At 33.3% G+C, this 72,089-nt stretch overlaps 5 protein-coding genes, 1 long non-coding RNA gene and 1 other non-coding gene across 15 annotated transcripts; 4 read left to right on the top strand and 3 right to left on the bottom strand.

The window, feature by feature from the left end:
- Positions 1-1,561: 1,561 nt before the first annotated feature.
- On the top strand, positions 1,562-6,752 carry LOC112794358 (uncharacterized). The gene is made up of 3 exons (XM_025836406.3): positions 1,562-1,970; positions 4,354-5,006; positions 6,294-6,752. The coding sequence occupies exons 1-3, from the start codon at positions 1,850-1,852 to the stop codon at positions 6,480-6,482; spliced, it is 963 nt and encodes a 320-aa protein (XP_025692191.1). The 5' UTR covers positions 1,562-1,849; the 3' UTR covers positions 6,483-6,752.
- Positions 6,753-19,710: 12,958 nt separating this feature from the next.
- Positions 19,711-22,659, top strand: LOC112797087 (pectinesterase/pectinesterase inhibitor PPE8B). Its single transcript, XM_025839844.3, has 3 exons — positions 19,711-20,096; positions 20,499-21,029; positions 21,895-22,659. Exons 1-3 carry the CDS (start codon positions 19,763-19,765, stop codon positions 22,590-22,592), a joined length of 1,563 nt encoding a protein of 520 aa, XP_025695629.1. The 5' UTR covers positions 19,711-19,762; the 3' UTR covers positions 22,593-22,659.
- A 4,747-nt stretch (positions 22,660-27,406) lies between these two features.
- On the top strand, positions 27,407-28,904 carry LOC112794359 (tetraketide alpha-pyrone reductase 1). The gene is made up of 3 exons (XM_025836407.2): positions 27,407-27,694; positions 28,126-28,670; positions 28,748-28,904. The coding sequence occupies exons 1-3, from the start codon at positions 27,407-27,409 to the stop codon at positions 28,902-28,904; spliced, it is 990 nt and encodes a 329-aa protein (XP_025692192.1).
- Positions 28,905-31,818: 2,914 nt separating this feature from the next.
- Positions 31,819-36,923, bottom strand: LOC112797088 (uncharacterized). Of its 9 annotated transcripts, none has more exons than XM_025839845.3 (13): positions 36,531-36,923; positions 35,767-36,442; positions 35,376-35,460; positions 35,204-35,293; positions 34,830-34,903; positions 34,542-34,626; positions 34,339-34,428; positions 33,894-34,024; positions 33,294-33,375; positions 33,161-33,208; positions 32,894-32,966; positions 32,680-32,783; positions 31,819-32,236 (listed from the first exon to the last, which is right to left on the bottom strand). In XM_025839845.3, the coding sequence occupies exons 1-13, from the start codon at positions 36,619-36,621 to the stop codon at positions 32,126-32,128; spliced, it is 1,740 nt and encodes a 579-aa protein (XP_025695630.1). In that variant the 5' UTR covers positions 36,622-36,923; the 3' UTR covers positions 31,819-32,125. The 9 variants fall into 9 exon arrangements, with proteins under 9 accessions (XP_025695630.1, XP_072091871.1, XP_072091874.1 ...); XM_072235770.1 differs by having other exon boundaries at positions 33,894-34,035; positions 34,374-34,428; positions 36,531-36,814; XM_072235773.1 differs by having other exon boundaries at positions 34,374-34,428; positions 34,861-34,903; positions 35,249-35,293; positions 36,531-36,802.
- Positions 36,924-62,394: 25,471 nt separating this feature from the next.
- Positions 62,395-62,905, bottom strand: LOC112794360 (uncharacterized). The gene is made up of 3 exons (XR_003818368.2): positions 62,807-62,905; positions 62,603-62,704; positions 62,395-62,525 (listed from the first exon to the last, which is right to left on the bottom strand). It is a non-coding gene; the product is annotated as an uncharacterized lncRNA (long non-coding RNA).
- Positions 62,906-68,293: 5,388 nt separating this feature from the next.
- TRNAG-GCC (transfer RNA glycine (anticodon GCC)) lies at positions 68,294-68,364 on the top strand. Its single transcript has one exon. It is a non-coding gene; the product is annotated as a tRNA-Gly (tRNA).
- Positions 68,365-68,475: 111 nt separating this feature from the next.
- Positions 68,476-71,344, bottom strand: LOC112797091 (uncharacterized protein At5g01610). The gene is made up of 3 exons (XM_025839850.3): positions 71,101-71,344; positions 69,573-69,627; positions 68,476-69,012 (listed from the first exon to the last, which is right to left on the bottom strand). The coding sequence occupies exons 1-3, from the start codon at positions 71,185-71,187 to the stop codon at positions 68,564-68,566; spliced, it is 591 nt and encodes a 196-aa protein (XP_025695635.1). The 5' UTR covers positions 71,188-71,344; the 3' UTR covers positions 68,476-68,563.
- Positions 71,345-72,089: the final 745 nt, after the last annotated feature.

Raw genomic sequence — 72,089 nt, forward strand, 5'->3', positions numbered from 1 at the left:
TTCTCAATTGAATTACTCTAACTTTGATTTGTGATGCAAAATGACTTTCTAACCTGTTCCAAATCTGAAAAGTATACACACACCCAACCATTCGAATGGTGTATGGTTTAGTCATTGAAGCTCGCAACCAAGATTTCAATAACGTATCTTGTTTCTTCCACCTCTGGTATTTTGAATTGACTTCTCCATTGTCAAGCAACTGCTGTGGGATCCTTGCTCATGTAATGTGATCAAGGAGATCGTTGCCTTCAATCATAGCCTCAACCTGATCTTTCCACTGAAAGAAAGTTGTCATTGTCAAGTTTCATGTAGACTGGAGTTATCGTGAATCCTGAAGTACTTGCCGTTTGAGTTGAGTGTGCAGCAAGAGTAGAATTGTTGTTTGCTGTCATTGAATCAAGTTCTGATACAATAAACTAATATCATAAGTTTGCAGAATTGTAGTAGAAAAATAGAAAAAATGAAATTGTGAAAGATTGAGAGGAGAAGAGAAAAGTTAAAGTATAAGAGAAAATAAATAATTCTATTCAGTTCTGATAGCAATTACAAATACAGATTATATAAGTGAGTTGAGTTGGTTAAGTACTAACCACTTATATCAGCTCAGCATAACAAAAAAGGAGAAAGTAACTAACTCAGGCAAAGAGAAACAACTACCTCTAACAACCTTCTTCACTAATCTCACACACGCTGAACTCATACATGTATCTCTGCACTCCTTTAGCATAGCTAAACTATTGTGTCTTGTCCTATTTTCTTTTGCATATTCCATACAGTGCCAACTTTGCATCTTTTCTTTTTATTTTCAAAGTCAACATTGTTGACTCATGCCACAAAATGACAAGCCAATACACACGGTATTAAACAAATTTAATATAATCACTGAATTAGAGAGAATAGAAACTAACTAACCGTCCTAACCAACCTAAAAGAAATAACCAATCTTAACACAATCTGCTTTTAACCTTTATCTACTAAAGACTTCATTTTCCATAACACAAGTATCTTAGATATTAGGCTTGCTGATCTTAGATTTTTCGGTAACCATATATAAAATAGGATGATGCAGTAACTCATTACTATTGGATCTTGATACTTGATAGCTATTCAGTAATAGTAATAATGAAATACAAATTTCTTTAAGCCTACCAATGATAACACTCACAAATATGAGGATTGTGAATAATGGAAAAAAATAATTAACTAGCTATAATAATTAACTTTTTTGTATTTTACTATTTTAAAATAATCATATATATATATATATATATATATATATATATATATATATATATATATATATATATTGACTGTAACATTTTGACAGTATTTAAAACGTGCAACAAAAGTTAAAATTTCTCTGTTTTATTATTTAATAACATTTTTTTAATTTTAAAAAAATAAAAGAATCTGTAATTAAATTAAAAAGCATTTCGAAGTGTGTGTGAAAATTTAATTAAGTTTATGTCACATCAAGAATTAGAAATTTAGAAGTAATCAAGTCTTGCAGGATATATAACACTAGATATTATTTCTTCACCTCTCTTTTTGTGATTCTCTTATCCTTTGTTATAATTTTATCTATATATGTGACACTTGTTGCCCTCTTTATTCAATCTCTCGCTTCCCACTACAAATTATCTGAATAATTGACAAGAAGATAGATTAAGGAATTTTTTAAAAAAAAAAGGGATAAAAGAAAGATTATTCGTGCATGGCAAAAAGGCATTTAATTCGAATCCGAAAGCGATTTCCATTTTGCAGAAGCTCAATCATTCAAAATCAACCCACTCTATACATATAACACCTCCATTCACTTGCACTAGTCTTGTGCTAAACCTTAACAACAATGGCCACAGACACTTCTCCGAACTTTCAGGCGGTCATTCCCACTACTGAGTTCCACACAGAACTTTCACTACCAACACCAGATCACGATGGCTTGGACTTCTGGCAGTACATGGTTGCAGGTGAAAATAATGTTTCTATTTACATTATTTTTATTAATTACTTCCTCCATTTTATTTGCTTTCTCCACTTAATTAAAATTTAACTTTTCAGTGAACGTTCCCGCGGTTCAATAAATTTAAATTAAAAATAAATAATCTGACGGAACTAAATTTGTATGGTCAATCGTTCACTATCAAAATTAAAAGAAAGTAGTATGGGTTAGCAATTTTTATAATTTGTAATCATCAATTAATTATTATTAATATTTTTAATATTATGAAATTATATCTAATTGTGTGAAATTATTTTTTTTTTTTGGTTAAGTGCTGGCTAAATTTTAATAAAAATGTTAGTTACTAAATTTTTTTAAAATGATGAAATTTAATTTATTCTAAAAAAATATAATATCACTAGTATTTCTAGTAGTGTCACTCTTCATACAATTTTTTTACATTGTATTTTCGTATGAATTTGTAAAAGAAAATTATATTATTAAAATAAAAGTGACATTATTATTTTTATATATTTCACAATTAAATATTAATTTTAATTTTTTAATTTTTGCTGATAAACCTACTTATTAATTTATACCGTTGATTTTCCTATAACAATTTATTAGTGATAATCGATAGATATATAATTTAAAATTTTTTTAATTTTAATTTTACAAAACACCATATTACTTTTATTTTATATAACCCAATTACCAAAAACAATAAAACAAATTATTTATATTACTAAATATTTGATAGTTATGACTCATATATAATGAACACAGTTCATTATTAATGCATATATACATTGTGAAAAAAAAAGACAACAAGAAAGAATAATATTTAACATTTGGCTTTTCCTTTTTGAGAAAACAAATTACAAAAAGCTTAACTAGTTAAATTCCCGAAATTCGATTAAAATATAACATTCTAACCATTTAACGAAACTTTATCAAACAAGTGATTAATATTCCAAAGAAACTTAAATTTTGTTGAGAGAAATGTCCTCTTTTGCTATTTCTTAATGAACAAAATTGTTTGAACATTAAAAAAACATAGGTCCTATATATTTTAAGACTAGAAAAAAAAAAGTAAAAATAAAAGATAAATTGTTTGGTCCTTAAAATTTGATCTGAAAATAAAAAATAATTCCTAAACTTTTTTTGTTTAATATTACCCTTCTTCCAAAATTACAATTCTCTAATTAGGTTTTATTTAGGTAAAATTATAAAAAAGATTTTTTAGTGTGATATTTTTGAAAAATCATTTAAAGAAGTAAAAATAATTTGATATTTGAATATTTTATACAAAATTATTAAGAATAATTAGCCAAATCAATTCTTGAAGTTTTAAAATTGGATACTACTTTACTTTCACAAATTTTAAAATACACAAATCAATCCCAACATTTATAATACAATCCTCTTTTAATTTGGTCTGAAAAGTAAAATAAAAAACAATTTCTATAAAATTTTAAAATTATAAAACAGTCATTTGGATTAAATGAATTAAATTGGAAAAAGAATTTATTATTAACAAAGATAAATATTGCGAACTTTTTTTGTGTATTTTAAAACATATAAAGAATTAAAGTATCCGATATTATTAACTGATTTTGTATCTATTAATTATATTGGGTATAAAAACAGAAAAATATTATTTATTTATTATGTTAAAATAATTTTTTTAATATTTTTATTTTTACTTGAAAAAATAACTAAAAACACTAACATTTTATAAAGAATTTTTTTTATTAAAAAGAGCTTTTTCTCACTTAATTGTATCCAAACAAACATTTAATAATCTTATTATCAGTTTATCACCACCTAACTAGCCAATGTATTGCCGCGGACACTACGACCATGGCCATGACACGGCCACCACAATCACAAAGCCGCCACAACCGCCAAGCCAATAAGACGACCACCAGCTGTACCCATAACCACCACCACCACCACCGAGAGTCCAAAACCACCAGAATGCACCAGAACACCAAAGCCAGCAATAAAATAAAAAAACTATCTAGAGCCAAAAGTAAGAAATAGAAGATTACAACTAACATGACATTGTCTCTAACTAAATCTAAATAATAGTATCTGATAAAAGAAAAAAGATATCCATATCAAATATTCGACTATACTACGTGTACATTAAAATCAGTCAACAAAATCAGCCACTAATATAAAATACATATTAAAATATAAATATACATTAAAAATAAATTAAACTACACATGTATTTATTTACAAATACATGGGCTAACTAATTTTAATGTACAAATAACATATTTGTCAAACATTTTATACAAACTATTTTTCTTTCTTCCCCTTACCTTTTGCACATTTACTAGTTTACTAGCAGAAACAATTCGCTGGCGTAATATATAATGTAATGGCGGCATATTGCACAGGTTCAATAGCAGGATCAGTGGAGCACATGGCTATGTTCCCAGTTGACACTCTCAAGACCCGCATGCAAGCTCTTACAACAACCACCACCACCACTTCATGCCTCCGCCAATCCCTCTCTTCCATCCTCAAACTCGAAGGTCCTTCCTCCCTCTACCGCGGCATCTCCGCCATGGCCCTCGGTGCAGGCCCCGCCCACGCCGTTTACTTCTCCGTCTACGAGTTTTGCAAACAAGCCTTCTCCTCCTCTTTCACCACCAACAATTACTCCTCACTGGTGCATGCCGCTTCTGGTGTCTGCGCTACAGTCACCAGCGACGCCGTTTTCACTCCCATGGACGTCGTGAAGCAGAGGCTTCAGCTGAAGAGCAGTCCGTACAAGGGTGTGGTGGATTGCGTGAGGAGAGTGGCCCTCGAAGAAGGGGTTGGCGCGTTTTTTAAGTCGTATCGGACTACGGTTGTGATGAACGCTCCGTTTACGGCGGTGCATTTTGCGGCGTATGAGGCGACAAAGAAGGGGTTGGTGGAGGTGTCGCCGGAGATCGCGGATGACAGGAGGTGGGTGGTTCATGCTACCGCTGGTGGTGCTGCCGGAGCCCTGGCTGCTGTTGTCACAACCCCGCTTGATGTTGTCAAAACTCAACTTCAGTGCCAGGTACATTCAAATTTCAATATTGAGTTCATCAAAATCATTGATGGTATAGAAATTTGGCAGAAACTCACCTATGTATTCACCTGTGTATTCACATGAAGTTGTTATCATTTGGTTTAAAAAGAATTGATTTATTTTATATAAATAGTTTAATTAAAAAAATTAATTTAAATTGAAACAAATAATTATTTTTACTTTCTTCTTCTTTGTTATGTTATGTTATTAACATTCGTTGTTTTTCAATTTTTCATAATTAATATGAAAGCTAATTGGTTGATTACCAACATATATTTACATCTTAATTTAAAATTTGTGTTAGAGAAGAAATTTAACAACGAAAAATTTGAGTCATTAAAAAAAGAAACAAAATTTCTCAGACATATAGAAACAAAGATAAAAAAAATAGAGATAGATAGTACCATTTCTAATTTTTTGTTTGTACCGCAAATTCGATTTTTTCCTTCCATGTGAATTCTAATTCTTTTTCTCTTTTCTTTTTTATTCTTAATTTTTCTTTTTTTGTTATTATTATACAAACAAAAAAAATGTGAATTTCATTTTTTTTTTAAATACTAAACTTTACTTTTTCAAACTATTTATATACATATATTTGGCGAAAATTAAGTAAATAAAAGTAAAAGATAAAATTAAAGAAAGATTAGTCAAAAAGGATGAAAAAAAAACGTACAAAATTTATCATTTAGAATAACACGCTGAAAGAATTGAAAATTTTTTTAAAAGTGATTATTTGATTTATCCAATTTTTTAAAAAAAACTATTTGTATAAAATAAATTAATTTTTTCAAATTAAATAATAACATATATCAGCCGTCCAAAAACAATTTCATATGAAATCGATTACAATTGAGTTTTTACCTAAAATTTTTCATACTAATTTATTAACTTCATAGGAGTCAAAGTTTATCTTAGTAATTCTAGTATAGTGTTTCAAAAAGTGTTATTAAAATTAAAGTACTGTCTTTTTTATTATTTGGCAATTATTTTTTTAACACTTGTATACACATACGCATACTAAAATTTGCTATTATTTTAATAGGAGAAATATTTGAACTTTTCTGTACAACAATTAATTTCTTTTTTCATTAAATAAAATTTGGACAGATGTGATTTGGACTCCATAACCCTACCTAATAGAAAAAAATATTCAATTTTGTATATATTGTGTTAATACATTTTTTACAATTCATTGAATGTATAAGTGCATTTTAATTAAGATAAGAAATTTTGTTATATTTTACAACGTAATTTTGTTATATTTTCTTGGCTCAGGGTGTTTGTGGATGTGACAGATTCTCTAGTAATTCAATTGGGCATGTAATTAAAACAGTGATAAGAAAAGATGGATATAGAGGTCTCATGAGAGGTTATGTCCCTAGGATGCTGTTTCATGCCCCTGCAGCTGCAATTTGTTGGTCCACTTACGAGGCATCCAAATCTTTCTTTCACAAACTTAATTAATAACGGTACCTCATCAGGTGTACAAAGCATGGCTTAAAATTACAATGTAATTGTGGTGTAATATCGGAGCGCACGGCAACAAATCATCATAGTATACAAATTCAAAACAATAAAATGCAATCCTAGATATGTGTATACGGACAACCAGCTAATAAGGGGAACAACTAATATATAAATGTCACAGCTACAATGAGTGACTAAAGAGATATACAACTTCGAGCTTGTATATTCTGTTGAATAATGATGATATTACAGTGATTATTCTTAGGATGTGATACAGAGCTTTCTACTTTCTACAGTAATTGAATACATATTTATCTCAACTCAGTTAATTCAACGATATCTCTTGAGGAGTACGTATTTTCACTGACACAAATGAACCACGCAATGCATCGAATTAAGAGGAGGGTTAGGAGACCGACAAGTTTTATGATTTGTAGTTATCAATTAGTTATTATTGATTTTTTAATGGTGTGAGATTATTCACTTTTCTTTTACTGATTAAGTGTTAGCCTTTTAGAGTTTTTTTCGAAATTAATGTTCGAAGAATTTAACTAATTTAAACCAATCGAGTGGTTATCTCAGTTATTTGTCTAAACAAGTATTGGTGGTTTGAATCACGACTTATATATGCGAAAACTTATTGGCACATTCTGATCTACTAATTTGCTGCTCATGGAATGTTCTGTTAATTTGCTTGGTTCTCGCCACCAACGTACAGGCTATGCTGTTTATGCTGCAAGGTGTACAGTACTTAAAAAAAAGTTTTAACTTTAAATTTGAACAATGTAAAGGGGAAAAGAGTGGGAACTACAAATTGGGGTGAAGTTACAAATGACGTTCATATGAATGTTAAATGGGAATATGGGATGGGAGTGAATTATATATGCAGCAAAAACATGAATTACGATGAAGGAAAATGAGGGCACTGTATAACGGTTTTACAAGGATGCAATTTGAAGGCGTTGATGAAGAGGAAGATGATACTGGTAATGCCGGCATCATCATGAAGGAAGAGGTTAGATGGGAGTGGATGATGTGAGTAAATATATTATTTGGAGTAAATGGTAAAAATTTGTCCTTTAAAAAGTCCACTCATTCTTTAAATTATTTCTCAAAAATTTTTTTTAATTAAATTCATTCTTCAAAATTTTAAATTAATCATATTAGTCATTTTGTCTTTTTTTTGTTGGTGCCAAAATTTATTAATTGATAATGCTAGGGAAATAAAAAAAAAAGTCAAAATTTGTCTTATTTAGCATTTATTACTTATTGCAACAATTAATGAATGCTAAATAAGGTAAATTACGATTATTTTTGCCTAATTTTCTTTGGTTACCAAATATTTCTATTTATTAATATAACATATTAAGTGATATATACTAAAATACAAATAAGAGTCTTAATTAACTATTAGCATAATAAATTTATGAAATTAGATCAAATCAAAATCTAATTAAGAAAATCAGAATTTGTGGCATTAGAATCCCTCAATTTGGGGTTGATTTGATTTAATTTCATAAACTTATCATATTAGTCGCCTCTTAGGACTACTAGGTGTGTGTTATGGTGTCACTTGACATGTCATATCAACAAATTTTGATGTCATTAGTAATGAAAGTGATGGAAGAACTAAAATGACCAACTTAAAATCTATAAAAGACGAATTTAATTAAAAAAAATCTTTTGAGTACTAATTTAAAAAAATGAGTAATTTTTTAAAGATTAATTTAACTATTTACTTATATTATTTGAATTAACATGTGTACATTATTTGATTTTTTGTTTATATCGTAACATAGAATGTTTTGCCATTGTGTTCTTTGATTTTTTTATTTAAATGAATTAAATATATTATTTATCACAATTCATAGAACGCATAATATTTATTGATATAGATAACTTTATGCATCTCAAATACAATGACCCAATGTACATTAAACATTTATCTCGAGTACATAGTCATCGTGCTCTAATTTAAAAAAAAATTGAATACATCTCGAGTGCACCTGATATAGCACAATTGCAAAGTTGTATATATCCGAAATATAGCTACAATGCGTTTAATGCTAGTATATTCAGAATACATATATTATTTAACTATTTAACTACAATATTACGTATTCGTGTTATTTTATTCGTATGATTAATTAAATATTTGATTTAAAAATATAATTTGTAAGTATAAAAATATAATTTTTTTTATCGAGATAATAAATAAAAAATGATATATTTTGTTATTATTATTAATAAGTATGTAATTATAAATCACTAGTTTTAAATTTATGGAGGGACACAATTTTACGTAAATTTTAAATTAGACCAAATTTAAAAATAAATTTAAATTAATATTTGTGAATAAAATTTAATGAGTAATTATCTAAATCAGTTTTCGAAAATTTTAAAAGCGAACATTTTAGTTTCTAAAAAAATTAATACACAAATTAATCCCAACGTTTGTTTTCGTCAGAAAATCAATCCCTAGTCCAGTTTCCGGCATAACTCATCAACGGAGACTGCTAAGTTAGCATGTTCAGAATCTAACGTAGTCAGTAACATGCGCAGGTGTCCATCACAGACAAATTGGTCCCATCCTAATAAGCCAAACGACGCCGTTTTAAGTATGTAGAAATGTAGCATTGCAACTGGAAAGTAAAAGTCACGTTTCTTCTCCTCCCTTTCAATCCTTTTTAATGCAAAAAGACCCCAAACCCTGAACATTCTTCCGTTTTTACAGAGAGACCTACCTTATTATTGCCTCATCACCACCCACCTCATCTCCAACATCACGATCATGATGGACGTTGTCAATTTTATCCATCGACGTTAGCATTCCGTTACCCAGGCGTCTCTCTTGGATGTGTCAACACCAATTTGAAAGGAAGAGGCACTGAAGTGGATTTGATCAACTATTGAAGACGCATATTGAAGAAGGCGAGACCGTGTTCGAATATGTTTATAGTTGTTAGAATCGATATATTGCTTTGCGGTGTATGTTGCATTACAGAGCATAATGCTATGTCTTAGTCTCTTTATTTTGTATGCATGTTCCTTGACAGTTACTAAATGTGATGAATGAACATTTTTTGGTTTATTTCTTTTAAGAAAATTGTCACAGTAGAGCTAGGTTTATATGATTGTGTTTGTTAATTATAAGTATTTCTTTATACAGGTAGATAGTGGAATTTGGGATTCCTGTTTTCTACCATGGTGGACATTTTGTGAGGGATAACAATGGAGTTATTCTGTATATTAATGAAAGAGTTGACAAATTCTCTAAGATAGATATTGACCTGATATATTTCTTTGAACTGCAAACTCTGTTCAAAGATTTGGGTTATTTGGATTACAAGGCTATGTACTAGTTTGATCCTACGGCACCTGACTTAGAGAGTGGCCTGCATCCTATAAAAGGAGACATGGAGATTAATCAGCTGCGTGAGAATAAACTAAAGAACAAGGACTCGAAGAAGTTTTATTTATATTTTAATCTCCTAATAATGATTACTCCTCTTGAGGATCTCGACATGAACTTTGACATTGATACAGATGTTGAGGAAGAGTCCAGTGACGATGGGGTGGGAAAGAAGAGCTCAAAGATGGTTAATTTAAAGAAGAAGACTTCAACGATTGATAATAAATGTACTGCTAGGCCAAATTCTAGGCCAATTGAGGGTGTTAAAAAATCTGCCAAGGTAAAGTCTGATGGAGCAATTGGTGTTTGAGGCCCAAAATCTTCTAGACCTATTGGTGCTAGAGGGCCAAAATTTGATGAGCCTATTGGTGCTGAAGTCCCAAAATTTTGTGGGCCTATTGGTGCTAAGGCCAATTCCAAGAACCCAAAAAATACTACACAAAGGGGGTGCTGGCTTAACTTCATTTGGGGAAAATTTTGGTGAAAGAGGAGTTGTTGTTCCAAGATTGGAAGATGCAAATTCTGGTGAAGATGATGAACAAAGTGCAGAAAATATGGAGGAAGAAGATCCAATCTTTGAGTATGAATCAAAGTCATTGTTGACATCAGAAAGTTCTGAAGATGAAAGAGAAAGGTATGAATTTCCATAATTAATGATGCTGCTGGATTGAGAGAGGTGTATTTTGAATTGAGAATGGAATTTGCCATAATTAAATCTTTCAAGACTGCTCTGAAGGATCATATTATTTATGAGGGAAGGAAATTAAGTATATAAAAAACGATCAAAAGAAAGTTAGATGTGATTGTGAGCATGGGGTGGAGAGGATAAAATAGCCTAAAAAGCCAAATAGGGCCAAGGAGGAATCTACTAACGAGAATGCAAAAGCTGTGAATAAAAAGGCTGCAAATCTGACTTTTGAAACCGATTCTATTGAAACTGTTACTGCTAAGGTCGCATAAGTGGATGTTGGTACTACTGATGTGGTTACTGTGGGTGGTGGTGTTATCAGACTTAATCCTTGTCCATGACTAATTTATTGTCCATGGAATAATCAGCTGAAGAGTTACCAAATCAAGACTTATATACCTCAATACACTTGTACTAGAGAATTTGGCAGCAATATGGTTGATCAGAAATGGATAGCCAATAAGTTGGAGAAGAGGCTCCGAACTCAGCCGCATATTACTCTAAGTGAGGCTTATGAGCACATCAAAATCGACTACAATGTTGTCATTAAAGGAAAGATGGTGTATAGGGCCCTTAAAGAAGCAAGAGAGCGTGTGATCAGAAATGAGAGAGCACATTATAGTAAGTTGAGAGATTATTTGAATAAGATCCTTAGGAGTAACCCAAGAAGATTCACCATACTAGATGTGACACTGATGCCTCAGTCCCCTCCATTGTTCAGTAAGTTATACATTTCTCTAGACGCTTGTAAAAGGGGGTTTAAAGCAGAGTGTAGAAAACTAATCAGACTTGATGATTGCTTCTTGAAGGACTACTTTGGGAGAAAACTCCTATCGGGTGTAGGTTAGGATGCGAACAATCACTTCTATGTAATTGCATTTGCTATTGTTGATAGTCAAACTAAAGAAAGCTGGAAATGGTTCCTTACGTTGTTGCAAGAAGATCTTGGCGATCAATATATCCATGGATGGAATTTTATTTCGGACCAACAAAAAGTAAAATTATATTTAGCTTAATATTACCAATGCCAAATGTGTTTTAGTATGCTAGAATTAATAATAAAATTATATGAGCTGTTAGTTTTTCTGGTTAGTTTTAATATTCTGATAAGTATTTGACATGTCAGTTAAACTGCTGATTTCTTGGTTAGTTGATAGTTAGTGTTCCGAGGGTTACCTAAAACGTTGATTTGGGCTTGAACGTGAGGTCCAGGTCCCTTTGAGTGGCAGTGTTCGACTTATGATGCCGAGTGGCTGCCTGTCCGAGTTCTTCGTGAGGAGGTGATGGGTGGTACCTGCAAGAGACTCTAATGCTTAAGTTAGGAAGGATTTTGAGTAGGTTCTTAGTAGATTGAAGAGTGAGTTATACCTGGGGGTTCCAGTATATTTGTAGTAGGGTTTGATGACCTCCTTGGGGGGTTCCATCTTATCTTATCTTATATCTTGGAAGTTTGTTGGAGTCTATCTTTTAGGGAAAGATAGAATTTAGGGCTTCTAGAAGCAATGACCTCCAGTGTTAGGTAAGTGGAAGTGCGCTTTTTGGTCAGTGTCCGACCTCTTAGAGAGGTCAGGTAGGGGATGAGAGGCCACCTTCCAAGGTTGGTCCTTTTCATCCTTACTGGGCCTGGCTTTATGTTTGGGCCAGGGTATGAACAATGCCCTTGCTTGAGTCTCGATTTTTTTCTATAAGTCGGTCTTAAGCATTCTGTGGCTTCTGTCTAGACGTCAGGCACTTTTCTTTGTGCAGGTCGGGTCTCCGGTTTACGGGTTTTAAAAATTTGAACGTTGTCCCACTTTAAATAAGGTGCTGAATTGGCGCGACAGTTTCCTTGATCTTCGCGCACGTTTTTAAGGCGAAGTTATTGGGCTGTTACTTTTTGTTCCCTTATAAAAGCTTCGTGGATCCTCTCTTTCTTCTTTTTCTCCATTTTTGCAACTCTCTCCGTCTTCCCTTCCTTGTGAAAAGAATTTCTTTCTTTCTCTGTTGTGTGAAAAGAACTTCTTTCTTTCTTTGTTGTTTTTTTCTCACTCCAGTTTCCAAGCTTTCCTCTATCTTGGGTTTTTCGGGGCTTCTTTCTTAAAGGGGATCGTTCTCGTCGTTGCCGTGTCCTCCTTTTTCGCCTTTCACCCAGATTGGTGTTTTAATGGCTTCATGTTTTTGCTTTGGTTATTGTCTTTTGAATGATTTTGGTGAATGTTGGTAGAGGTTTTGTTGCCTGATCCTGTTTTCGATGGTGATTCACTGCATCTTCTTTGAAAAGTTTCTTGCTTGACTCGCTATTTCTTAGAAATTTTATTTTCTCTTGATTACCACTTTGCAAAAAGGTTCCTTTTATTTTGCTTTGGCTCTCTTTGAACTTGAGAGATTGTGGTTGGTTTGCTTTGGCTGTTTGCATTTGTGTTGTCCTCAAAAGTGTCACTGTGATGCGACAATGTTGCGTGGAAGGGGCACCTTTTGGTTAAAAATATTTTGAAAAAGGTTGTCTTTGGTTTTTTGGGGTTTACATGATTTCTTTGTCCCTGTCCGGGTTATTTGTAGTAACGATCTCTTTTCTTTTTGTATTTGTAGGTGTAGCTATATGTCTCGTTTTGTTCTAACGAAAATGTCCACTAAGGTCCCTCCTGGCCTCTGTAACTGGATAGATACTATAGTCCTTTCTTGTGTAACTGTAGTAGATAGGGAGTACTGTGACAAGTTTCGTAAGCACCATAAGATATGTGTCAATAGAGAAGATGAGAAGAATTGAGCTAGTCGTTCCTGATCCTGAAGAAAGGGTTTGGTTCCTTCTTTTGATAGCTCAGAGCGTCCTTTTTTCTATGCTTATGATTGTTTTTTTTTCACCAAAATGGGTATTGCTCTTTCCTTTATTGACTTTGAGATAGAGATCCTCTGGTCCTGTAACGTAGCTCCCTCTCAGCTTCACCCTAATTCTTGGACATTTTTGAAGATTTTCCAGCTTCTTTGTCGGGAGTTAGACGTTTGACCTTCTTTTCGTGTTGTTCAGGGTAAGAATGTCTTTTCCATTTTTGACGAGTCCTTTCATGACTTTAAGAACCATTACTTCAAAATTCGGGCAGTGGAGGATGTCCGACCTTTCTTCCTTGATGAGAGTGATGAACCTTCCTTCCCTCTTTTTTGGCAAGAGAATTTCGTAGTAAAAAAGTATAGATAGTTTAGATGAGATCGAGCGAGCCTTTGTCGGTGTGTTGGAAGAGTGCTGGGGTCGAGCTCCTCACTTGGACATAAAGAGATTCTTAGGGGGCCCCAGTCTTCTCCAGTCCGAGTTAGGTAGTTCTCTGACCTCTAGCTTTTCTCATTATCCTGGTACTCATATATTTGTTATTTATAGTAATCTTGCGTGTCAATGCTCTTTTTGTAGATATGGCTTCCAAATCTTCCTCAATGAGATTTCTCCATAACACAAAGAAGTCGGTTACTGCTCGTAATCTCCAGAGAACTCTTCTTTCCGACCTTCACCAAAGAAGTCGAGTTCCGGTTCAACCGCTCAGAGGAAGGTCATTCCTACTCCCGATGTACGCTTAGTCTCTCCGGACCTACTGTTAGTGAGTTCGGGTGCCCCGTCATCCCCATCTCCCAAGAGGCAGAGGACCACTGGGGATTTAGGTGTTAATGACAAAAATTTTAATGGCTTTTGAAGCGAGAAGTATATCCTTCCTAATAGCCATATATCAATGGATGACGTGTCCATTCTGAACCATCTGCAGCACATGACTCACAACTACATTCGGATGGCCGGGGTGAACACTGCTTTGGCTAAGGAGATGAGAAAAGCTCCTGTTCATGCTTCCCAAGCACTCTTGAACTTTGCTCGGGATGATGTAGAGAGGCTGAGTGGTTTGAAGGCAGAGTTGGAGGATAAAAATGCTAAGTTGGAGTTGGACTTGGAAAAAGCCCGCGCCCGAGCAGTTAAAGCTGAGACAGCATCACTATTGGCAGAAGAGATGAAGAAAAGGGCCGAGGAGAGTTATTCTCGGACTTATGGGGAGTTGATTAATATGTGGAAGGATCTGACAACTGCCCGGGAAGTCTTTGCCGAGCTTCAGGGGCCTGTGGTCGGGGGTATGAATGAGATGTATGAGATCCTAAAGGCCTAAATCCGAGTTCTGGCTCCCGACCTAGATCTTTCCTTGTTTAGTGCCAATAATATTGTTGTTGACAGGAACATTGTCCCTGTCCTGGAAGATGAGGAGGAGGTGCCCGTGTCCGACCCTAAGATCGGTTCCGAGGTTCAAGCTGAGACTCAGCCCGAGGTTGTCAATATGGAGGCTTCTCCTTCATCCCCTGAGATCATTAAGGCTGTTCCGGTCATTGTCTTTTCCCCATCTCCCGCTACCAAGGATTCTGTGATGGGGGAGAACCTCAACCCCCTTTGGTTTTCCATCAGCTTATCTTTTTGAGATGGCCCGACTTGTGGGTCTTTGACATTTTAATTTTGTAATTGTTGGTATTTTCTTTGAACTTTTTGTTATTGGTTATCTTTTGCAACCTTTATAAATAGTGCTTGATTCAAACCCTTTTGCCTTTTGAGACGAAGCTAGGTTTTTCTTTTGTTTGTTAAGTCACCAAATTTCCTTTCATAGGTCCGACCTTGAGCAGTTGGCCTTTAGTAAGTTACTTTTACTACTTGTTTTTTGTCCTGTCTTATCGAAATTGCTTTTAAGAAGAAAGAGAATTCATAATATTATCTGGATTCTAGTTCTGAATGATATTGGCATTCATGAACTTCCAAAGGATAGTGAGATGCCAAAACTATTCAGGATCACAGTGTCATCAATCCTACTCAGGAGATAGACAGGAGCTTAATTGAAAATTCAACTCTTAGGTAAACCCACATCTCATGTTCATATTGTTTTCAGTTGCTTGAGGATAAGAAATAATTTAAGTTTGGTGTTGTGATGCATGAGCATCTTTTCTATCTTTTCGTAATAATTTAGATGTGAATTTGTTGAGTTTTTATGAGTTTTTGGTGTTCTAAACCATCATGGATGCTACTTTGAGTTGCATTATTGTTTTGTTAATTTTAGGTAAAATTCGGGCGAGTTTGATAGAGTTCATGCAGAAGAAAAAGGAGAAAATTTACGCTGTGGTATTGGCACTAAACGCCATTATCCGGCGTTTAGTGCCACAAGCCTCGTACTTCGTCCAACCTCTTTGTGAAGCTGGCGCTAAATGCTACGACTCGAGGTTTAGCGCCAGGTGCCTCGTAACTCATGCCAAGATTTTGCGAAGGTGGCGCTAAACACCACTCCTTGGCGTTTAGTGCCATGTGTCCAGAAACGTTGGAGATACACTCTGTTTGGTGGTGCTAAACGCCACTGCTCGGCGTTTAGCACCAAACCCGTGTCAGCAAGTCCTTCGGAAGACTCCATTGGTTTTTGTTAGTTTAATTTTGAAATTTAGAAAATATAATTTTTAGGATTTATAATTTTAATTTTAGATCAATTAGGATTAGATATAAAAGGAGAAAAGATTCAGCCCTTCAGACCCTTATCTTCTTCTTCCTCATTCTACAATTTATACTTTTGAGAACTCAAGGTTTTTCTATGGGCTATGAGCAACTAAACCTCCATTGTTAAGGTTAGGATCTCTGTTTATTTTAATGGATTAACACTATTGTCATTCTACTCTTAATCGATGCACTGTTTTTAAATTCAAGGATTGATTTCGTTCTTCATCCTAGGAATTAGAGTATATTGGAAGATAACTCTTTTTTTATTTGAATTCTTGTTGAATCTTGAAAAAGTTATATCACTAGAATTAAAGCTTGAAATCAATTCCTCACAACTCTGTAATTATCTGGATTTAACGGGATACATGACATATAATCTCCTTATTTTTAGGTACTTAGGGTTTGTGTAGATCATAACCTAGAATTGGACTTAATCTTCTAATTTAAATTAAGTGACCAAGAAATTGGCGGTTGATTGAGTTAGATGACATTAAATTACTAAAGAATTAGGGTTTAATCACTTAAGATTTGCCATGAATTGAATCTTTGCTTGATTAAAGTAGTTGATAAGAATTGTTAATATGGAAATTTAAACACCTTCAAAGCCTTAACTATTCTCTCATATTATTTTTACTAACCATTCACTGTTTGCTTTCTTGCACGTTCTGAATTACTGTTTTATGCTACTTGAACTTGCAACCACTCATTTTAGCTTGTTTAACTAGTCTAATCACTCAACGATTGTTGCTCAGTCCATTAATCTTCGTGGGATCAAGACTCACTCACCTGAGTTATTACTTGGTGACCTGGTGCACTTGCCGGTTAGTTATACTGGCGGCTTAGTGAGTTTCATGAGGACGAAGGCCAGGCTGGTACGTAAAGTGACTTTAAATTTGTTAACAACTTACTTATATTCTTCTGCATATCAAAACTAGGCAACCTAATCATATTGTTTCAATGCAACATATGTAGTCAAAGTCGTTGGATCGCAAGGCGATGTTGACGGAAACGTTCAAGTACACCCACACACTGAAGGAGAACAAAGAGATATTTACTGATCAGCGGTCTCAGGACCATTATGTAATTAAACATACATCAAATTTTCTTTTGCTATAAAATTATTAGAAATTAACTGTATATCTGTCAGCGTACTAATCACAAAAACTTGTGTTAATTACACAGGAGTCCTATAAACAAAGACTAGAGGCCGTGAGTCAGCAGTCTCAGCAAGGTGAGGAGGACGCCGTCGATGGATTTGCAGCTGTAATCGTCAATCTCGATGCAGTTTGGCGCGAGACCGCCTCAAGGCCATACAAGAACTGCGTATATAGGATTGGGTCGTGCTTCGCCAACAGCCTCCGCACATATCCACGTTGAGGTCGTCGTCAGACTCTACCACCAGTCGAGCCGTCGAGTCCGAGGATGGCGTGGATTTGAGGCTTCAGGTGCAGGAGCTCCAACGTAGCCTTCAGCAGCAGTAGCTCAGAAGATTAACAATTATTGAGAGAGGTATCAGGAGATCCTCAACCGCGTGATGTCTACTGATGAGCTCAGGTTGGAGTTCCAGGAGTTGGTGGAGCAGATGCAATGTATGGAGGCTCAGATGGAGGTGTACTATAAGCTCAGATGCGCGCCGCTGGCATCAACTTTGCTGGTGGCAGCGGTCCTGCTGATGACATACGAACATCACCGCCTTCTGCGCCGCCGACTCAGGGCCACGGGACCAACGATGACGACATCTACCTAGATCTGGAATTATTTGTTTTCCGTTTTATTGTTTCATTGTACATATTTGATGTAGTTGACTTTTAATATATTTAAACAGTGTATTATTTATTTTAATTAAATAACAGTTTTTTATTATTTATGAATCTTCCACTAATTGTGTGAAAAAATTAAATTTGAAATTAAAATTGACCATTTATTTTAAATTAAAAAATAAAAATTGAGATTACTGTAGGAATAATCCGATGATAACAGTGAGCAAAACAACATTTTTTGACGCCAACATTACAATCTCGGAAGAATCCATCGATAACCAATTAGCTTTTCGAGCCTATAATCCGATCCGTCGCAACTTCCGACAGTAATTACCGTCGGATGAAAAAATCTGACGGGAAACATTTACCGGTAAAGTTTATATCGTCTGATTGTTTCCGACCGTAAATCCAACGGTATTTAAATTACCATCGGATTTTATTCTTTTTTATACGATAAATCCAACGATATTCAACATTTTTTTTGTAATGATGGTAGAACAGAGAATAGGGGTTCACGTGCTTTCAATCTTCTTTCGCGGGTTTCTATTTTTCTCGATTTTGGGTTCTCTGATATGATGTTATTAACACAACCACCAATTATGATAAAGTGTTTGGGTTAGCGAAGGTTCTTCATGAAATCGCTGCTAATCCATCTGATTCTGCGTCACATTGAAGAACTCAGATGTCAATCGTAGTTATGTTGGCAATTTGCAGCGATTAGAGAAACGGCAAGCAATTTTTTGCCGCTATTTTCTGCGTGTCTTGTAGTGTCTAATAGCTGAGTCCCTACTTCGTTGAAATCTTGCCCACGTGTAATTCACTAGTTTCGTCCCAAATCTTTTCTACTCAATTCATACATATGAATCAGTTCGACATCATAGTCGAATTTCGCAACAGGTCAAAATTTGTGGCAACAAACAAAAATCAATTTATTACAATTTTCTTCACCTGGTAAATCGTTTAGCATAAACTGGATTATATACATTGTGCAGTCCTATTAGTAAATTGTTTTTGTTTAAAATGATTTATTGTGCACTTATACTAAATTATTTTAAGTCAGATAAATTTGTATAAAGATATTTTGGAATGAAAATTAAAATAGGACAAATCAGTAATATTGAAACTATATTAATTATTCAGATGGGTGATTTATCCTAAAAATTGTGATGATTGTTAAAAATAATTTGATAATTTAATATATTTAATTAAGAATTTAGTTAACTTGTGCTCTTAATAAAATTTAAATTTCAAAACATTTATTATACATTTATTGAAATAAAAAGTTCAAAAAATTTTTTAATAGTAATTTTATCAAGTGCTCTTTGAGTATATATTAATTAAAATTTTTAATTAATTATTTAATTAATATAATACATGTTAATATTTTCATATGAAAACAACTTCATCTGAATAACTATTTATACAAAAAGATAAACTTTTTGTTGTTAAATTTAAACTTGCACAACAAAAATTATTTTTTGGAAAAAAAAATCTAAAACATTGTAACTAAAAAATTTTAAAAAAATATAAATAAACTTTGCAACACATGGAAAAAATCCGTGAGTTACAAGATATCTTATCTTGTTTCAAGTTTTATTGAAACAAAAGGTTTAACGAATTAGATTAAACCTTTCATCAACGCTTAATTAATAAGAAGATAACAACAATTCATCATTAATTTAATTTCACTTAACCATTCACAATAGACAATATTATTTATTACTTTTACACTTCAGAGTTGAATAACTCTCAGTTTCATAAAACACTTGTGATTATCGGTTGAAGAGTTATTTAAGCAATTACCACATTCTTTCATTACACATTCTATATCCGTTATATAACTATAATCCTATAAAAGACTACTTCTTCACTAATGCAAAACATCAATAGCACATTCAACATACATCACCTCACTAATATTGTACCAAAAGCACATAGCGGCAAAATATGGCTCCTTGTTCAGCAAGAAAAGAGAAAGTGCCACTAACCGCCGTGGCACTCACCTTCTTGTTGATTCTTCTCCTTGGAAACTTTACTTCTATGGCCTCTGCTTCTGGCAATTGCGGTTCGGAAGGCTCAACATGCCTCGTGCCTTCTGAGTTCGTCGGTGTTGTTAAGGAAGTTATTGGGCTTTTGGGAAATGTTGGTTCCATCCTGTCCAAGTTTACCGGTGGTTTTGGTAATTTCCATCTCACAAACGCCATTCTTGACGGTCTTGATTTGTTGGACATGTCCTCCGATGAACTTAATTTGTTTCTCTCCGTCATTCAAAATCCCAAAGGTACCTTTACATACAATCTAGTTATTTGTATTCTTTAGGTGGATTCAAGCATGAGTATAGAAAAGTTTTAAAACAAAAGTTAATTGCAATGTGATATATAGGCCATTAGATGAGGTATTGTTGTTAATATAGATAACGATTAAATTGTTTCTTCAATTTTTATTCCATGATCAAACTTTTCATCTGTCATGTCAGCTTGTCCAATGGTGCGGAAAAACTAATGTAATTCATGATTTAAAAATTAACAATGCTAATCACTAACCTAATTTAACAATACTAAAAACTAAAATTGCATACATATTTTTTTCACTCATGATAAAGTCAGATCATGATACCATGATACTTAACAATACTAATCACTAACCTAATGTAAAATGTGACATATTATAATTAATGTTGCAGGGAGAAACAACTTAGAATTGGATTTAGCGACATGGCTAAGTGCTGTCCTAGCAAATTTAGACACATGCCTCGATGGATTCGAAGGCACAAATAGTATCATCAAAGGGTTAATCTCCCCTGGCCTTAGACTAGTGACATCGCCAGTAACGAATCTTCTCGCAAAAGTTGATGTGTCCCAGAATGATTTCTTCGAAGATGCTGCGGCCGGCGCCGGCGAGGGCCGATTTCCTTCGTGGGTGAAGCCGAGGGAGAGAAAGCTTCTGCAAGCAAATAGGGTGGTTCCGAACGCCGTGGTAGCTGCAGATGGGAGTGGAAACTTTAGAAGAATCATGGATGCGGTTATGGCAGCGCCGAATAATAGTAATACGAGGTTTGTGATTTACGTGAAGAGAGGTGTTTACAATGAGTACGTAGAGATTAATAAGAATAAGAGGAATATCATGATGATCGGAGATGGTATCGGTGCCACTATTATCACCGGCAACCGGAATTATGTCGACGGCTGGACAACTTTTCGATCGGCCACCTTTGGTAAGAATTTTAACTTCGTAACAACATACACTAGCATTAATTCTTTTACATTCTTTTTAACATCTTTCATAATGAGTTGTGTAAATGAAAACAAAAACTAATGCTAGGAGAAGTAATCATTAGTGACGTAATAAAAAAGACCATAATGTGTGTGATTGCATAAATTTATAAAAAAAGAGTGATATTATTAAAATAAAAAGAATAATATGTCTTTTATATGTATATACTTATAAAATAAAATCTATAACATCGTCTAACTTTTTAATGGCCATTGACTCCAACTTTTTTCAATTTACAAATTTAAAATTATTATATGAAACAAAAATTAAAAACGGATCATTATTTTCTAAATAATAATTAACTAACATTTTTTTCGTTACATTTCTCTTTTGAACTCTTCTAACAATAACAACTCAAATAGTAAAACATATAATCAAATTTAAAAATACTTTCAATTAATAAAAATATAAATTTAATTTAAATTATACTTTTTAAATGTTATCATACTTTTGCTACCATATCTACCATAATGACAGTCACAATAGAATTTACCTATATATATGGCCATATATGATTTCTGTTTTATTTTTTATAATTTTTTTAAGTTTATATAAAAAATTAACTATTAAAATATAAATTATACAAATATTTATACACAAATATATAATAATTAATTTTAATATACAAATAACATTCTTAATTTTTTTATAATTATTTGTATTATTTTCTCTAGAATTCAATGAGTAATTAAATGCGCAAGTTGTGCTATTATACCATTCTCACGAAAAAAAAAAAAGAAAAAGATGCACTTTTTCTAACATCTAATTTGATTTTTTTTTCTTATGTACGCATTTGGCATATGCAGTTGTAGTTGGAGAAGGGTTCATAGCACGAGACATTACTTTTCAAAACACAGCAGGGCCAGCGAAGAAGCAAGCCGTGGCACTAAGAACCGATTCTGACTTCTCCGTGTTTTTCCGTTGTGGAATCTTCGGCTACCAAGACACCCTTTACGTTCACTCAATGCGTCAATTCTTCAGAGAGTGCACCATTTCCGGTACAGTCGATTTCATCTTCGGCTATGGAACTGCCGTCTTCCAAAAATGCAACATACTTATCAAAAAAGGGTCACCGGACCAAAAGAACGCAATCACTGCACACGGCAGAGAAGATCCTAACGAACCAACAGGGTTCTCGTTGCAATTCTGCAACATAATCGCTGACTCTGACCTCGTTCCGTTTGTTAAGATGACGGAATCTTTCTTGGGGAGGCCATGGAAAAAGTATTCAAGAACAGTTTTTATGCAAAATTATATAAGCGACGTTATAAGCCCGCTAGGTTGGACACCATGGAATGGGAGCATTGGGTTGGACACTCTGTATTATGCTGAGTATATGAACACTGGTCCCGGTGCCGGTGTAGCTAACAGAGTGAAATGGCCTGGATACCGTGTTTTGAAAACCTCCCGTGAAGCTAGTAATTTTACTGTGGCAAACTTCATTCAAGGGAACTCTTGGTTGCCTTCAACTGGTGTCGCATTTTCAGCTGGATTATCTCTTTAATTAAGAGCAAGTTTAAATAACTTGCCAATCTTGTATACAATAAATATAAAGTATTAATTATTATTGATCTTGTACTTGTTCTATGCATATTGATGAGAATCTGCAGAGATATAGAGAGAAAGAATAAATGTTATGTTTTGCGGGTTCATTCTCTTTTTTTATTTTCTTTTTATTTCTTGTGCTTACTTCGAATGCTATGTATGATTTCAATCTATATTTGAGTATGAACCAAAATTACCTGAAAGGTGGGTCAGAAATTTAAAATATATTGAAAAAGTGAACTGTTTTGATCACTCTAGGAAATTAGTACTTGGTTATTATTAAACGTGTATGTGCCACTACAACAAGGTCCATTACCGACGGCCATAACCCGTATGTAATATAAATGATTCCAACTAAATTAAAAAAAATAGATTGAAATTGAAATAAAAACAAAAATATATATTGAAATTAAATACAAAGAGAATTATTCTCTTTTTTATCCAATTTCTTGACACAATAAAAAATGGATTCTTCAATTTAATTTGTTAACATTATAATTTAGAAATTGAATCGAAAGAATTCCTTAATCTTCTACCCAATTTCTCGATGCAACAAGAGAGGAATTCCTCAATCTCAATTGTCTACACCATAATTTTATCATGAAACCAAAAAAAAATTTTTAAACCTCTAAATCATTCTAGATTTTCAAATCTCTAAATCATTCTTTATCACGACTATCCTAATTTATGAGGTATTTATAACTTCTTATTAAGTTAAAATATTGAAAACCCTAAGCCTACAAACATAAGGCCCAATCTAATCATTAAATAAACAAAATCAAAATATATCAAATTAAATTAAAACATTTTAAAAATATAAACTAATATCTTTTAAATAACAGTTGAACTTTTCATATCACGAACATTTGAAGCACGTATCATATATACACACATGATAAGTTCTAATAAGATCTAAATTATTTTATTATTCTGGTATACTTCTTATACTAACTTGAGAGTTCAGAATGTCTTTTTAAATATTCACTCTCCATATTTTTTTCTTGTCGAAATATACATCTTCTGAAGAATAAAAAAACAAATTCAATTTTCTTTAAAACGAGATATACATCAGAATTGTTACCATATAAAAACACTATTGTCATCCGAAAAATCTTACAATTATAATATCATTCCATTATATATAACCCTTATATTTTATATTCACAAAATTATAAAATTTTTATGTTAAATATTTTTCATTTTTTTGTCATTAATCACTTCTTTTTATCTCTTAATTAAGAAAAAGAAAATAATAAAAAAGATCTATTTAAACTATATTTAAAAAAGTTGCAAGTTTTTACAATAAAACTTAAAAGCATTTTAAATAAAATGTTGTCAATACTATAAATTAATTTTTTAACGTTAAAAAATAATAAAGAAAATTAAGGATTTTAACATAAAGCTATTTTTAAAATATATTAAAAATATAAACACACTAAAATGCGCAGTAATAATAATAATGAGTTTGACAATTGACGCAAGTTTCCCGAATAAGTGAAAGCCGTGAGATTTAAATTGAAAGCTGTATGGATAAAACTCTACTATCTTCTTGAAAATAAAAGCCGAAGGTAAAACAATGGCCAAGCTAAGCTAAACAACAATATAATATAATTAAGTTAATTTGGTGGGACAAGATGTGTGTCCCTTAATTAACGCTTGCTACACTGAAATAAGTGCCAAATATTTCAACGCAACGTGACTTGCCAACTTGGATTCATGTCCTTCTTCCAAGAAAAATGTGAAACAAATTATGGATTTTACTAGCTAATGATTATATGCATACACTCGTCTATTTTGCTCTAATGAACCGTCATATATATAAGTCATAATTTTGTTTCATTCTTTATATATTTGACCCGCATCTTTGTTCCTGTTATGTTTTGTCCATAGATAATTCACATGCATACACATTTCAATCTCAATTACTAAATACTAATACATAGTTAAGAAAATTTGAATACAGTTGTCAAAGCATAAATAGTAATAAGCAAGGTAAGGGAAGTTGGATGCCTCACGAAAACAAAAATTTGGATCATAGTAACTAATTAATATACCCTTCTGATTATGATTATATTTTTGCAGTAGAAATATCACGCTAGCTATGGCTAATTTAGTATAGTATTATACCATTGGCCGTGTCTGAATATGAATGAATTGGAGTTAGAAGTCACTTCACTTCAATTGCATGAAAATTGCATAGTGCTAATAAAGGAAATATTCTACAGGAATTGTGATCTTGAAAGTAATGGTGGTTTTGTCAACGGTGGGTTCTTATAATATGATGATAATGTTAGAATTTAAGAAGGGAGTTGAATTAAGTTAGTTTTGAAAATTAAGTTCTTTAAGTAGTTTTTGTAGAAATTGAAGTTATAAAAAATTATTTGTGTTTTGTCTCTAAAATTAGAATAGAACAGAATAAAGGAGAGAATTACATAAGCATATATTTTGGTTCGATTTTTATGTTCAATGAAATTTATATTCAGTTTTTATCATAATTATGATGGGTTTTTAACTATAACTAAATTAATTACATACATCTATACTATTGAATTACAATCTAATTTATCTAGTATCAACAACTAAACTTTTAACCGAAACCTAGTAATTATCAAGTATTATCCATACTTGACAAAGAGAAACCCAATCTGGTTCAACAACTATCAAGTCATATCCCAACTTGCATTGGCAAAGAGAACTAATCCTAATTCAATCAAACTAAATATACAAAAAATTAATTTGATTTTTTGAATTTTTTTTTGTCTTTTTCACTCATGACTTTTTTCTTTTTCATCTCATCATAATTTGTCTTTTTTTTTTATTTACAGAAAGATAATGATTAGAAAAATCATAACAAAAAAATTTTAAATAAAACTCAAAATAATAATAATAATAATAATAATAATAATAATAATAATTCTGCAACGAGTATGAAACAATGCTCCAAAATTTTCATTCTCTTTCTCTTACCTTAATTTTTGGTTGATTACACCCTTATGCTCTAAATTAACTCTTGAGCACTGGGATAGCTGAGTTCTTCTTCTTCTAAGAAATCGAAGCAAAAAATCAGAATAGAGCGGCGCAATGGTGCTGAAGAAAAGGGCAGCAACGGTAGGGTCAAAATCATAGAAGTGTTTTTGCGAAATCAACAGCCTTAATATTAAGTTTTGGCTCCAAATTTAATTTCTAATCCTTAATTTGCAGTAGAAAAAAGTAAACTTCATTTTTTTTTTCCTGAATAATAATGATTAGGATATTATAGCTTCAACAAGCCATTCTACTTGAACAAAAATGATAACATAGCTGTTGGTCTTTATTTTTAAGTCACTTCAGACTTTGATTTGATTTTATTTCTAATATTTAACTTTTTCGTACTTTATGCTAATTGAAAAGTAAACCACTCTCTTTGATTTTAACTTTACCATTTTTGGGTAAAGTTTTAGCAGCATCACCAAAAAGCTTTTCAAAGCTTTGCCCATATGCTAAACCAATGTACTGGACTTAGATGTTGAGATTTGTTTGCACAAACCACTTTAGGCAAAGTGCAGCATTGTGATTCTTTGTTAGTGACTTTTTGTTTTCTTTTTTTTGTCAGTAAATTGGACAATCCCCAATCTTAAGTACACAATACACCCACACACTCATCACACTTTTATCACATTTTTTCCTCAATTACAATCTCTAAGTTTTGAAGCTAGTGACTTTGTTGGATCAAGTTTGCAGCTTCATATTCCAATTTCCTCTCTAAAGATAAGCCCAATATAGCTTAGCCCATTTTTGTGGATTTCAACTCTCATATGGACCTACAAAAATAAAATGCACATCAAATCAATTTTTAAACTTTTAACCCAACAAAATACATATATGGTTGTCATTACTAAAAATTAAGTTATTGTTTCGTAAACTCAACTGTCAACATAATCATTGTCAAGTCTTTGTACTACTACTTTGTTTTGCCTACAATATTTAATTTTATTGCTCTTTATTCCGTTTTCATGTTCTCCAAACTCTGTTTTAATAGGACAGTAGTTAACAAATTAAGTATATGATTGAGTTAATTAATATTCAAGATGGATATACGTGCAGACCAAAAAAGGAAAATCTAGAAGGGAGAAATAACTAAATTAATAGAGTTTGTATGTGAAGAAAAATTTAGGCAAGCCTAGTGAATGTTGTAACAAACATTTGATACTCAGAACATGTATACATTGTTATGTCACATATCAACCATCATCTTGGAAAAGCATTTGTCATATAGCTAGAAAACAAAAATATTTGCACGTGTTTTATTGAAATTAAAGGCATTAGCTGTGGATGGCAACTGTGAATCTTTTTGTAGTTTGAATATCTGCATTCACTTTTTAATGTCAATCAAACAAATACAATGTTTGGAATGATCTTATACTGATAGCGCATTATTTAAAGAGGCATTGGTAATTACAAGAAAAAAACGTGGTGATTCCGTTAAAATTTTGGTAACTAAATAAAATTAGCCAAAAGCAGTTATAACTTGTCTTATTTAACATTCATTAATTATTGAACAATTAATGAATGCTAAATAAGACAAATTCTGACTATTTTTTTGTTTCCCCAGTATTTCTGCAGTAAAAATTACTTTGGAGGTTAATAGCATGGTTAGAGCGAAGGTAGAAAGGTCATGCATTGTTGGTGCAAGGAGTTGAACATAATAAATTGCCAATTAGCTTTGTCATTCTATCCTTGTGTAACGAGTTGCAGTATATATATGTATGTTATAAGAATAAGAGAGATATGAAGATGGAAAAAGAGAAAGAGAGAGTATGTGTGACTGGAGCTTCAGGCTTTCTAGCTTCTTGGCTTATCAAGCGACTTCTTTTGTGTGGTTATCATGTCACTGGAACTGTGAGAGATTTACGTAAGCGGAAGAAATTTGAACACTTATGGAGTCTAGAAGGTGCAAGAGAGAGACTACACCTTGTCCAAGCCGATCTAATGGAAGAAGGAAGCTTCGACAATGCCATCTTCGGATGCAAAGGTGTCTTCCACATAGCCTCTCCTGTCCTCAAGCCTTCATCAAATGTCAAGGTACATCATTCATTCAGGCGGCTGCCTTTGTTTGCATGGCTAAGATAGAAATATAGAAACACAAAATCGTGTTTGATAGATGAAATATGAATAAAGAATATGAATAAAGATATTGTGTTCAGATACATTAAATTAATATATTTTGTATTCATTTTAACAAAAAAATATAGAAATACTAATAAAGAACACAATTTATTTTTTATTTTTTTATCATTATATTTTTTATTATTATATTTTTTTAAAATTTTTTTAATAAAAAAACGAGAATAAATTAAATTTTCATAATTTATTCTAATTTACACTAAACAAAATATAAGAATACAAAAATTTGTGTCTCTATTTTTTGCATCTTGTTTTCAATATTTTGTTTTACTGATAGACACTAAAACTGATGTGAGTAGAAATTTTAAATTAAAGTTATATTGTAACAGGCGGAGATGTTGGAGCCGGCTCTCCAAGGTACTCTAAACGTGCTGCGTTCGTGTAAGAAGAATCCGACGCTGCGTCGAGTGGTATTAACCTCATCTTCTTCAACTCTTAGGGTCCGAGACGATCTTGATCCAAAAGTACCTCTAGACGAGTCTTCATGGAGCTCCTTGGACCTCTGCGAGAAACTGCAGGCATGGTACGTGATGTCCAAGACAATGGCGGAGAGAGCGGCATGGGACTACTGCAGAGAGAATGGGATCGACTTAGTGACCATTCTACCCTCGTTCGTCATTGGACCAAGCTTGCCGCCAGATCTGTGTTCTACGGCATCTGATGTGCTAGGGTTGCTCAAAGGTGAAACCGAGAGATTTCAATGGCATGGAAGGATGGGATACGTTCACATTGATGACGTGGCGCTCTGCCATATCCTTGTGTATGAGAATGAAGCCTCCCATGGCAGATACCTTTGCAGCTCTATTGTCATGGATAATGATGATTTGGTTGCTTTGCTTGCAACTCGTTATCCTACTCTCCCTATTCCTAAATGGTTCGTAGCTAATTATGTTTATTAAGTTTAATTTGGGTTTAAAGTGGATCATTAAACAGCATTAGTTGGGTTTTCAGGTTCCAGAAACTAGATAGGCCGCATTACGATCTGAACACATCAAGGCTGAGGAGTCTGGGATTCAAGTTTAAGTCAATTGAAGAAATGTTTGATGACTGTATTGCATCGTTTGTTCAGCAAGGCCATCTCACACTTCAACCTGCAGCTCCAATTTAATCATCAACCTTGGATCTATACATTGTTGCTTCAGAATGATTATTGTTGTAATCTAACACCAAGTTATCCATCACTTAATAAAGTTGTCAAGTTCATGGGACTGATTTTCATGGATGGATTATATAACATCAATCTTCAGTGTAAATGCATATGAATTATTTTTTGGGAGCTCTTCAAACGAAGATGCCAAAAATATCTTTTTATGAAAATATTTTGTATAAAAGTATAATTTGTTATTTGATCACAGTTTAAATAAAAGTAACACTTTTATAATATATTAAAATCTAATTTTACAATTCTTCATCCAAGGGTAAAAAAAAAAAATTTCACGTGAAGATAAATGTAAAATCTTTGTTGGAATACCATCTTATATTTTTTATTTATAACCAAAATTTTAAAAAACGAACCGAATTGATCGGTTCAACCGAATTAAATGAAAATCAATCCTTTAATTGATTCAATTGAAACAAAAATCATCTGACCAAAAATAGTAACAAATTGTTCAAACTAGCAATTAATCAGTAAACCGTTTGAACCAAACAATTTTTTTTATTTTCAATTAAAAAAAAAGATAAAAAAATACATAAACCCTTCCCTTCTCTTTCTCACACACACCACCCAGCCTCTCTCTCTCTCTGAGCTCCACAGACGGAATTCTAGCAGCCTCTCTCTCTCCCAGCCACTGGCCAGCGCCACTGTCGCCAACAAACTCTTCTCCTCAGCCAGTGTCAAACCCCACCGTCGGAATCCTCTTTTCCTGGTTCCCTTCACCTCGCGTTGCTAGGTCTGTTTGGACATTAAACTGACAAATTTGTTCTATTTCTTATAAAATTTTAGTATGTTATCTTAGTATAGAGATGAACATTAAAATATAACTTACTAGTTGTATTGTCTTTTCTTTTGTCTAATTTAAAATATTTATTTTGTAGAGAATTTATGTTATTTTTATCCATTTTAATGATGTATTTTGTTAATTATTGCTAATATTTCTAGAAAAATTGATTGTGTACTCATTATTTTAATAATAAATTTTTTTATTGAACTAAGTTCCGTAAATTTTTTTTGTCTAAAAAAGAGTTTTTTAGAGATTTTGTTACGATAAAAATTTTACTATTTAATTATTTAATTTTTACCATTATATTTATTAATTAGAGTATTTTTGGAATTTGTCTATTTAACTACACAAGTTGTAAGAAAATAATTTTGGTACTCTTGCTGTTAGGGAAGTTCTTATTTGAATCCCGATTTTTTCCAATAAACCGAGAGAGGGTAATTGGAAAATGAGTCCAAAAGAACAGAACCAGGGTGCGAAATTGATATGAACATCCCCATTTTTATTTCAGCTTTTTGTTTTTCCTATTTCCGTATCAATTTTTCACCGGTATCGACCAAAGCAACTCTTCATTAGCTATAATTTCACTCATATTCAATTATCAAATTTCTCATATATAATGAGCTTCTTAGTGCATGACACTAGAATATATGTAGGCAGCTCTATAGAGGAAGAGGGTGGGACGTGAAGTAGGGAAGGGGAAATAGGGCTTCTCAAAATCAAATTCAAAGAAATAAAATATAAAAAATCAAAAAGTAAAATAAGAAGCAAATTTCAAATTTTAAATGTCTTAAATTTAAAATGGTAGAGTTTTTTTTTTTTTTAGAATGGTGGAATCTTTTTTCCCATGCTAGAACGGTTTTTCAGATTGATTGGAGCATCAAGTTTGGATTCTGGCTATGAGCAATTTCAGTCAAAAGTAATAAAAGTAAGATTCAAGCATAATGATGGGGATGGTGCTGGGTTTTTTTCTCTCCTTTGTGAGGCCCAAGCCCAACATTTTAGGGGTGTATTCTTGCACCCTAGTGTCACAACCCTAATTCAGTTTTTGAGGTCTTTTGAGAGAAAGAGAGAATAGCCACCAAGTGAGAGAGAAGAGGGAAAACAGAATTCCCGTTTTTGTCCAAAGCAGCAAATTTCAAATGGCAGTTTCTTAGTTGTTCACCGTTGGATCGGCTTGAAATTTAAACTGCATATTCCTATCATCTTGTTCTTCATTCTGATCGGTGGAGATGTTGATTGGAGGTTTGCAGTAGGAGAAATTGGTTTCGCAAGAGAGAAATTAGGTTTTCCGCTTTTACACAGAGCAGAAATTTTGGAACGGCAGTTTCTCATTCTTTCACCGTTGGATCGACGTGAAATTTGAACTGTAGATTCTTCACATCTTGTTCTTCATTCTGAACGGTGGAGATTTTAATTGGAGGTCTGCAGAGGGAGAAATTGGCTTCGACATCAGCTCTGTTTTTTGGGTATATTTCATCTTCTTGCCTATTATTTGTGAGCTTTGGTGCATTGATGTTTTGGCTAGTTATATGCACATTTTTGTGCTTTGTTTGAGATCTCTTGTACCTCATTTGATTATAGTGGAGCTATTTCATTGGTCTGGACGACCCGTGGTTTTTACCTCTCACATTGAGGGGGTTTTCCACGTTAAAATCTTGGTGTGTTCTTGTTATTGCTTTACTTGCTATATTTGCTTGTTATAGTTGCTGACATATTGTGTTGTGAGTGCTTCCATATTGTTCTTGTATTGGACATTGTTGTCGTTTCCGCTGCTAGGCTCTTTCAGATGGTTCATCGTGATTCAAAAGTTAGTATACATTATACAAATACATACAACAATCTTCACCTTAAAACTAAATCGGAATCTGGCTGGACCGAGGTGGGTCGAGTACCTATGGGTTCGGATAGAACTGTTATCCCTAAATACACTTATTATATATAATTTACAAAATATAATATATTAAATTAAAACTATAAATTATGACCCCAATAATTTGACATATATTTAACTATAATCAAACTAATTTATGAAGAATAAATATACAAATATTAAATATTAAAAATAAACCAATAAAAAAATTAAAAGAAATCATGGTCTACTTAAAAAAACGACCAAGGTTAATATATGTCAGGGTTAATATGGAGGAGAGAATGTACTTTAGTGTTTGTGTAGATATTAGTTTAATTAGCTAACCTATATTGAATTGTTTTATATTTATTACGAACTTACACATTTTGAAAAAAATATATATATATATATTCAGGATTTGAGGATTCATAACATTATGATGTCCTGATTATATATTTTTGGGTTCCAGAGGGGTTTAGTTGTGTTGAAGTACTTAGTAATTCATTAGGCTTAAATTACATGGAAACCTGCTTTATGTTACTTTGCTTTGGCCTTCCATGCGACAAACTTCATATTCTCTTGCTTGTATCTTTTCCATTCACTCAAAACAGGGAAGATGACTGGCTTCATAACAAGCAGGAAATATGGCTGCAATTTAGAAGAAAAGTAGAAATAAAAAATCAGTATATTTCAACTTGTAATATAAAATTATGAGTGCATCTGAGTTCTTTTTTGTGAAATGCTTGTCGTGCTTGATCAAGCTTTCGAAATTATAATCGTGCTCATTTTCATAATCCAGTGACAGAAGCAGAAGAATTGAGAGTTACATGAACAAAAAGGAAATGACAATGAGCTATACATATCTCTTACAACTTTTATGTGCACACTTCATGATAAAATGTCATCAAACTAAACCAGAGTTATGTTTACATCTTATGTTGACTCGTAATGTGCATTCCCTAATTATGATGCCAATAGGAAAAAAAATGAGCCCTAATATGGTCGAATCATTCAATTATTGAGTGTCTCAACCCTCATATGCCTATCAACTTATAGTATTTAGGACAAAGATGAAGAGTTAAAGAACCAACCGTATAGATGATAAAAGAATGCCAATATGAATAATAACTGATAGACATAATTGAAGGATGAAAAAAGGAATCCTCTGCCAGAGATCTTGCTTGCCTTGATGATGCTGACAAGAAAAGAGATTGATCATGTTTAGCATTAGGCAACAGTATAAAAATCTTCATCAAAGTCGCTAACAAGATTTTGAAATCAAACATAAGCTTAAAGAAAGCATACCAGCAGATGCATCATAAATTCCAGCAGATGCATTACTTTGAGCAAATTTTGCAGCTTCCAAAGAAATCATCACCTGGTCAAAGCCAAGTAGGCAACACATAATGTTAAGGAGGGGAGGGATTTAAAGTTAACAAGAGTATGAAATTTTCATTATCAGTTAATCAGTCAAAGGTGAATTAACACAAGCAACCTTTATCATTCTTAATACATTGGAAGATAAACTACAGTTTCAAACCAAAATATCATCCAATAAGCATTTACAATCACCTTTTTTCCAATTTCATCAGTGATAATCATCCTTGGCAATGATTGAACCTGCATGGAATTGAAGTTTAAGAAGCTTACGCTAGATACTAGCCAGATTGAAGTTAACAGACTCGGTAGATAAGAGTATACGTACCAATCTGGAAAGAGATCCAAGTGTTGCCGCACAAGAATAGAGATTAAAGCAAACATGATTCCGTGACAAAATATCCAACTCCCTACATATAATCAACATCAATGAGAACTAATTTGACAACATTTTATCTATTAAGGACTATTTTCTTTGAAAAAATGGAAAAAATATTAAAATAACAAATATTACTTTACAGAGATAAATATTTAAGTGAAACAAAGGCACTGCAATTTGTTATGCCTCGGAGAGTTGTAGCATCCCCCTCAAGCGTTGTGAAATATGATTATTACCCAAGCCTATTCTAAAGCAGGAATATTTGTCTTGTTATTTCATTTAGGAACCATTTGTAGAAGACCAAAAGCATACAGAATGGATTATAAAACTTTTTAATAAAAAAATTATTTCCCCCATGAAGATGTACACAGGAACTTGTAAAAGGAAATTGATGTGAAATATAATGCTCGTTTTGTCATTCAGCCCTCCCAAAATCATGTTGAAACATGTAGTCATGATCAAGCTAACAAGCTTTCAAAATTATTTTAACATAACAAAGAAAATTACTTTGTAAACCATGCAATTAATATTTTAACATATCACTCTTACCATTGTGTGAATCCTTTTTCACTCCCTTGGAGAACGTATGTGCCTGATTGATCAACATAGAGGTTATCAGACTTAAGACCAAGGAGTTGCCGCAACTGACCCATTAGAATTCCAAAAAGCTTCTGGATATCCTGTTTCATGACTTGCATGATTCCATGTTCAGCAAATGAATTTATGAAAATTAACAACAGTGGGATACATGAATACCAGCATAAATCAGTTGCATAATATTCATTATCTACACCAAAATAAAATAAAACTTACTGAAATTAAATGGTTTGGAACAAGAATCTATCAAGTATTTGTTTAAAAGTTATAAACATATTACACATAAAATAAAATACTCCAAATATTGCTTTACTTTCATTGTATATAGTGAGAAGTTTTTCCTATATGAGTGTTAACAAACTACTAAACAGCGGCAATTCATGAGTGAAAGGAAAACCTGGGTTGAAATCATATGTTTGACTGAATCCTTACTTTCCAAATCTTTTTTACAGCTTTGGGGATTCCATACAACAACACCTCCCCACATCTACAATATTCCAAAATAGCCTCTTCATAACAACAATAAATTTGACAATTTTATAATACATGTAACAATACAGAAACATTAAATAATGAGATTTTGAAGATGAGATAAATAACTGGGGATATAAATCCATTAGTATTAGACAGGTCTCCATTTGGAAGCTCCAACCGGAGAGGACATTCCTTTGCTGATGGTATATACCTGGAATTATGAACAAGAAAACTTGCAATGTAAGCTCTGTCTATATGCAGAACACAACTACTACATTGAAATCACACTAGAGAATATGTATACTGGTAGAGAGAATGAGATAAAGAAGTAATTCAAAAGTAAACTAAGAAAAGAAATTATTAGGTTCTGGAAAGTGTAAGAAAATAAATCTAGGGTTGAGCTAAAACATATACACCACAAGTTGCAACAGTTTAGATCTCCCACCGGCTGCAACTGAAGTATCCAAGTGCCACTCATTAGAATTAACCTGTTCAACACAGTCAATTGACTACAACTATATTATTATCATCTCTCAGGTAGACATGAAATGAAATATGAAAAAGGACAAATATGAACACTCAGCAGATATGTTTTAATGCATTAGCAATGATAATGAATTCACTTAATATGAACCAGATTTACACAAGACTTGCATAATTCAAAAGATGAATATACTTCTAAATAATCAAAGCATCAATTTGTGATTTATCTGATAGGCTGCATTATAACTAAATAGTAAGTACACTTAAATTCTAAATCATAAGTCAGAGGCACAGATAATGCGCACAAAGAAAGGAAGATCCTTGGTACTAGAAATGTGGCTTCCAAGCACCTCATCCCAGTAAGAAAATGAAGACATTTGCGTATGGTATAAAACCTGCCAATTACAAATAATTATAAAATCAACCAAATATAAACCGTAGAATGTTTTTTAGTTGTTACATGCAAACAAGAATTACCTGGCTTTCAACTGTTATGTTTGCTATAGGTTGCAAAGATTGGATCACAGGTTGCAACAGAGTCTCATCAATTTCACGAAAATTCCTACATTAAGATCACAACAGAAACTTTAAAATGATTCCAAAGAAAACTAAGTTAATACTTTTAATGACAGGACATCAAAAAAATAAATAAATAAATAAATTTCAACAACAATCTACAATGTAACATTTAAAGCCTCATTGCCATTAATCTCTGTGAACTCCACATTTCATTTCAAAGCAAGTTCTCTCTATGCCAAACTTTTTATAGCATATCTAGAAAAATTCCCAGTATAGCAAAACAAATGCATGTTATCTATAAAACACAACAAGAACACTCCAACGGAATTAGAGTTTTCACAATCCATACCAATCATATATCCAATCCCGCGGCTCTGCATTGAGCAAACTGAAGGAAAGAACAATCCTGCCATCAGCACCAACCGGCATGAACTCGGCGCGAATCAAATCCCCTTCACTCCTACCATTCATGAACACCTTGGCAAAGATTTCAGCCACCCTCGAAAGCGCCTCCTCCTCCAAAACACGGCCGAGTATCCACGCGTGCCGATACTTCCCCACCACAGCCCTCACCTCTGCCTCCTTGTCGCCCCCATTCACCACCACCACACTATACACGTTCCCTCCACCATCCACATTCCCCAAACAACCCCTCAGCAAGTCATCAACATCTTCATCACTCAACTTCCCGCCAAAAAAAGCAACTTCTTCACCACACTTAAACGGACACTGAGCTTTCGAATTCTGCGTCCGCACGCAACTTGAGCCCGAATCAATCACCACAGAGACCTCATAGGCACCGCAATTACCGCATTGCAAGGAGTTAGGGTTCAGTAGGGACATCTTGTTGATAATTGCTTCTGCGACGTCGTTTGAGGCGGTGAAGTTGAAACCAAGGAACATGGCTTGGAATTGGCAACGGAAGTGTAAGGGTTCGGAGTCCAATTGCGAAGAGAATGCTTCTATTCCACGGAAGGGGAGCGGAGAACGGTAGATTTCGACGGATTTCCATAGCAGCGGGAAACCTGCAAATAGACGGGACAGAAAGAAAGTCAAATAGTTGACCAACACTGGATTGGGTTAAAGTAGTTGACCAACTGCATATTCGGTTACACAGGATGAATGAGAAGGGGACTATGAGGGTGAGGATGAGAGGCTTGAGGCCGGGTTTGGTGGTTCGCATGGTTTTGGGGTCCAACTCCATGATCTTCTTGTTTCTTCTTCAGTGGGTTTTTGAGTTGAGTTCAGTTTCAGTTTCAGTTTCAAAGGACACTGGGTTTTAGATTTTTTAGTAACCGCTCTGCAAGCTGTTGGTGTGGCGGTTTCATTGTTTTTTATTTTTTCGAAATTCTCTATTTAATTGATATCGTGATCTGACCATGATTGTTTTTTCCTCCAAATCAACTCATTCAATTCCGATGATGATTATATTTGGACTTGATTTTGAATCACTCAACTTTCTATTCCTGCCTCTCCATTATGGCCATAGAAGAATTCATCGCATTAGGAGGCATCATACATGGATTTTACTTTATATATATATGAATTAATTGGTTTTATTCCATGTAATCGCGGAGATACCGTCTTGAAAATAATTTATGACTTAGACCAACACATAAAATGATAGAAAAATGGGAAAAGCTCTGCATACAAGCCTAATGGCTTGTATACTTTACAAGTTCATTAAACAATAAAATCAAATTACGCGCTGCTCCACGTACGACGCGCTACATCCTTTTTTCTTTTCCTTCTTTTTTGATCGTTCTTTTTTCCTCCTTTCTCACTGGTTTGTTCTTCGTCGTTGACGTTAGTTCCTCCACATACTGTTACGGCACGTTTTCATTGCACCTTCTTCTTCTTCTTGCTGCACGTTTTTCTTCCTCTTCCTCTTCTTCTTCTTCTTTTTTTTTTGTTTCTTGCCTTCTCTTTTTCCTTCTTCATTTACGTGCTTTTCTCTCTGTTTTCTTTCTTCGTTGCTCTCGATTTCTATTGTTTTTTGACATCAAGCTTTGAAATCGTTTTTGAAGAAGAAGAAGTAGCAGAAGATGAGGAGGAGAAAGAGAAAGAGTTCTGAATTATGCATGATTTTGGGTGTATTTCTTTAAATCCTTTGGGTGTATTTTCTGTAATCTTTTGGGTGTATTTCTATAATCGTTTGGGTGAATTCCTGTAACCGTTTAGGTGTATTTCTGTAATCTCTTGGGTGTATTTTATGTAATCGTTTGGGTGTATTTCTGTAATCTCTTGGGTGTATTTTATGTAATCGGTTGGGTGTATTTCTGTAATGCTTGCCATTTTTTCTGAAATGAAAAATACACCCATAGATATCAGTAAGATACACCCATAGATATGAATCAGATACACCCATAGATATCAGTCAGATATCACTCAAATACATCCAAAGGGTTACAGAAAATACACCCAAAATTCGTTGAAGTACATCTTATGTATGAACTCTTTCTCTTTCTCCTCCTCATCTTCTGCTGCTTCTTCTTCTTCAAAGACGATTTTACCATGAAAAATCGAAAAAAAAATGAGAAAACAGAGAGAAAAGACGTAAATGAAGAAGAAGAGGAAAACGAGGAAGAAGAACATGCAGAAACGAAAGAAAAGGAGAAGAAAAAGAGTAAGAGGAAGAAGAACGTACAGCAAGAAGAATAAGAAGAATTTCAAAAACCATGAAAATCGAAAAAAAAACGAAGAAGAAGAGGAAGAGGAAGAGGAAGAGGAAGAGGAAGAGGAAGAAGACGAAGACGAAGAAGAAGAAGAGAAGAAGAAGAAGAAGAAGAAGACGAAGAGGAACCGTTTGAGTGGGGCGCGTGTAGTTACGCTCCATTTAAAATGAGTTAATGCGCGTGTTAATGAAGTTTGGACTGATAACTTGTAAAACTTGTACGGCCTTTTTAGTTGTATGTGTAGCAGCCCCTAGAAAAATATTTACAATTGCACAATATAATTATATTCCCTTCCAAATTAATAAAATCCTTACATAACATTATCAAAATGCAAATTAATGTAGCTTTTCAAAATGACAGGACATTACCCATCGTTCTGTTACTTTATATTTAAAAGTAAAAACTATGAAAACGCGTTTTATATATATATATATATATATATATATATATATATATATCATTTTCCTTATATGAATATGATCCTGAAATTTTTGAAAGGAAACAAAATTGGTACACAAATGATCAAATTGTAACTTCCTGCTGGAGATTATAGCGTTATTTACTATCTATAATTATAGCGTTATTTACTATCTATTATCTATATATAGTAGTAACATTAATTCTTTTGAAGCTATAATTTTTATATTTATTCATTATTATAATTCTCCTTTTAAGATCGACCAGGCTGATTTTTATTGTAATCCAAATATTTTAGAATTTTATTTTTGAGGGTAATGTTTATCTCTGTATTGTTGTTACTTGTTAGCGTACATTTCATTTATATTAGGAGATGAGGAAAGAGAAGGAAAAACGCATGAAAACCTTAACAATAATTCATAATAGACTGAAGCACTGAAGGACTAAAATAAGAACACAATACCAAAATGAAAATATTTGATAATAAAAAAAATTAATTAAAATTAGTTAAAACTTATCTTATTTAGTATTCATTAATTATTATATAATTATATATTTTAAAATTATTATTTAAAGTGTCTGTATTTTTTTCATCAAAATTTTAATATAGTATAGGCTCATTTAGATACTTGTGACAAGTAAACTCAACTTTGTGCTCTCCTTTTTGTCAAGTGTTGAATAATAAACCCAGCAAACGATTAAAATGAAATGAAACTGTTTTTCTCAATTATTGAGCCAGAATAAGGAATACGGGGTATGAGAAAACATAAATAGAATGAGAAAACATAAATAAATAAATAAATTATATTATAATGAATAAAAAATAAAATATCACAATAAAAGAACAGATCAGTTTACCCACTTAAGCAAATGATAAGACTTAAATTTTGTCAGATATGTAAGAGTTTATTAGTCAATGACAAATTTTAAAATAAAACTCAAATTGATTGAATTAATTCTTAGATTATTTATTTTCATACTTTAAAAGTATCAATGAGATTAGTCTAAAGAAATCCAAAAAAACATATCCTTAATTAAAATAGTGCAATGATAAATAAATTTATAAATAAATTAAACAAACACACATAATAAAGATTATTTCCAAAGTATCATATTATTATTTGACGTACAAAGGTTCTAAATACAAAACAGAAATTTTCCGTCTATTCAACACAAAAAAAAATCCGGAGAAGATTGAAGGGTACGTAAAGGATAAAAATAACAATTTATAAGAATTAATTTACTTATTGGGAAATAACTATAAAGTTGAAATGTAACTAGTATAGCATTATTAGTATTACGTAGCATTATTCTCAGCCTTCAAAAAGACCCAATTACGCACCTCTCTCTTTTCAAATTCTATTTAAACCCCACACTCACAGCAACAATTTAGCATTATTATTATTATCATCACTACTACTGCGTTAAGATGGAAGATGGAGTTGTAGCTTTCTTTTTCTTATTCTTGATAATCATCACATTGATTCTTCTTTGCATGTTTCCATCTTCACTCTTACTTCTAAATCTTGCTTCCGTTCTCATATATTTGATAGTGGTGGGATTTGATTAAATCTGTGCTTCCATATATATAGCCTTCAACATAATTTACTAGTTTATTTATCTATAATCCATTCGTCAAAATTAAAGCCTCAGAGCTATGGCTACTAGTTTGCTTCCATTTCTGCTTCTGCTTACACTTATGGCTACTTTCCCTCATATCTTTACTGAGAGGTATGGTGCAACAACTCCAGCAGCATTAGCAACAACTCTTTCATATGAGGTATATAATTATATATAGATATATGTTTATTACTCACTCGTCACATCACTAATAATAATATCCCTTGTGCTTTACTTTCATACGTATAGTTTGTTACTTTGTTGATTATTAATTTTCATGCATGCATGTTAATTTTTTGGTATGTAAAAAATCATGAATAATTAATTAAGGAAGCTCATTAATAAATTAATTCATAGATTATATAGTTAGTATATTTACGTACAAATATATATATATATATATTGTTTAACTCATTTTTAATATATATTTTAACATGTATTTTATATTATTAATTAATTTTGTCATGTATCTAACCAATGGCGGATCCACGGGGGCCTAAGGTGGCCATAGTTTCTCTCAAAATTTTTTTAAAAAAATAGTAAATAGTAATAATTAATAATATTAAACTTTTTTATATATAATATTAGAAAAAAATATAAATTATGAAATTTTATAAATTAAAATAACTAAAAACTGTACTATGTATTGGATATTTGAATTATTATTGCTCTTGTTAACAAATAGCCCATTCTAATAATTAATAAAAATGGTTCTATTATACTAGTTTAAGCCCATACTATTAATTAAAGTAACACTAGTACATTTTTTAAACATCATTTTTTTCAAACTATCAGAGACATCCGCGCCACTTTTCTCTCCCTTTTAGTGGCTCCCAGACTTTTGGTCTTCTACTCTTCTCATTCTAATTTTCTTTCCATACCAAAACAAGATATATGAAGAAAAACCATTGAAGAGAAGTAAACAGCAAAATATTAACCATTGAATGCACAACAAAGATTTAAAGAGGTATATTTCATTTTTTTTAAGTTAATAATAATGTCAAGTATTATTTACATTATTTATTTAAAATAATTAATTTATTTTTTTTTATAATAGACAGTTTTCAAAGATTGAAGTGAGGGCAAAACCCAATAAAATTATTTTTGGGTGAGACTTGGAACAAAAAAATAAGGTAAATCAATAACTTTATTTTTGGTTATTATATATTTGTGTTTCTAAAGTTATTTGTTATTGCTCAGTAGGTTTAATATTTTTTTAAGAAAATAACATATATGAAATTTTTTTTTTGTTAGATAGTTTAAGTTAAGTCAAAAATGTCAAAGATGAAAACAATTCACTCATTTTTCAAGAGAAAAGAGAGAATATATGATGAACAAAATTCAGCTTCAGATTCTTTGAGTAATGTTCAAAATATTATTGAACAACCTGTGACACAACTTGTTCACTTCAAAGATGATAATTGATGATTTTAGTTCCATGAAGCATTGTCGAACAAGCTTAAAAATATCAAAATTTTAAAGTATGTAGTTGAACATTAACTTTTATATAATACGATTACTCTTTTGATATATATGCTCCAGATCATATTTTATTAATTTTTTGTTATATTTTATATTTAATTGCCCCTCTTATGAAATTTTGGTTCGCCACTGTACCTAACATGATTGGTTTTACATATATTACTTTGTGTAAGTACCTTTCTATTTTTTCTATATCTTCTTTTCTTACAACTGATCTTCATTTATTATTACTCTTTTTTTTTTTCAGAAAACACCTCTGTACGAGGAAAATGTTTCCGGATCAAGCGCAAGAAAGGACAAACCCATGCATATCTCACTCTTTTATGGGGAAACCAGTCATTTCTATAACAAACTGGGGGATAAGCATGATGCTGCTTCTACTATTTACAACTATGATGATGTATGTGAGGTGGCTGTTTTAATCCAATTCAAAACATTTATATACATATGTACTATGCATTATTATTTTTGAGTGGTTCATAAATGGAATTATGGGGTATTTCTGTTTTTGTTTTGTTTGGTTTAGGGTGTGAATTATTCATGGAATGTGACTTTCCTCGCTGCTGCTGCTGCTGTTTCCAAGGAGCTAATGAAATTACTGCTCACAGTTGGTTCATCACTTTTTGGAAGCTTTCTCTATCATCACTACACCTACTAAAATTTACTCCATGCATTATTATTGAAGTTATTTGTAAATAAATAAAAACATAGTTTTTTCTTTCATTTTAAGCTTTTAATTTCTCCTGATGACTTAATTAGCTGGGCCGTGCATCAGTTTGCTATTCTTGTGTTAGCTTGTTTAATACCTACCTAGCATTAATTAGGAAAAAGTAATTCCTCTCTAGCTATAATAATGCTATATAAATGTTACACTTGTTATTTTTCTATTCGACTTCTCTTCTCTAACAAATAATCTTGATTAGTAAATATGTGTAAATTTGCAGTATAATCTTCTTGAACAATAATTAAGGTTGCTAAAATCAGTTAAACGTGACCTTAAACCTCATTTTTGCTTGTTTGACGTTTCCATTTCTTCAGAAAATTATAAATTTCAATGGAAATAAATTAAACTCACGCTCCAAGTCATGTGTTCTGTACACAGAACTAAAAAAATAACAAAATTTCAATTTCGAAATCAAGGAATGTTTCTAACCAACTCCAAAATTAGCCAACTGAGCCAGTGTTTGTAATTAGCAATTTTTCTCTTTAATTCTTATTTCCATAATTGTTTGTGAAAGTTTTTCCTTGGCGCTTCCATAATAGCAATATTTCCTTTGTCACTTACTCAGACGGGCACATGATTCTCTCTGATCTACTACAATAATTCTCCCTACTAGATTTAGATTTGAGAATAGAAACTAATATTATAATTTTTTTATTTATAATTTTTTAAATAATTAAAAATAATCGATATGTTTTTATTTTATAATTAAATATTAAAATAAAGAGTTATCTGATAATAAATTCAATGATAATAATTATAATAAAATCTAATTCAATAATTTATATTATATATAAAAAAGTATAGGAGAACAACGTTTTTTTTTTTAACAACGTAACAATAAGTTAAAAAAAAGTTAATTTAAATTTTAAAAATTAAATTTTAAATTAATTAAATATAATCTTTATTTTAAAGTGGTTAATGAAATTGAAACGCAGCTCGTTATTCACATTATTTACATATCTTATTATTCACTTAATAGGATTAGTTTTATATATATTCAAACATTTTTTTTTAATAAATGTTTGAATTTGTAATTTTTTTTGTGCACAATCACATAATAACAAAGTCCGTCCTATGTAATTTTTTTTAGTTATTTTTTAAGTATTATTGTATTGGATATTTTGAACATATAGCAACAAACAAATTTATAAAGCAAATATAAATATTGACCTCTTTGTTGAATGATGCTCTATATTATAATTTTGATCTTGTGCCAAAATTAAAAGTATAATTAAGAGATTTTTGATAATTCTTGTAAGAAATTATGAAATGGATAAAGTAGTACTATAATAGTAATAAGAGTATTGTTGATTATATATATAAGTAGATTATAATAATATGCAATTTGAATATTTATAATTAAAAATTATTATTATTATTATTTTAATATAAATATTAATTGTATTAACCGTTATTTTATAATTAAAATACTTAATGTTTCGTAGTAAATATAAATAATTAAGGATATTAATTAATAGAATTTTTTTTGTAAAAAAATATAATATCATCTATTTAAAATGAGTGACATATAGTTTAATAACAAAAAAGGTTTTTTAGTAATTGCCAATTTGTTATCTAATTTAAAATAGTTGACATGACATAATAGAAAATAATTATATAACATAAATTTATTTTATAATAATTTAGTATTAATTTTTATATAATAAAAATAGATAGATGGAATGGTGGATGGATAGATAGATAAATTCCTCTTACTATGTATATATAACCTTAAGAATACACTACAAGAAAAACACTCATTTAGGTACACTTAAAAAGTGTAGCCAAAAGTGAAAAAAAATGATGCCTTAGGCTACGGTTACGTTTTTTGGGCTACGACTATGATGATTGGGTTTTTGATGGTATAAAATTTCACAAATGAATTCTCGTTGGAAGTATAGTTTCTAAACCAACAATAATCCTTTCATACAAAAGATTGTTTGTTACACGTAACAAACCCCTAATTTTATAAACCGAAGTATTCAAACCTCGGGTTGTCTCCCTAGGAATTACAATAAAGTGTCTTGTTATTGGTTAGAAATGTGTTTTGGGGTTTTGGATAAGAAGCATGAAAAGTAAATGGCAATGAAAATAAACTAACATCTATAAAAAGGCTCTTGGTAAGGTATGAAAATTAGAAGTCCTATCCTAGTTATCCTCCTCAATTGTGATGAGAATTGTTCATTGCTACCACTTAGTTAACCCTTACTAAATAAAGGAAAGTCAAGTGGATGAATTGGCTTGAGCCACAAGTCCTAGCCAACTCCCAAGGAAAGACTAGCTTTAGTGCACTCCAAACCAATTAGCAATCTCTCTAATTACCAATCAACAAAGGAATTAGATAACTCAAGTGTCACTAATTACTCTACCTAGGCCAAGAGGAACAAAATCTATACTATATCTATCAGAGACATTTCAACAAACACATAAAGTGCAATAGAAGTAATCATTATTAAATGCAAGAATTAAAGGAATCTACAACTACAAAAACAAGAGATCAACAATAGAAAAGCAAAGAAGACACATTTAGTATGAATTACCTCTTATTGAATTGGAAGAATGTAGAAGGAACAATACTAGATCTACAACAAAATATAAGAACAACATAAAGGGAATTACAACAAAAGAGTAGAAGAAGATGAATGTAGCAACAAAGAATTGAGAGGTAGAAGTGGAAGAAAGCAAAGATTAAAACCTAGATCTAAGAATTAATCCTAATCCTAATCCTAGAGAGAAGTGAGAGCTTCTCTCTCTAAAACTAATTTTCCCTCCAAAAATAAGCTAAACTAAACTAATGGTAACTAACTTGTATTTCCCTCTTCATTCCTTGGGTTAAATAGCATCAGAAATGAGTTGGATTGGGCCCACAAGGCTTTAGAATTCGCTGGCTACGTTTTGCTTTAAGTGAACCAGGTGGCAGCAACGGTGCGTGCGCGTACTATGCACGTGCGCGCCACCATACGTGTAGCAACTATGGCAAATCTTATATCGTTTCGAAGCCCCGGATGTTAGCTTTCTAACCCAACTAGAACCGCATCATTTGGACCTTTGTAGCTCAAGTTATGGTCGTTTAAGTGCGAAGAGGTCGGCTTGACAGCTTTCCGGTTCTTTCATTTCTTCATGAGTTCTCCAACTTTTCATGCTTCTTTCTTCATTTCCTTGATCCAATCTTTGCCTCCTAAACCTTAAATCACTTAACAAACATATCAAGGCATCTAATGGAATCAAGGAGAATTAGATTTAGCTATTTTAAGTCCTAAAAAGCATGTTTTCACTCTTAAGCACAATTAAAGGAGAATATACAAAACCATGCTATTTCATTGCATAAATGTGGGTAGAAGATTATAAAATCCCCTAAATCAAGCATAAGATAAGCCCTACAAATGGGGTTTATCAACCTCCCCACACTTAAACCAAGCATGTCCTCATGCTAAAATCAAGAATGAAGTAAGGGTATGCATTTATTCAATGGAAACTAACTAAATGCAATCTACCTATATGCAACTATCTAAATGAATGTAATTTGCTTAGTCAAAATAAACAATTCCCAAGAAGCATATATGCACAAGGTCTAAGGACTAGCAAGTCTAATCCACAATTGAATTGACCTATTAAATATTTTTACAAACTTACATGAAGAGTGATGATTGTAGGTGAAAACATGTAATTGAGCATCGAACCCTCACCGGAAGTGTTTGCACTCTATTCGCTCAAGTGTTTAGGGTTGATTCACTCAATTCTCCTCTAATCATGCTTTCCAAGGTTTGTTATTCTTCTAACAATCAACATATATCTCATGCATGCATACATCTATCATGAGGTCTTTTCCTTAGGTTGTAATGGGGTTAAGGTCAAGGTAGGATGCATATTTGGTTAAGTGAGATTGAGATTTGAATCTTTGATAAGCTTAGACTTCCCACCTAACCTATGACATCCTATACGATTAAGTTCTAACCAACTACCCATTCTTCACTTTTCCACATACTCATGCAATTTCTTTTCATTTCACAACACTCATGCATTGATTTTATTGAGCTTCACTTTACTTTGGGGCATTTTGTCCCCTTTTTATTTCTTTCTTTTTCTATATTTTTTTCTTTTCCATATTTTTTTTCTTTTCTTTTTCTTTTGTTTTTCTCATTCATTTTTTTTATACAAGAGCATCAATGCATAAGGTCTATACATTTGATCAATACACGAGCATGTACCCAATTCCCAATATTTACAACAAAAATACAAAACTACCCTTTTATTCCCCCAATGTCCCAAGAGTTCCCACGCTTGATGATGATTGGATTTTTGACGGTTTAGAATTTCTCAAATAAAATCTCGTCGAAGTATAGTTTCTAAACCAAGCAATAATCCTTTCATACAAAAAGTTGTTTGTCACTAAAACAAACCCCTAAATTTATAAACCGAAGTATTGAACCTCGGGTCGTTCTCCCTAGGAATTACAATAAAGTGTCTTGTTATTGGTTTGAGTTGTTTTGGGGTTTTGATAAGAGGCATGAAAGTAAATGGCAATGAAAATAAACTAACAACTATAAAAGACTCTTGGCAAGGTATGAAAATTAGAAATCATATCCTAGTTATCCTTCTCAATTGTGATGAGAATTGTTCATTGCTACCACTTAGTTAACCCTTATTAAATAAAGAAAAGTCAAGTGGATGAATTGACTTGAGCCACAAGTTCTAGCCAACTCCCAAGGGAGGACTAGCTTTAGTGCACTCCAAACCAATTAGCAATCCCTCCAATTATCAATCAACAAAGGAATTAGATAATTCAAGTGTCACTAATTACTCTACCTAGGCCAAGAGGAACAAAATCTACACTAAAACTAAAAGAGACATTTCAACAAACACATAGAGTGCAATAGAAGTAAACATTATTAAATGCAAGAATTAAAGGAATCTATAACTACAAAAACAAGAGATCAACAACGGAAGAGCAAAGAAGACACATTTATTATGAGTTACCTCTTATTGAATTGGAAGAATGTAGAAGGAACAATACTAGATCTACAACAAAATATAAGAACAACATAAAGGAAATTACAACAAAAGAATAGAAGAAGATGAATATAGCAATAAAGAATTGAGAGATAGAAGTAGAAGAAAGCAAAGACTAAAACCTATATCTAAGAACTAATCCTAATCCTAATCCTAGAGAGAAGTGAGAGCTTCTCTCTCTAGAAACTACTTCTAAAACTAAACTATGACTAATGATTAAAAGTATGTTAATTTCTCTTCAATCCTTGGCTTAAATAGCATCAGAAATGAGTTGGATTGGGCCCACAAGGCTTCTAAAATCGCTGACCACGTGTTGCATTAAGTGGGTCATGTGCCACCATCGGCGCGTCCGCGTACTGTGCGCGTGCGCACCCCTATGTGCGATGCAACTATGGCAAATCTTATATCGTTTCGAAGCCCCGGATATTAGCTTTCCAACCCAACTAAAACCGCGTCATTTGGACCTCTGTAGCTCAAGTTATGGTCGTTTAAGTGTAAAGAGGTCGGCTTGACATCTTTCCGATTCTTTCATTTCTTCATGAGTTCTCCAACTTTACATGCTTTTTCTTCATTCCCTTGATCCAATCTTTGCCTCCTAAATCTGAAATCACTTAACAAGCATATCAAGGCATCTAATAGAATCAAGGTGAATTAAATTTAGCTATTTTAAGTCCTAAAAAGCATGTTTTCACTCTTAAGCACAATTAAAGGAGAATATACAAAACCATGCTATTTCATTGTATAAATGTGAGAAAAGGTCTACAAAATACTCTAAATTCAATACAAGATAAACCGTCAAATTGGGGTTTATCAACCTCCCCACACTTAAACCTTAGCATGTCCTCATGCTAAACCAAGAATGAAATAAGGGATATGACACTTATTCAAAGCAAAGAAACTATATGCATGCAACTAAATGCAAAAATGATTCTACCTACTTGGTTAAAAATAAATCAATCTCCAAGACATACATGCACAAGTAGGGCTTAAGATCATATAACGTTTCATGAGTCCTACCAATTTAAATATAAAAGTGAAGTTCAAGAAGACTTGTAAGAAGAATGCTCATGAAAGCCGGGAATCAAGGAATTGAGCATCGAACCCTCACCGGAAGTGTTTGCACTATATTCGCTCGGTGTTTGGGGTTGATTCACTCAATTCTCCCCTAATCATGCTTTCCAAGATTTGTTTTTCATCTAACAATCAACAATTATTTAATGCACTCATACAATTATCATGAGGTCTTTTCTTTAGGTTGTAATGGGGCTAGGGTTAAGGTAGGATGCATATTTGGTCAAGTGAGCTTGAAGTTTGAATCTTTGATAGGCTTAGACTTCCCACCTAACCTATGACATCCTATACAATTAAGTTCTAACCCAACTACCCATTCTTCACTTTTTCACATACTCATGCATTCTCTTTTCATTTTCCAACACTTATGCATTGATTTTATTTGAACTTTACTTTGGGACATTTTGTCCCCTTTATTGCTTTTCTTTTTCTTTCTTTTTTTATATACATTTTTTTCTTTTCTTTTCTTTTTCTTTTTCACTTTTATCTCTTTTTCTTTTCATTTTTTCTTTTTCTTTCAAACTATATATAAGAACATCAATGCATAAGGTCTATACATTTAATCAATACATGAGTATGTACCCAATTCCCCAATATAAAAATACAAAACACAAACACCCTTTTATCCCAACCAATGTCCCAAAGTTTTCCCACTCTTGAATGACACTCACACTCACTAGCCTAAGCCAATCAAAGATCCAAATAAAGGATATTCATTGTTTTCCACTTTAAGGCTTGTAATGTGCTAAATTAAAGAACAAATGGGTTAAGTATAGGCTCAAAATCGGCTAACAAAGGAGAGTAAAAGGTAAGGCTATCTGAATAAGTGAGCTAATGAAATGATGGCCTCAATCATATAAATGCATGAATACACAAAATAATGGACATAAAGAATCAAACAAATCAAAGATTACAATCATAGGAAGAGAATAATGTGCACACAAGAAGGAAAAATAAGTGGTTATAAGATGTAACCACACCATTAGGCTCAAATCTCACTTGCTTGTGTTCTTAGCTCAAAAACCATGTTCCAAAATAAATTCTTTCAAGCAAGTTCAACAAAAATTTTTCAAATTGGTAGGTTGCCCTAAAATGGTTTCTTGGGAAAGAAATCATCACCCTAACCAAGTAGTCCTAACAAAAAAAAAAGAAGTGGTAAAAATATGTACAAATTCTAACTAACATGCAACCTATCATGCAAATGCAACAACTAACTAACATTGGTGTTGAAAAGGAAATTGTTATCCATGGAGATCGGTCGAACGACCTCCCCACACTTGAAGATTGCACCGTCCTCGGTGCATGCAAAGAAGAGCAAGGTAGACGGCTTGCTACAATTGATGAGCTCCTTCAAAAGGTTGTGCAGATGACTTGTTTGTTGCCCCATTTAACAGCTTTTCCTTTCTCCCTCCTTGGTGGCCAACCTAAAAGGATAGAAAAGGAAAGGAATATTAAGCCTATGACAAAGATATTAAAGCAAATAGGATGTAGGCGGGGGCTAATGCCAAATAAAGGTATGGTTCTCTACTACATGGTAGCTACACATGTAAGTGAAAAAACAATATAAGCTAATGGCATATCAATGATACTTGATGCAAGAGTAAAGTTAAAGCATGAAAAACATTTTGAGCATCAAGATCAAATAAGAATTGACACAAACAAGATTAGTGATAAGCATGAGGGCATTTGGTCCCAACCTAACTCAATGATGATGAAGCACAAAAACAAAGGACAATGAGTTAGGAAGGACTAAAGCACTACCTTGTGTGTGGAACAAAATATTTCAATTAATGTTAAACAGGTCACAAAGCACCAAGATAAAGCAAGAGAGTCTCAATAATTGAGTATAAGAATTCAACACCATTATTGAAAGGACACTTAGAAAAAAACTGAAAACATGCTATAGAAACAAAATGAAAATGGAAAGAGTAGAAGTATGTGAATGTAATGATCAAAAGAAAATGGAAGATGAGAAAAAAAACTCTTTTTTTTACCGACGCGTACGCGTCATGTGCGCTTACGCGTCGATGTGCATATTGGTTGAAGGACGCGTACGCGCCAAGTGCGCGCACGCGTGCATCGAGTTAGGCCGGAGGCATAATTTCGGCCCAAGTCTGGCACAACTCTCGGGTAAAAGTACCAGGAGTGTGGATCGTGCAATCGACGCGTGCGCGCACAGTGTGCGTGCGCGTGCATTGCCAATTTAAGATCATGTGCGCGTACGCGCCAGGTGCGCGCATGCGTGCATAGACTTGTGCCTTAGGCCCAATGTTCGCACAGTGCAGGCCTAACTCTCAGGTTTTTGGCTAGAAGTGAAATTTTGCATCCACGCGTACGCGTACAGTGCGCGTCCGCGTGGTTAGTCGAAAAATGCTCAGGTGCGCGTACGCGTTAGGTGCGCGCACGTGTGGATGGTGTTCTGTTTTTCAAAATTTTTCTAAGTTCTTGCACCAATCCAAGCCTTTCAATCCTCCAAACAGCTACCAAAACACCCTAAAACCTTATTTATCATATTATACTTCTAACTAAACTTAACAAACCAATAAAAACATGAAATTAAACTAATTATACCAATATGTACAAAGAAAGAAAATGAAAAGATGTTACCATGGTGGGGTGTCTCCCACCTAGCACTTTTGTTTATTGTCCTTAAGTTGGACTTATAGGGAGCTCCTCTCAAGGGGGCTTGTGCTTGTACTCATCTTGGAACTTCCACCAATGCTTGAATCTCCAATAAGCTCCATTCTTCAATTTCAATATCTTCAAGCTTTGATGGAGTTCTCCACAAACCATGAGCTCCCAAATTTGATTTTCATTATGCGATCCGGGATCCCACACTTTGTTTTGACACCCGTCCTTAAATTGATCGTCATTATTCCATCCGGGTGGAATGGCCTTGGAATTCTCAAAGAAGCTTCCAAACAACTTCCTATACCCATGCCATTTGGTTCCACACCAACCATTGCTCTTGAATTTTGAGCTTACAACCGTCATGAGCTTAAAATGACGTTTCCAACCACTACACAATTCTTTCCTACTCTTAACTCCACAAAGAGCTCTAAGTTGACCATCATTTTTAATTAAACCATATTCAAGTGAGAAAGTAAAGCTTAGGGATAAGAATTTTACCCACTTGAATGTTGTGTTGGATGGTGACTTGGGAAGGGAGACCTCCCCACACTTAGACAATGCAAGGTCTACTTCCTTGTACTCTTCTTTGTGTATATCCATCTCTTTGTGAGCTTCCTCAATTTCAACCTTTCCCCTCTTTTCACATGGCTTGGTGTTGTCTTCAAGAACTTCATTTTGCCCAATGGGAGGTAATTCAATTTTGGATAGGAATTCATTAATGAATGAATCCATCTCCTGATCAACCTCTTCATATTCTTCAATTTCAATATACACCATGCCAACGTTCTCTCCTTGGTAGATCTCTTTCTCATTGCTCACCAAAGGTATGGGAGGTTGTGCACACTCTTCTATAATTTCAACTTCATGTCCAATGGGAGAGAATTCGATTGTAGATAGAAATTCATCCATGATTGAATCCATTTTTGATAAGCCTCTTCCAAGTCTCCAACAATGATATGCCTTGGAGGTTGCGCACCCTCCTCAACATCAATTTCAAGCTTCTTGGAAGAATGCTCCATGATGCTACATTCCGATGGACTTTCAACATCTCCTAAATCTTCAACTACCTCTTCCTTTTCTTCAATGATTATAGGCTCCTCCAATTGTTCTAACACAAAATTTGACTCCTCCTTTTCCACCGAATTTTCCAATTTCTCCTTCATGCTTTGCTCTTCTTTTGACTTTTCACATGGGGCTATGGAAACAAATTGAGTATTCAAACATTGGTGGGCTAAAGTGTGCACCACCTTAGTCAGGTTGGTCACAAACTCAAGTGTATTCCGCTTCATGGCTTCTTGTCCTTGAAGTAACAAAGTGAGAGAATCGTCTATTGGGGCTTGGGGTGAATAGGAAGGTTCATTATTTTGGAGAGAGGGTTCATGGTAGGAAGGTGGTTCTTCTTGGTAAAGGTATGGAGATGGTGTGTATTGAGGTGGTTCTTGGGAGTAATCTTGATAGGGTTGTGGTGGTTCTAAAGGTTCTTGCTCATAATATCACAAGGATATGGTATGGGTGATTGGTCATATGGTGGATATGGATTATAGGAAGGTGTTTGGTAATGAAAGGCTTGTGAGAATGGTTGAGGTTCATGTTGAGGATGAGATTCATAGGCATATGATGGTGGTTGTTGAGTGTCACAAAAAGAGTCATCATAGCCGTTAAATTGGCATGCATTAGGATGGAAATTATACCTATAAGTATCCGGAGGTTGTTGCCAATAGGAGTGATCAATTCCTTGAGACTCCTCCCATCTTAGAGTGTTCCATCCATAATGAGTGTCATCATTGAAGTTCACATTTCCTACACAATTAGAACCAAACTCATAGCCAAAATGAGAATTCATAGTGAAAAAACGAATTAAAACTAACAAAAGCTAGTAAACAAGCAAAAGACAAGCTATTTACAATATTCACATATGTACAATATCCAATAACACAACACCATTGCAACTCCCCGGCAACGGCGCCATTTTGATGATTGGATTTTTGACGGTTTAGAATTTCTCAAATAAAATCTCGTCGAAGTATAGTTTCTAAACCAAGCAATAATCCTTTCATACAAAAAGTTGTTTGTCACTAAAACAAACCCCTAAATTTATAAACCGAAATATTGAACCTCGGGTCGTTCTCCCTAGAAATTACAATAAAGTGTCTTGTTATTGGTTTGAGTTGTTTTGGGGTTTTGATAAGAGGCATGAAAGTAAATGGCAATGAAAATAAACTAACAACTATAAAAGACTCTTGGCAAGGTATGAAAATTAGAAATCCTATCCTAGTTATCCTTCTCAATTGTGATGAGAATTGTTCATTGCTACCACTTAGTTAACCCTTACTAAATAAAGGAAAGTCAAGTGGATGGATTGACTTGAGCCACAAGTTCTAGCCAACTCCCAAGGGAGGACTAGCTTTAGTGCACTCCAAACCAATTAGCAATCCCTCCAATTATCAATCAACAAAGGAATTAGATAACTCAAGTGTCACTAATTACTCTACCTAGGCCAAGAGGAACAAAATCTACACTAAAACTAAAAGAGACATTTCAACAAACACATAGAGTGCAATAGAAGTAAACATTATTAAATGCAAGAATTAAAGGAATCTATAACTACAAAAACAAGAGATCAACAATGGAAGAGCAAAGAAGACACATTTATTATGAATTACCTCTTATTGAATTGGAAGAATGTAGAAGGAACAATACTAGATCTACAACAAAATATAAGAACAACATAAAGGAAATTACAACAAAAGAATAGAAGAAGATGAATGTAGCAACAAATAATTGAGAGATAGAAGTAGAAGAAAGCAAAGACTAAAACCTAGATCTAAGAACTAATCCTAATCCTAATCCTAGAGAGAAGTGAGAGCTTCTCTCTCTAGAAACTACTTCTAAAACTAAACTATGACTAATGATTAAAAGTATGTTAATTCCTCTTCAATCCTTGGCTTAAATAGCATCAGAAATGAGTTGGATTGGGCCCACAAGGCTTCTAAAATCGCTGGCCACGTGTTGCATTAAGTGGGTCATTTGCCACCATCGGCGCGTCCGCGTACTGTGCGCGTGCGCGCCCCTATGCACGATGCAACTATGGCAAATCTTATATCGTTTCGAAGCCCCGGATATTAGCTTTCCAACCCAACTGAAACCGCATCATTTGGACCTCTGTAACTCAAGTTATGGTCGTTTAAGTGCGAAGAGGTCGGCTTGACAGCTTTCCGATTCTTTCATTTCTTCATGAGTTCTCCAACTTTACATGCTTTTTCTTCATTCCCTTGATCCAATCTTTGCCTCCTAAATCTGAAATCACTTAACAAACATATCAAGGCATCTAATAGAATCAAGGTGAATTAAATTTAGCTATTTTAAGTCCTAAAAAGCATGTTTTCACTCTTAAGCACAATTAAAGGAGAATATACAAAACCATGCTATTTCATTGTATAAATAAGAGAAAAGGTCTACAAAATACTCTAAATTCAATACAAGATAAACCGTCAAATTGGGGTTTATCACTTGAATGATACTCACACACACTAGCCTAAGCTAATCAAAGATCCAAATAAGGACATTTATTGTTTTCCGCTTTAAGGCTTGTAATGTGCTAAATTAAGGAACAAGTGTGTTAAGCATAGGCTCAAATTGGCTAGCAATGGAAGATGAAAGGTAAGACTATTTGGGTAAGTGAGTTAAATGAAACGATGGCCTCAATCATATAAATGCATGAATACACAAAATAATGGACATATAGAATCAAACAATTCAAAGATTACAATCATAGAAAGAGAATAATGCACACAAGAAGGAAAAATAAGTGGTTATAAGATGTAACCACACCATTAGGCTCAAGTCTCACTTGCTTGTGTTCTTAGCTCAAAAATCATGTTTCACAATATATATAATTCAAGCAAGTTCTATGAAAAGTTTTCACTCAAATCAATTGGTGCCCTATAAATAGAAATCCTTGAAAAATTTCATTATTTTGACTAAGCTTATTGTGTATATATATGCAAAAATAAGAAAATGCAAGTAAAAATCCTAAGAACATAAAATGAAATGCAAAAGTATTGGGATTAGAAATTTGTCACCCAAAATCGCCGATCGGTCGGACGACCTCCCCACACTTAAAAGTTTGCACCGTCCTCGGTGCATTCAAAGATGAGCAAGGGGGTACGGCGACTCTCCGGATTGCTGCGTGTTCTTAGTCTTGCCTCCGTTATTGCTTGTGGTGCATCATTTGTGAAAAACAAAAATATAACACCATAAGATGGGAAAACAAAAGCAAGGAAGCATAATTGTTGGAATGAGGTAAATCACTTGAGTGAATTAGTGTGACATTAAGAAATATTAGGTATGTGAATTCTAAATTGCACGGTTTAGAACACACATTAGCATAAAAGTTATGTCACAAAAGAAGCATGCACTTCACTTATCCTAGTGTGCTTGAGATGTTTTAAGTAAACTTGTAAGGTAAAACAAGCATTAAAGAAGCATGGAAGCATTCAAGCTAAAACATATGGATGCATATGATCATGAAATACAATGCATTAGAGTAAATGCATAACATCCATCAAGAAGTTGCCTAATCACAAAATAAGGCTCAAATCACATGGTGGCCAAATCATGCAATTCAAAAAGAGTTACAAGTTCGAAGGCAATTCTCATCACTTGGTATTCTTAAAAGGTAAGCATGAAAAACTCAAAACCAAGTAGTAAAATATAACCTCAATCATAGAATTCAACAAAGATTATCTAAAAACATTCATGCTAAAATAGTATTTAGGCAATAAGAGGCAACAATGTGTAGTAAACAAGATCAATAAGCCAACACTTATAATGAAAATGGAGAAAATAAAATGAAAACTAAACTAAAGCTATCTAACAAATTAACTAACTAACTAATTAACTAACTAAAATAAATGGTTATCCATGGTGTTTGGAAGTGTTGGATGAAGGGTAGGAGAGGGAAAGAAGAAAGGAGGAGGAAATAAATGGAAAGAGGAGAAGAAAAGAAGTGGATTGAAGGAAGGGCATCCATGCGTACGCATGCATGGCGCGCGCACGGATGGCTTATTTCGAGAGTGACGCGTGCGCGTCATGTGCGCGAGCGCGCAAATAGGTTTGTGCCTCAGGCCCAATTTCCGCACAGTGCAGGCCTAACTCTCGGGTCAAGGTATGGAAGGTGGAACTTCTTAATCCACGCGTACGCGTGCATGGCGCGCTCGCGTGGATGGTCCAAAACGCTTGATGCACGCGTACGCACGCAGTGCGCGTACGTGTGGATGGTGCTCTGTTTTTCAAAAATTTTCTATGTTCTTGCACCAATCCAAGCATTCCAAACCTCCAAACAGCTACCATAACACCCTAAAACCTTATTTACCCTACTAAACTACCAAATATACTCAACTAACTAAACAAAATATGAAATCAACTAGATTCTACACTATTTACAAAAGAGAAAATGAAAAGATGTTACCATGGTGGGGTGTCTCCCACCTAGCACTTTTATTTATTATCCTTAAGTTGGACTTATGGGGAGCTCCTCATCAAGGTGGCTTGTGCTTGTATTCATCTTGGAACTCCCACCAATGCTTGGTTCTCCATTGTGCCCCAAGATTTCCTATGGGTTGAGCCAAGTGTTGATGGAGTTTTTCACAAGCTTGGGGCTCCCAATGTTGATCCTCTTTTTCTAATCCGGGATCCCACACTTTATTTTCACACCCGTCTTGAAGTTGATCATCATTATTAGTCCATCCGGGTGGTAAGTAAGGTGAATTCTCTATATAGTGGCCAACAATCCTCCTAGACCCATCTATTTGAGCACTACTCCAACCTTTATATCTCATGTTTGATGCATCAACCATAATGAGCCTTGATTTACAACGCCAACCACGAAACATATTTTGCTTACGCTTCATCCCACAAAGCATCCTAAGTTGACCATCCGTTTCAAGCAAGCCATACTCAAGTGGGACAATAAAGCTAATAGAAATGAATTTTACCCACTCAAGTGAAGGAGTAGATGACAACCTAGGCAAAGATGCTTTCAACGATCTTGACAAAGCGTATTCCACTCCCATCCTTCTATTTCTAAGGACTTCCACTTCTTCACAAGATTTCTCTAATTCAATCCTTTCTTCATTAATACTATCTAAGCCTTTTACCTTAATCAAACTATAATTGGGAGGGTGAAAGAAGTTTACCTCCACAACATTTTCAAATGCACCGGGAGAAGGTTCTTCATGCTCAAAGGATTCTTCACCACTAAGACTTGATGCTTGATCTTCATCACCAAGGGAACTCAATTCTTTCTCTATCCCATCCAAGTCTTCATATGGAATATGCCTTGGAAGGTGTGCACTTTCCTCCCTAGCATCAATTTCAATCATCTTAAAGGAATTTTCTTCAACTCTATGTTCCCATGGAGGCTCCGCATCTCCTAAGTCTTCTACCGCTTCTTCCTTGTCTTCAACAATTAAAGCTTCCTCCAATTGTTCCAATACAAAGCAACTTCCCTCATTTCCCACCGGAGTTTCCAATCTCTCCTTCATGCTATGTTCTTCATTCGATTCTCCACATGTAGCCATGGGAGTTCCTTGAGTGTTCAAGCATTGGGAGGCTAATTGATTTGTTACCGCATCCAAGGCGGCCATGAAATTTTGCACATCCCTTTTTATCTCTTCTTGCCCTTGAACAAGAACACCAAGGGTTTCATCCATTAGAGGTTGGGGTGGATGGAAGGATTCATCATTTTGGGGGAAGGGTTCATAGTAGGAAGATGGTTCTTCTTGGTAGAGTTGTGGTGGTTCAATATTCTCCACTCTTTCCACTTGTTGCACAACACACTCCATGGTTGCTTGAAATTGATCAAATGCTTCCTTAAGACGATCCCTTGACTCTTGTTCTGCTTGGATATCATGATAGGAATCATATGGCTCTTGGATCGATGGACATGAATATTCTTCCATGTGAGGTTGTGGTGGAAGGTAAAATTCATCTTGTGGTTGAAGATTTTCATATATTGGGGGTGGTTCATCTTGGTAATAATGTGGAGGAGGTGGCTCTTGAAAATATTGATGTTGGAATGGTGGTGGCTCTATATGTGGTTCATATGGCTCATATGGTTGTTGGTAGGATGGATATGGGTTAGGGTCATATGAAGGTGGTTGGTAAGAAGGGGCTTGTGAGTATGGTTGAGAGTTATGTTAAGGATATAGTTCATAGGCATATGGTGGTGGTTCTTGGAAGTCACAAGGTGATTCACCATAGCCATTGGATTGGTATGCATCATAGAATGGCTCTTCTTCATAGTGCATTGATGGAGGTTGTTGCCATGAAGATTGTTCATATGCATATGGCTCCTCCCACCTTTGATTATCCCATCCTTGATACACATTCTCATTGAAGTTCTCATCATCTACAACATAGTTGTAATCACACTCATAGCCAAAGTGAGAATTCATGGTAGCAAGAGAAAATAAGAAACAAAAACTAATAAGAAATAATTGAAACAAAATACTAAGACTAGCAAAAACTAACAAACAATCCAAAAATCAAGCTATTCACAATATTCACATATATACAATAACCAATAACATAACACCATTGCAAATCCCCGGCAACGGCGCCATTTTGATGATTGGCTTTTTGATGGTATAGAATTTCACAAATGAATTCTCGTTGAAAGTATAGTTTCTAAACCAACAATAATCCTTTCATACAAAAGATTGTTTGTTACACGTAACAAACCCCTAATTTTATAAACCGAAGTATTCAAACCTCGGGTCGTTCTCCCTAGGAATTACAATAAAGTGTCTTGTTATTGGTTAGAAATGTGTTTTGGGGTTTTGGATAAGAAGCATGAAAAGTAAATGTCAATAAAAATAAACTAACAACTATAAAAAGGCTCTTGGTAAGGTATGAAAATTAGAAGTCCTATCCTAGTTATCCTCCTCAATTGTGATGAGAATTGTTCATTGCTACCACTTAGTTAACCCTTACTAAATAAAGGAAAGTCAAGTGGATGAATTGACTTGAGCCACAAGTCCTAGCCAACTCCCAAGGAAAGACTAGCTTTAGTGCACTCCAAACCAATTAGCAATCTCTCTAATTACCAATCAACAAAGGAATTAGATAACTCAAGTGTCACTAATTACTCTACCTAGGCCAAGAGGAACAAAATCTATACTATATCTATGAGAGACATTTCAACAAACACATAAAGTGCAATAGAAGTAATCATTATTAAATGCAAGAATTAAAGGAATCTACAACTACAAAAACAAGAGATCAACAATAGAAAAGCAAAGAAGACACATTTAGTATGAATTACCTCTTATTGAATTGGAAGAATGTAGAAGGAACAATACTAGATCTACAACAAAATATAAGAACAACATAAAGGGAATTACAACAAAAGAGTAGAAGAAGATGAATGTAGCAACAAAGAATTGAGAGGTAGAAGTGGAAGAAAGCAAAGATTAAAACCTAGATCTAAGAACTAATCCTAATCCTAATCCTAGAGAGAAGTGAGAGCTTCTATCTCTAAAACTAATTTTCCCTCCAAAACTAAGCTAAACTAAACTAATGGTAACTAACTTGTGTTTCCCTCTTCATTCCTTGGGTTAAATAGCATCAGAAATGAGTTGGATTGGGCCCACAAGGCTTTAGAATTCGCTGGCCACGTTTTGCTTTAAGTGAACCAGGTGGCAGCAACGGCGCGTGCACGTACTATGCGCGTGTGCGCCACCATACGTATAGCAACTATGGCAAATTTTATATCGTTTCGAAGCCCCAGATGTTAGCTTTCTAACCCAACTGAAACCGCATCATTTAGACCTCTGTAGCTCAAGTTATGGTCATTTAAGTGCGAAGAGGTCGGCTTGACAGCTTTCCGGTTCTTCCATTTCTTCATGAGTTCTCCAACTTTTCATGCTTCTTTCTTCATTCCCTTGATCCAATCTTTGCCTCCTAAACCTTAAATCACTTAACAAACATATCAAGGCATCTAATGGAATCAAGGAGAATTAGATTTAGCTATTTTAAGTCCTAAAAAGCATGTTTTCACTCTTAAGCACAATTAAAGGAGAATATACAAAACCATGCTATTTCATTGCATAAATGTGGGTAGAAGGTTATAAAATCCCCTAAATCAAGCATAAGATAAGCCCTACAAATGGGGTTTATCAGGCTACGCTTTTTATGGTGATTCTTATTCGACCGTTGCCTTTTCTCAAAGGCTACGCTTTCCTGCACCAAGGGCTACGCTTTTGGCGTTTGGGAATAGGCTACGCTTTTCAAGTGATGATGTCCAGGACTAAAGGCTACGTTTTTCAGCTTTCATTTTTTCAGAATAGGCTACGCTTTTCAACGCTACTGCATCACTTGTAAAGCGTAGCCACATTGTATACAATAACTACTTTTTATAAGCGTAGCCTTTGGTCTCTTTTTTTTTGTATACTATAGCTACTGTATATAAGTGTAGCCTTAGGTCCCTCATTATTTTTTTTCTATATATATATTCTAATAATTTTTTTCTCTAAAACCTAATATTTAGTAATATGATTATATATAATCCTATTTTTTTAATTTAATTAGTCAAAAATTATAAAATAAAAATAAATACATAATAATACCATACAATATTCTTTAAATAATAAAAATTATCCTTTAACAAAATATATTTATAATGAACTAAAAATATTGAAATGTATCATAAATGAGTATTCATACATCTCACACTAAATTAAACATACCCATATCAAAATATACATTAGACCACTTAGAATTTACTACTAATAAACTATAAATAAATAAAAATCAGGAAAATGTAAACTAAAACCATGATTACTGTAAGATACAAGTTGTAACAATGCAACCAATAACTATGGAAAAATCCTGTGTTGCAACGCCAATGTGTAATGACACTACCGAGAAATATAAGCATTGCAGAAGCATTTGGGACTCCCAGAGCTGTCACCACCAGTAAACATGACGACAAACTGAGAAGTGCAAACTGTAAAAGGGAGTAAAACATCACCACAAAATTTCATCATATATAAATACACAAATTCACAGAAGAAAAAGCCTAGCCTATACTAGTGAAGAAACAAGTGCATTTTGATTATGATAGTTCATCATTATGCATAAAATACTTAAACAATATCACAAAACACTGACACCAATGAGAATTCAAAAGGATAGCACAACAACATAAAAAGGATAAAGGAAATAGCAAAGTAAAAAGATCATATAATTACCATAAAAGATGCCACATGTGTTATTTCAAAGCATGTAATAGAGGTCCTGGAATGATTCTTCCCAAAAAACTTGTCGTTTCCTTAAGAACTCCAATTCTATTGCATAAAAAAGAGAATATTGTAACTTGTGAAAAATGGAGAGGAAGATGACCTGTTGTAGTACATGGCGGGAAGGAGAATTTGGGCTTGATATGATGTGTAAGTGACCTATGGACCCTAAAACTTGGATATAAATATGGTTTATGCAGAATGAAAACAAAGAACACAACAAGGATATTAGAACCATAGTGTGCTAGCAAGTAAAAGAAATCTTTACAAAGCACAAAAATATATATCCTCTCACCAATTCAAAGAAGAGGATGATATCACCCGCATACCGGTCTTTAAAGTAAGATCCAGAGGAGCCTTCCGACCGGGAATATGGTATTTGGATATGAAATTGGCTGCAAAGCTTGATATCATATCCCCACATCTTTCAGTTGACTCAGCAGCTAAACCAGTTCGGGCACATGGCTTTGGTGCAGCCAGACCTCTTAATGCTTTGCCCTATAATATTAAGTGATAACCTCCTTAAAATACAGAATCTAAATTATAATCCCACAACTTATGATTTCATACCACATCAATTGCAGTCAATCCAGAAGATTTATCAGCAGCTGACAAAAGTTCAGAAACACTTCAAAAATTGACTTGGCTACACTCGGCAGTTGTTTGACAAGCTTGCAATATACCATCCTTGTTAACTTCACCTGAAGTAGCAGAATTCTCCATGCTGCCAACAATTATGAATAGAATAAAAAATAGTGAAAAGTTGACAATGATATCAAGTGATGAATAGACAATGAGGCAAACCATGAACTCCTTTGCTGTCTCTTGGCAGCTGAAGTAGAACAAACCAAAACATTCTTCAAGTTACTAGTAGTAGTTTTCTCCAAAGATGGATTTTCCTGAACATAGTAAGATAGTAACAATTTTAATTTGTTCAAACTTCAACCTCGATAACTATAAAATAATGAGAGAACTGTAATTGAATGAAGAAGTAAACCAACCAAGCTGAATAAGAATCATGAGTTTGACAAATAAAATAACCTTTGCATTTTCTTTTCCAGAAACAACTCCAAACTTGGACTTTCTGGCCAGAAATACTTCATCAACACACTTGTTGGTGTATTTTGGGCTCCTCAACATCCCTGGTCTCTTATCCACATTATCCATCTGATTGGTGCTGCAAACATAAATCAACCAAAATCTCTGAAATCTTGAAATTAGTGCTTAACATAAGAATAGTCTTATATATGTTACCTCTGCATCCTTAACAATTGGTGCTTGCAGCCCATTAATGACTTCTTTTGCATCATATATCACTCTCGCATTCCTGTTATTTGTATCCTTCACTTTATTGTTCTACCCCATCAAAATGGTTATGAAATTAGCATAAATCTAACATAGAATAGAATTAATTGTTTAAGAATCGATAAGTGAAAAATTTTAAAGACAATATAATACCTATCCCAATGACCATCAACTTCATACAGAACATTCAAAGTTTATGAATTAAGGATCTTCCCTTTGACCACTTTCTGATTTCCACCAAATCCAAGAAAATAATGAGTTGATTTGTAAGATAAATCAGCCTCAAGTCCTGTCTCTATTGATTTTATATTAATTTTGCCAATCCAATCAACAACAGGAACTGGAATTATTCCGAATAAAAGCTGATAATATTCTCGTCTCCATTAGAATCAGTTTCGAACACCCTTAGCTCTATGATCTTACAACGAAGCATATTAACAAGGGTCATATCTAGTAGGTATGACACGAGAAAGCTAAAACCCTCAATTCATCAGAAATTGAATAAAGAACAAAACTAGAATTCAACACTAATAATAACAAATAATGCTCAAATGTGACACGAAAAAGCTTCTAATACAGACAGCATGGCAGAAATTGAACCAGACATAGAAAAATCCTAATTAAAAATGAAATTGTGATATAGGAACCCTAATTAAATTTAACACAGGCTAGTGGGAATTAAGAACCCTAATTGCCTAAATCAGGAAAAAAGATTAAAAGCCTACCTGTCGTCGATGAGAGAGTGAATTGAGCAGGGATAGACGGAGCAGAGGCGGCACGATTAGCAAAGGAGACGCGGAGCAAAGCAGAAAGGCACGGCGAGGAGGTGGTGCGACGTAAGAGAGCTGCGGCATCGTTGCGAAGTAGCAGAGCTGCGGCAGCGGTACGGTGTAACAGAGCCGCGGTGGTGGCGTGGCGTGGCGTAGCAGAGCCGTGTGAGGATGTGGTGCAAGGAGAAGAGCCATGTGATGGCGTAGTAGAGCTATGAAGGAAAAAGGGGGAAGAGGGGAAAAAATTCACTGGGTGTTATGTGCTTTGGGTAGGAGAGAAGGAATGAAAGACTGAAGGCATTCGATGAAGAAGAAACAAAAAAAATTTCACTAAGTCCTATATACGTGTATTTGGGGTTTTTACATTAGGCAACGCTTTTAAAGCACACCCAAAACATAACAAATAGGTTACTCTTTAAAAGCGCTTCCTTTGGTTAAAAAAGTGAAGCCATAGCTCTTAAGATAAGGCTATGCTTTATAAGTGATATCTATAACATTTAAGGAGACGCTTTTCAAGTGATGCCACAAATGTGTTTCCTATTCTCCAACAAAAAGGAAACACGGAGAAAAGCGTAACCTATTCTAAGAATAGGCTACGCTTTTTAAATGTAGCCTAAAAAAAGTGTGGCTGAATGGGTATTTTTTTGTAGTGATAACTCCGTTTATTGTAACTTATTTTTCTTTTTTTCTTATTTTCTCCTTGGCCATGCTAATGCATTCAATTTCATTTTTTTTTCAAAATCCAAATTCTTTCAGACAAAACAAAAACATATTCAGTTTCAAGTTCTTGATATGAACGCCATTTTTATTTCAACTTTTTGTTTTCCCATTTCCGTATAAATTTTCTACCATTATCGACCAAAGCAACTCTTCACTAACTATAATTTCACTTATTCAATTATCAACTTATTACAGCACATGCAAGTTTTGCTAAAGAAATACTTGCATTATAAAAGTTCATATATATATATATATATATATATATATATATATATATATATATATATATATATAGTTTGAGGATGTATGAGAATGTAAGAATAAATTTAATGACCAAGATTAAATATATTTTAAAAGTAAAAATTAAAATTAAAATTATTATTTCCTTTCTTTTTTTCTTTCTTTTTTTTTTTACCAAAAATGAGATTTTCTCTCACATCTTTTTTTTTCTTTTTACGTTTGGATATCAAAAATTAAATTTTTAATTTTTGAACATTTCTTTTTATTGTGTATCTGCGTTATTTCTTTTACTACTAGTCTCATTACTGTTATCGCTCCTCCTTGTGTTCGTTACTTTCATTATTACCATGTCTCTTCTCTATGTTTTTGTTGCTGACATCTCTTCTCTATATTTTCGTTGCTGCTGTCTGAGTTATTAGTTACTGTTGTCGCTATTTATTCATATTTAAAATAAACAGAGTTGTATGTGTCTTTTTTTATTCATAGTATGAATAAATGTGCCTTCAAAAGTAAAATGTTTTTATATTAGACAATAATTTTTTTAAAGCATTGCTGGTATATAATTTTTTAATTATGTGAAAGTTTTTTATTTTTTAGTTATATAAATTTAATATATTATTTTATAAAATTTGTGTAAAATTAATTAAATTTAAGTCTTTTTTTATGCATACAACAACAACAAAGCGTTGTCCCACTAGGTGTGGTCGGCTATATTGATCAAATGACACCATTGAGCTCTATCATATATTATGTCTACAGAGAGATCGTTTACATGTAGATCTCGTTTGACTACCCCATGGATAGTCTTCCTCTACTTTTCACTCCTTCTCCATCTTCCATCTCATCCACCCTCCTGAGGGGTACTCTGTCAGTCTTCTTGTCACATGTCCAAACCACCTGAGACGCGATTCTACCATCTTTTTTACAATAGGTGCTACTCCAACTCTGTCTCTTATATCTTCATAATCTTATTCTATCTAATTGCGTATGACCACTCATCTATCTCAACATCTTCATCTCTGCCACACTTGACTTATGTTCGTGCTCCCCTTTGGCTGTCCAACACTATGTACCATAAAGCATAGCCGGTCTGATAGCAGTGTGATAGAATTTACCTTTAAATTTTAAAGACATTTTTTGTCACATATAAAACCAAACGCACTCCGCTATTTTGACCAACCTGTTTGGATCTTATGATTTACATCATGTTCAATCTCACCATTATCCTGTATGATGCACCCATGATACTTAAAACTTTTAATTTTTCGTAGGATATTTTCTCCAATCTTCACCTTTATATTAGGGGTTTTCCATCGGTAGCAAAACTTACATTCCATATACTCCATCTTGCTACGACTTATGCATAGACTATATATTTCTAGAGCTCCATAAATCCAACTTCTTATTTAAGTCTTCTCTTGACTCTTCCATAAGGACGATATCCACTACAAGGGAGGCGGGAATTGGCGGCGGTTTTTTTCTTGATTAGCGGCGGTTTTAAACCGCCGCAAAATCAAATACCGGCGGTTAACCAAACCGCCATGGATATGGGCGCCGGGATTGTGTTTGGCGGCGGTTTTTAGAAATCGCAGGTATAACCGCCGCTAAATCAATATTTTGCGGCAATTTTTCAAAAAACCGCCGCCAAATGCGAGTGACACGATTTCAATTAGACGCGTGTTTTCCGGCGGTTTTAAAACCGCCGCTAAATTAAAAAATTTAAAATTAAAAGAAAATTTGGGTTTTTCAAAAAGAATCGTACAATTTTTTTAAAATATTATAGAACTCTTTTTTTTACGTTTTTTATTTTTTATTATACTAAGAGTTAATATTTTCAACCTTAGAATTTAAACTTGTATTAAAACCAAAAACATTATCTACAAATCATAATAATATATTCATCAAAGTACGAAGAAAATAAACTCAATAAAAAATAGAAATGTACTCGGGAAAAAAAATATATCATTCTCAATTGCTTGAAAATTGAGGGCAAAAGCTAATGAAGTATAGATTAGACATTCAAAACTAAATCCTTTGGTTAACAATAAAAAACAGAAATGTACCCGGGAACAAAAATGTTGGCACAAAATTAAACTCCAATGTGATGTTTAAGACTCCTCTCGTATTTTTGCTTCTTAGACTTCTTTACTTTCCGGGCAGAGTTTAAGGGTGATATTTTCTCATCGATAGCATCTTGCTTGAGTGTTGTTAGTTCTTCCTCACTTTCCCTTTACTTTGCATTCATGTGCAGTTTTTGAAGATAAGTAAAGCACAAATATATATACCTTCAAGGGTATGAATCATGCACAAGGTTGTACAGCACAGAAACACATTTGAGTCAGCTGAAACGCAAAAAAGAAACATAATGCTTTAGGGAGAAGATGATCTGGATACCTGTTTCTGGGAGCAGAAATACATGAAGGGTATATAATATAAGAAATTAGACACTCTAGAGGTATAAATACCAGCATACCTGAAATTGAAATAAATTAATGCACCTCATTTTTAAGAAATCAGTATGATATAGATGAAGAAGGGCATCAAGAAGAAAGCACATACTTCTCAATTTGTCTCATCAAGTGACTTTTATCCCAGAGACCAGCATAGGATATAAAACCCCATCTGTTGCAGACAAATATAATGGAGTTAATAGCATCCGCGTTGAAAGGTAGACAAAATATTCTCCTTTACTTGCCTTGCACAATTAGACAAGAAAATGACCAATAACTTGAATTGCTTTAATAAGCTCTTTTGAAACTTAATTCTTCCTTTCAATAGAATCTAAATTTTTCTCTCATTGTTCCATATAGTGAAATAAACTTAGAAACTTACATGAACAAGAGCTTACAGCAGCATAATCTGCATGGCCTTTACACTATTGTTCGATACTAGTTTCAGTAACACAATTACCTACCCAAAATTTTATAACTTAAGTACACTTCTAATTCCTAGATAGCTAAGTATATCATCATTCAGCATGCATTATGACACAGGCTCTTGGATATGCTCTGTGAGTACTTCCAAAACTAATATGAAAAGGTATGGACTTAAGGATGATCCCTGATGTAATCCTATATCATTAAAAAATTCTTCTGTCACACCACCTTGAGTCTTACACTAGTTGTAACCCTATCATATATGTCTTTAATTGCACGAATATATATAAAATTCTTACTCTCTTCTTTTCCAAAACCTTCCATAAGACCTCTTTTGGTACCTTATTGTACGCTTTTTCCAAATCAATAAACATCATATATAGATCTCTTTTATTACTACGGTACTGCTCCATCATCCTTCTTAACAAGGTATATAGTTTCAGTGGTGGATCTATCTAGTATAAAACTAAATTGAATCTTTATTACTTGTGTCTCTCTTTTTTATGCATATTAAAAAGAATTTCAATTTGTTTTATTAGGTATATTTTAATGGAAATTTAAGACAATAAAATTGATTCAGATACATGTTCAGATGACTTAAATGATACGTTAAACGCATTAGAAGAATGGATTCCAAAATGTGAAGATGAATTGAAATCGAAAATGTACAGAGGAATTGTGGAAACAACACGAGCACAAGGAGGAGCGATGACAGTAACGAGACTAATAGTGAAGGGAATAAAGCAGTACAAGTAGATATTCAAAAATTAAAAATTTAATTTTTGATATTCAAACGCAAGAGAAGAAGAGGAAAGGATATAAGAAAAAATCCGATTTTTTGTCAGAAAAACAAACATAAAAAGATAAAAAGAGTAGTAATCTAATTTTTAGCAATTAATTGATTTAAAATAATAAAATATAAAAAAAGTTATATATTCTATATATAAATATACTATTTTCAGAACCTTGTTTCAAAGTAGTCATTATTGCGAGTAAACACAATATTATAAGTTTCTATAGTTGAAAACACAAGAGCACCAGTGGTCTAGTGGTAGAATAGTACCCTGCCACGGTACAGACCCGGGTTCGATTCCCGGCTGGTGCACAGCACTTTTGTGTGTTTTGCTTGACTTTGTTTTTTAGTGATAATAATCTCTATATCCAGACTCTATAATTATAGAACAACATAAATAAGGATGAAATACAAAGAGTAAAATGATCGACCCACACAGCAAGAACTGATTTTACTATTATGTCTCAGGTTCCAACAAATCACAACATTGAACAGACAATTTATATCTCTTTCAAAAAAGAAGAAAAAAAATTATATCACATATTGTCAAATTACAGACACGAAAGGATGGTGTATATATATATATATATATAAATTTTTCTACGGTCACACCATCCCTTGAAACCTCATACGCTTCTCTGCTCCTTGTTTTCTTCATACCAGCAGTGAAATGGAGCTTTGATCCTTCGGATGAAATCGCAGTCACTTTAGTCCAGATCAATACTTTGGTCTTCATTCCCTCTATATCCGCCAACTTCCCTTTTTCGAGATAACAAGTAACGGTGGTGGTGAAACGCAGGACCGACGAATCCTTGTAGCCTACTTCACACACTTGAGGAATGTAAACGACGAGCTTCCTTGTTTCTTCATTGAACTCGTAGTTCGTTGCGTCACGAGGAAAGATTCCTACAGGAAGATCGTACTCCTTTAGCAACTCGGTTAATGGCTTTTGCATCTTTCCTGTGGACATAAATCTTCAAGTTAGAGGGAGGTGATATTATCAGAAATTATAAGATGACACTCACCAAGATAGCAACAAGTGGAGAAGGGTTTCAAACTCGATTTTGAATTTCAAAATCCGTAGTTGTACCTAAATAGTTTCAGTTAGTATGTATGTGATATGTAACATACTATTTGATAACTTGATAACATATAAGGATCCTACAAAGCATGTTTAATTCCAATACAAAAGCTTTAAGAACCATTTCAGGGTATCTAATTGTTATTAGCAGCATAACTAAAGTACAATGATCTTGAAAAGCAGTGGCTGGAATTAAACTCCCACTGTTTACACTACATAGTAATTAGTGATTCTAATTTCAAAATTTTCAAGATACTTAATACTCACCACATGAACATAATGACACTATAATGTAGGTTCAAGCACATGTAAATGGCCTTAGTAACTCAAGGAGTTCATTTATACTAAAGAAATTGCTATGCAGTACACATTTCACACCCTACATTAGTTTAAAAACAAATGCTTGAACAATAGATAGAAATATTTAAGAAATACAAACCTTTTATTTTGTTCACCAACCATCTGGTACCGCCTCCAATACTGTCTGACAGCGACTATTCAACAACAGATAAAGAGTTATCTAAAAATTAAGCAACTGAATCTCATCTTCAACATTTAGTAATAGTCTAATGGAAACATTACACTCCCAAATCCCAATACTAACAAGTCACAAGTGATTTTAATCATCAGCAAGAGGATAAACCAATCTTAAGAATTGCACCATGCCACCGTCACTAATATCTATATATCTTATGTTACAATTTACTCAAAGCAATAAGAATACAGAGCCAAACAAATCATTAAGTCATAAACAAAATAAGATCCTTCTGCCTGAAATTTTCAGCAAAATAAAATGAACAAATAAAACCTGTCAACACCAAACTGATTCGAGGCAGAACTAAGGCTTTCAGTGACACTAATCCTAATTAACTCTCAGTCAAAAGTCAAAACTAGCAGTTATAGGTGCATCAATCTACTGACCACCGATACAGATAAAGAGTTCATCAAATTGATTCTAGAAATAAACTTCTGCATAAAATGATAGCAGCTCTTACACACAACTTTCCAATGTTCTGTTCCCCTCTCTATCCATTTCCACATTTTTCCTTCTTAAAACATTTTATCTCACTTGAACAAAATCTCATTTACGGGTTTGTTTGGCTAGAGGGTAAAAATTGAGTTGAAATTTATGGAGATCTCGGATCTCATCCCCAAAACTTTCACCCTATATACCCCCAACCGAACATAATCTCAGTCGCATATCCCCTTCGGCAATAAAATATTTGAGATCCTCAACTTTTCTCGGAGATTAATGCCAATGACACCCCTGATTTTGTTTAAGAATTCCAAGCTAACTAGTCAACACCTCTGGCTTTAATTAACTACAACGTGTAAATTCAATTGTGGGCATTGCAAGAAGAGAATTACAATCAGATCAAGGAGGCACCAATGCAAATTCTCAATTGAGTCAACTCAATCTTTTACATTGTTATATCAAACCAATACCCCTGATAAAGGTTACCTCTTGATCCCAAAAGGGTTCACCTCCCTGCTGATATAAAAACAAACCAAAACCCTATCAATTTCACTTGATTAAAAAAATTTCCTACCTTCTACTTATCTCAGTACGCCTTCCCCCCTCCCATACCTAACCCAAATGTCCATACAAGAAAGAAAAAAAAAACCTAAAACAAACCAAACATCTCTTCCTAATTCGTTTTTCAGAGACTGACTTACTATATAATACATAGAAGAGATTTAAATTAAAGAATACAATTTTCTAAATTTTGGCATCATGCACAGATCGTGAGAGGACACGGATAATCAACAATTGAGCTTCAAGAAATACCCATCAATCAAAGCCATGAAACCAGCATCAATAAAAGCATAAAAATCGAAAAAAGTTTCGATTTTTTTTCATTTGATTAGCCAGAACTCAAGTACCCAGATGATCAAAACCTGAAATTTTGCAAAGAAAAATGTAGAGTGGAAGAAAAAGAAGAGAAAGAGTGTGAAGAATTAGGTACATTGATATCATCACCAACAGAGTCAAGTTGCTTGGTAGCCTTGCGGTTGAACCAGTAGGACCCAACTTTGTTCAGAATCTGATCCATTTCTTTCCTTCAATCCTCCTTCTACTCCACTGCAAGATCCACCACCGCAGTCTTAATTCTTAAGTCTGCACTCTTTTAATCTCCTGGTACTTTGAAGTGCAAGCCTTGAATAATTACCTTTTTTCCTTGTATAAACCTTTTTTTTTTCAATTATTTGGACAATTATATAAATAGGCTATATATGTGTATTTAATTTTGATCTGTTATTTAGTGTTTAAAAAAATGGATAGAAACAACTAACGTATATGTAATCTCAGTAGAAATAAATATAAACTTCAGTGAAAATTTTAATTTTAAGAAACTACAAATTATCATAAGAAGCAATATTATTAAAATTTAATTTTGATATTATGAGTATAAAATAATTAATTTTTATATTAATTGCGTAAATAATAGAAAACGAATATAATTAAATAATTATATAAAATATTTTATACTATCAATAAATTAAAATTAAACTTGTATTATTATTTAGCTTAAATATTTAAAAGTTTTACAAATATAACGATTTCATTAGATTGCAATATAAAAATTATTACCAAAAAAAAAATTATCATTCTTTTAGAGGTAGTCTTTTAAAAAGTGATACTTTAATTTAATTTTTAATATTTTAAATGTTTTATTTTTGTCTCAAAATTTAAAACAAATTTAATGTGGTCATATCGTTAAATTTGACACAAATAATTAATAAAATGAATGACCTGACATTAACAATATTATTGTTAAATTATATCTTTTTTTGTTAAAAAAATATAATCAAAACATTTTTTGTAACACTTTTTTTTTCGATCTCTTTGTAAAAGAATTTTAAAATTCTATCGATCAATTATTAATGATTCAGAATCTAAGAAAAAAAATTTTAAATTAGTGATCAATTATAGATCAATTTATCTACATACTAA

This window comes from Arachis hypogaea, chromosome 4 (genome assembly GCF_003086295.3).
Source record: "Arachis hypogaea cultivar Tifrunner chromosome 4, arahy.Tifrunner.gnm2.J5K5, whole genome shotgun sequence".
Classification (NCBI taxonomy): Eukaryota; Viridiplantae; Streptophyta; class Magnoliopsida; order Fabales; family Fabaceae; genus Arachis; species Arachis hypogaea.

Coding starts and splice junctions, on each gene's coding strand:
- LOC112794358 (XM_025836406.3), top strand. CDS start 1,850: ATGGCCACAGACACTTCTCCGAACTTTCAGGCGGTCATTCCCACTACT. Junction 1,971..4,353: donor CTGGCAGTACATGGTTGCAG/GTGAAAATAATG, acceptor CATATTGCACAG/GTTCAATAGCAGGATCAGTG. Junction 5,007..6,293: donor AAACTCAACTTCAGTGCCAG/GTACATTCAAAT, acceptor TTCTTGGCTCAG/GGTGTTTGTGGATGTGACAG.
- LOC112797087 (XM_025839844.3), top strand. CDS start 19,763: ATGGCTCCTTGTTCAGCAAGAAAAGAGAAAGTGCCACTAACCGCCGTG. Junction 20,097..20,498: donor CGTCATTCAAAATCCCAAAG/GTACCTTTACAT, acceptor TTAATGTTGCAG/GGAGAAACAACTTAGAATTG. Junction 21,030..21,894: donor TTTTCGATCGGCCACCTTTG/GTAAGAATTTTA, acceptor TGGCATATGCAG/TTGTAGTTGGAGAAGGGTTC.
- LOC112794359 (XM_025836407.2), top strand. CDS start 27,407: ATGGAAAAAGAGAAAGAGAGAGTATGTGTGACTGGAGCTTCAGGCTTT. Junction 27,695..28,125: donor AGCCTTCATCAAATGTCAAG/GTACATCATTCA, acceptor ATATTGTAACAG/GCGGAGATGTTGGAGCCGGC. Junction 28,671..28,747: donor ACTCTCCCTATTCCTAAATG/GTTCGTAGCTAA, acceptor TTGGGTTTTCAG/GTTCCAGAAACTAGATAGGC.
- LOC112797088 (XM_025839845.3), bottom strand. CDS start 36,621: ATGGAGTTGGACCCCAAAACCATGCGAACCACCAAACCCGGCCTCAAG. Junction 34,025..34,338: donor AACATATGATTTCAACCCAG/GTTTTCCTTTCA, acceptor GTCATGAAACAG/GATATCCAGAAGCTTTTTGG. Junction 32,784..32,893: donor AATTTATGATGCATCTGCTG/GTATGCTTTCTT, acceptor TTTTCTTGTCAG/CATCATCAAGGCAAGCAAGA.
- LOC112797091 (XM_025839850.3), bottom strand. CDS start 71,187: ATGGATCAGATTCTGAACAAAGTTGGGTCCTACTGGTTCAACCGCAAG. Junction 69,628..71,100: donor CTGTTGGTGATGATATCAAT/GTACCTAATTCT, acceptor GTTGTTGAATAG/TCGCTGTCAGACAGTATTGG. Junction 69,013..69,572: donor GTTGGTGAACAAAATAAAAG/GTTTGTATTTCT, acceptor TTATGTCCACAG/GAAAGATGCAAAAGCCATTA.